General features: G+C 43.1%; 1 protein-coding gene across 3 annotated transcripts; it reads left to right on the plus strand.

Annotated features, from left to right (window-relative positions):
* The first annotated feature begins 13,690 nt into the window (after positions 1 to 13,690).
* SLC5A9 (solute carrier family 5 member 9) lies at positions 13,691 to 49,592 on the plus strand. Of its 3 annotated transcripts, none has more exons than XM_083742405.1 (15): positions 13,691 to 13,869; positions 21,743 to 21,947; positions 22,204 to 22,275; positions 27,909 to 28,013; positions 32,465 to 32,629; positions 33,722 to 33,827; positions 34,989 to 35,069; positions 35,745 to 35,950; positions 37,192 to 37,327; positions 37,750 to 37,857; positions 38,000 to 38,150; positions 38,941 to 39,109; positions 41,644 to 41,859; positions 45,915 to 46,074; positions 49,191 to 49,592. In XM_083742405.1, the coding sequence occupies exons 2-15, from the start codon at positions 21,819 to 21,821 to the stop codon at positions 49,397 to 49,399; spliced, it is 2,013 nt and encodes a 670-aa protein (XP_083598531.1). In that variant the 5' UTR covers positions 13,691 to 13,869; positions 21,743 to 21,818; the 3' UTR covers positions 49,400 to 49,592. The 3 variants fall into 3 exon arrangements, with proteins under 3 accessions (XP_083598531.1, XP_083598533.1, XP_083598532.1); XM_083742406.1 differs by lacking the exon at positions 13,691 to 13,869 and adding an exon at positions 14,741 to 14,760; XM_083742407.1 differs by lacking the exons at positions 45,915 to 46,074; positions 49,191 to 49,592 and adding an exon at positions 42,205 to 42,358 and having other exon boundaries at positions 13,769 to 13,869.
* The last annotated feature ends 13,501 nt before the right edge of the window (positions 49,593 to 63,093 follow it).

Below are 63,093 nucleotides of genomic sequence, written 5' to 3' on the forward strand. Positions count from 1 at the left end.
AACAGAGGTTTTTTGGGGGGAGAATGTATTCTAGCCTATGCCAAATATGCATCTGAAAGATCAGGGATTCCGTTGCAGCAACTCTTACAGGGATTAGAACATTATTAGCTTCAACACTAGAGTACTGATCATTAACATTAAAAAAAGAATGATTCAGCTTTTTCTTTCAGTGCATGTAAGCAGGGCCGTCTTAAGTATATCCGGCACCGCGGTGCAAAGATCCTTCCAGTGCCCCACCCCCCCCCCATTTCCCAGAGTTGCTAACCTTTTTACAGTGCTGCTGGCAGCTTTGTGGGGCTGGAGGAGGTGGGCAGCGGCTGGAGGGCGGCTCCTCTGGCAGGGAAGAGGCAGAGGCTCCAGACGCTGTGCTGCTTCAGCGAGGTGGGCGAGGGCGGTGAGCTGATGCCGGGAGGCGCCACGCCCAGCCTCCACCTCTTCCCTGGCGCCTGTGCCACGGTGGCCACGGCAGGCAGAGGCTCCAGGCGAAGCACTGCTTCGGCGCGGCATGGCAAAGGCAGCGAGCTGATGCTGGAAGGTGCTGCGGCCAGCCTCTGCCTCTTCCCTGGCACCCTCCAGAACTTGGCACCCAGGGGCCCCTCCCCACTTGCCTCTATGGGCAAGACACCCCTGCATGTAAGTCCCTGTTCCTGCATCAGGCGCACTTAACATATGCAGTTGTGGTTCTTCCAGGGGACAAATGCTCCCAGACCAATGGGATTCCACCCAGAAAAATGGTTGTTTGCAACAAATAAATTGGCCCTATCTCTTGGAGTTATTGAAATCAATGGTAGCATTCTCAAAAGATGCCTCCGGAGTAAGTTTGTTCTCTTAACTTCAAGGGGCCCCATCAAAACAGAAGCAAATTATAAGAATCCTTCTTCAAAGTTTAATGGCATTGAGCCAAACCTCAGAGATGCCTTGTCCTTCTTCTTCAGCTACAATTCACCACAGAGGGTTCTCATTCTTCATAACCAAAGCCAACCTATATTTGTATTCAGGACATTGATGAAGTACAGTACATTGTGTGTGTTTCCTGCTGATGATCACATGATCTATTTTGGTCTCATCTCACACATGTTTTCCTTGGGCCATTTCTTCTAGTGGGTCGATTTCATTTGACTTAATCTGCCCTGTTCTGCTGAGTCACTCAAATAGCCTTTCTCACTTAGCCACTATTCCACATGACAAGGATTCTGGTTCCTTCTTTCCCCCCACCTTTTTTTATTTCCAGCACCAGTTTCAATTTCCTTTGCCAGTACTAATAATATCTATGTGCATGGCACACTATATACAGCCCTGGCTTCTGGGTTCTGTCAGCAAAGCTGTTTTTTCTCAACAGTTTATTAACAGTGTTACAGCTAGGCAAATGGGGAAAAAGGATGTCACTGCCAGGAAGCAATTTTGTTTAGCCATGTTGCAACACTTGAGTTATTATTAGGTTCCATTGAAACCAACAAAGGCTTCTGAGCATGGTTATGATTATGACTGGTGCACACTTCTCCACGCTTGACAACTGCTCCCTGTTTGTTTCAAATAGCCATCAGGACCATTCTTTTGGGGGGAAGATTATTTATTTGACTGGGGGGAAATAACAATAATAATGGTGAAAAGGGAAGCACTTCAAATCAGAAATATTAAATATCCAGCTCTTCAGATGTGCCACGTGAAGAAGTTGCCTGAAACTATAAACACCACAGCAGCCAATCATATTGACAACACATAATAACACCTTACAGGGAGAAAAGGTTAATGCAGATGAAACAATTTCTCATTGCGTAATATATATTGTTGTTATTATTTTATTATTATTACTTCCCAATCACCAGGTGGGTCAGCATTGAAATACGTTTTGACTCTAGATAACTGCTCTGAAAATACAGAGTGGACTTCTTAACAATATTACATGCCACCCAAACCTCTAAGAGGTGCGAGATTCCAGATGCTTGCCCAGGGTTTGTGTTTCCTTTGGACTGAGGCACAGTAGAGACCGTGGTGTCTTTATGATATATGGTTTATTTATACATCTATACAACCTGAGGGTCTTGCTTCTTCTATAGCCAAATCTTTGGATTTCAGCAGAAATCAGGATGGTTCTCTCTCTCTCTCTCTCTCTCTCTCTCTCTCTCTCTCTCTCTCTCTCTCCCTCTCTCTCTCTCTCTCTCTCTCTCTCTCTCTGCCTTTCCAGCCTGCTGCTTTTGCACCCAGCTTCTAGCTCATTCAACTCTTCACTCTGGCCTTTTGTCTTTCTAACTAGCAGACAGTTGAGGGAGGGAGGTCCATCTATTTGTTCACTGGCTACCCATACTTAGCAGGTGGCTTACCAGGCTGGCTTGGCTAGTCCAGCAGTTGAATTCCTGCCTGGATTCAGGAATTAGAAGGGAGACTCACACTATGTTGAGTCTTTGTGCAGACTACCTCAAGTGGAAGCACTGGAAGTGGTAACATCAGAAGTGCCTATGTTTTCTCTGGGTGCTGAGCAGACACCATATTAGGCATCTTATACAAACCCCTTCAGCAGTGCTGATCAAATGATCCTCCTGTTGGTGAGAAAAAACAAGTGTTAGGCTTAACAGAGAGGTATAGTTGGGAGGAACACAAGCATAGTTCAGCTTTTCCTCTTCTTGCCTTTAGGCAAATAGATCCAGAATATATGCCAAACTGTTAATGCTACCAGCAAATAGATAGAAGCATATGGGATATGGCAAGTCAGGGAGTGAGCTCTTTGAGATGACAGTCCATCATTTGCAATAAGTAATTCCAATACGAAAGCCAAAATGTGCTTGTGAGCTTCTGATGACAGATTCTTGTCCAATAATGTATCCATCCTCTGTTACGGTGGGACATCTGTTTTATATTTCAGCATGTCTGACCTGTAGCTTTGGCTGATCTGATTATTAATTCATATTTTAGTTATCAGAATGCAAAGAAAATATATTTTTTTTAAAGGGGGGGAGAGAAAGAGTGCATTGGTATCTCACTGATATGCCTGAAATACTACAGTAGCCTCCCACAGTTTACCTTTAGACTGACGATTAAGCATGAGGAACAGCAGTGCAAAGGGAGAAGATGTAAGCAAATGGATCAGAAATTCCCCATGGAATGTCTCCTCCAGCATCTCTGATATCTTCCATGATTCAAAAAACAATTTGGAAGTATCTGCAATTCAGTGTCCCTCGGGAATTTTGAAGGGGTAATATGTCAAAAGTTCTTTAAAATCTGTTATTTTTTTAAAAAAAGAAATATTGGCTTTATGCAAAATTATGAAGTTAACAGTCCCAAATGAAGGTCTATATTTTGTATGATATACAAACTGATTTGCAAAATAGCCCAGCCAAGGTTATGCACTTTGGAACTCTGTTTTATTTCAGTGGGAGACTTTAGTATGTGCTTAATAGCACACTCTAATGCATGCCATCTCTGAAGTCCCATTAAGGCCGTGGAGCTTAAGTAAGTGGGTATGTGACTGCAGCATAGCTCTCTCTCATTAAAAAACTGTGGGACTCCCAAGTGATTCAAGATAGATCATGACATGTGTCTTGGCACTGTGGGCAGTGATAAATCTTTCTGCTGTGCCCTTTGCTTTTAGGCACTTCCCTGTGGGAATGCATTGTTCCTTGCCCTCATGATGCTCATAGCTGCTTGTCTCACATTTATAATTCATATAAACTCATAAGAAGCTAATTGAACTCTGAAGAGGTGCAACCCAGATATAGGTTTACCACCTCATCTGCTATTTGTTACAGCCAGAGTCACTCTTTTTTTTAAGACTGGGAGAAGGGAGGGAGAACTCCCTCTACTTCTGCCATGGGGGTGGCTGGTAAGTCAACACACCTGCTTCCTGTTCAGGAAGTGATGAACAGGCAGGACAATGGGGGGGAGGAAGAGGATCCTGGTGAGGGATGTAGCCAGCACTGAGACACACCAGGGCAAGCTGGGGGTAGGGAAGGAGAGGTTGGTGTAGTGAGAGGATGGGGGTCAGCGCATAGGAACCAGAGCAGCAGGATCCATCACCACAGCCAGAGGGGCCCTGTCTCCATAAACACAGTCTCTGGGGGCATAGGGAGCAGAGGGAGGGGCTCTCTAGGAGGCTGAGGCAGGGAAGGGCCCACAGCCCAGTTCCCTAGCTGGCCAGGTGGAGCTCAGTAGCTCTGGGAGGAGGTGTGTGATTCCTCAGCTGGAGTAGGTTCGGAACAGGTGAGGGTCACCTGCCTCATCAAGCCCAGGTGCTGAAATCAGCATACAATATATACAAAAGGGAAGCAGAGGTAAGGTGTTGTTTCTGCTCAACTGTCCATTTTAATGGACCTTCATCTGGATGCTCCTGGACCTCTATGAGACTGTGCTTTGGGTTCAACTCTGGACTGTATCCTGATGGCTGGACTTTGGACTTGGCTACTTGGATTGACCCTGGACCTCATTTCCTGACCATTGGACTTTGCTTGTGTGGATCAACTCTTGGACTTTGAACTTTGCATACTGACTTGCTGCCAGGTAGGCCAGGGGTTCCGGACAGGAAGGTTTGGAGCAGGAGTGTGAAACCTCCAGTCCATGAACCTATTTAGGCCCACAAGGCCTCCTACACTGGCCAAACCACACCGTATGTCTTGTGTCATATGTGATGTCAGGTGTGGGACAGGTAAGGACCTGCAAAGCACTGTGCAATGAACTGACAATCCTTTGCAAAGTGCTCTGTAAGACCACACTCTCAGCCGATTGTTTGGTCTTCCAGAGCATTTTGCAATGGGCTTCACCGAGAAATGACAATAAGCTGATTGTTGGGTCTTATAGAACTCTTTGAAAGGAGTTTTGTGGGCTGTGCTTTAGCTCATATTATTTGATTTCAAACTATGTAGGCAAAAGGTTCACCTGATGTCATTTGTAATATCAGGTGATTGACGGGCAGGTAGCCCCACCCACATGTCAAACATGGCCTGCAGGAGTGTGGGGAGCGGAGATAATGATCTGGCCCACTGGCTAGATCCAGTTTGCCACCCCTGGTTTAGAGGATGCACTAGACATGAACCTAGACAACAAGCTAACTGTCCCCTCCCAGTACGGACAGATACAATACACCTCTAAGGGATATTCTGCAAGTTTGTATTAATGAGCTGATTAGCATTTTCAGCACTACCCATATTAGAGCTGCACTGAGCAACCCTGAAGTCTTGTGCATTTCTGTTTGAGAATGGAAGGGCTTCCTACTTGTACAGAGGCCCATTATTCTTGTGTGTCCTCCTGAATTCTCACACATCCAGCAGTGCTGCTCTTGAGGCTCTCTAGAGTCACTTAGTAGGAGAGCCATAAACCACAAGTAGGCACAGACCCTTAGAAAGCAGAAAATGTCAAACTTTCTGATCTACTGATTCCCTGAGGAAATATATATTATGAACTATCATGCAATAAAATGTTGGGGCCTGCTCATTTTTTTGAGAATCAGAAGCAGTCTGATTAGAATTGCTAATTATCTGCTGAGTAGGTGAAATGCAATTTGTATTGGATCTAGTTTTTGGATAAGCAGGATAATACAATTAAGTTCTTTTAATTACTTTGTCCTGTAAGCTTTAGCTAGGCTCTGTTGTTCTACCATGAGATTTGTAACAAGATGATCATTTCTAGGTGTTGTTTATTTTTTTATAAAAAAAAGTCTACAAGCTTATTTCAGATGGTCTATGGCAAGTCCACATTAAACATGTTGATTTCTAATTGTATTTTTATTGCTTCTTTTATTTATTAGATTGTATTTTTATTACATACAATAATAATTACATGGAATTCAATAATTGTTCCCCCCTCCAATTATTCCAGTAGATTGGAATTATGGAATAATACAAGAAATAAAAGAAGCAATAACAATACAATTAAAAATCATGCAGTATATTGCACAGCAGGATGGTCTGCCCAGATGCTCATCAATTTTCAAATGGTTTATAGGAGGGGGGATAGAGTTTGGGACCCTCTGCCTTGCAATCTTCCTATTCAGAGTTGAGATATATTGGGTTTTGTAGACTTCAGGCTTGCAGGATCTACTTTGGTTTTTTACCAGAACCCCAAAATCCACTAATCAGAATCAGGTGCAGAAATCACTACACCAAGAATTTGTTTCAGTTGCCATAACTGAACACAACTCAGTCCTTCCGCACTAAAAAAAAAGCCCACTTCCAATTAATTTCAGAAATATAATTTAGGGCAGAATGGGGGGTTAGTGATTTTAATGTACAGTTGTGAACCAGAAATCCTTGCCCATCTATTGAAGATCATCACCCCCAGATCTGCCAGCAGCTCCCACTCTAGATTCTGCCTACCACAAACAATCCATGTGATAGACCCAATCTTTCCAGTTGACGCGGTTCAACCCTACAGCACATGGCAGCATGCATAAACAGATGTCAAACAAGGGCATATCTTGGTATGATGAGTTAGTAAAATATAGAGACTTCTTGTGTGAATAAAAATCCCTTCCTTGGGGTGGGGGTGGGGGGATGCAGCCGGGTCTTGAGCAAATACCCAAACATAGACTTCTGATGACAGCTGCACAAACATGACTTAGTATAGTAGATCTCACAATTAAAATCAGGCTGCCCTAATTTGAGGGGAAAATAAACACAGACCAGGGCTATGTGGCTTGCTTTCAAAAAGAATCAGCCTGAGAAGAGACAGTCCTTTCAGTTCATTGCAGCCTCAAAATGGGGAGAGGGGAGAGAGACACCAGCCTTGCTTGTGGCATCTGTGACTCACTGCTGCTCCCCCAACAGAAATAAACTGATAGAGGAATGTCCAGTTGAGTGAAACAACAGGAGTTGAGGATTTCCCATCATTCCATTTGAAATGAGCTGAACTCTTCCCCTGACAAGTGATTTGCATTGGAGTGCAGATTTTTAAAACAATTGTTGAGTGATCATGACACTTCACAAAGTCTATTTGCCATGTCCTATATCAGTGCATAGAAGGGACGCAGGTGGCGCTGTGGGTTAAAGCCTCAGCGCCTAGGACTTGCCAATTGAAAGGTCGGCGGTTCGAATCCCTGCGGCGGGGTGCGCTCCCGCTGCTCGGTCCCAGCGCCTGCCAACCTAGCAGTTCGAAAGCACCTCCAGGTGCAAGTAGATAAATAGGGACCGCTTACCAGCGGGAAGGTAAACGGCGTTTCCATGTGCGGCTCTGGCTCGCCAGAGCAGCGATGTCACGCTGGCCACGTGACCCGGAAGTGTCTCCAGACAGCGCTGGCCCCTGGCCTCTTAAGTGAGATGGGCGCACAAGCCCAGAGTCTGTCAAGACTGGCCCGTACGGGCAGGGGTACCTTTACCTTTACCTTATATCAGTGCATCCTAAACTTCTAACCCCCAGGCAGGGCCGGATTGAGGTTTGATGAGGCCCTAAGCTACTGAAGGTAATGGGGCCCTTTATATGTCCAGCTGTCCTTTGTCAACAACAAATTGCCACTGTTTTTTTGTGTTGAATATATGCTATGTGGTAATTTATGCACCTAATAGGTATCTAAAGCCATTTTATTTGGGGGGGGGGTATCTTATATTTTGGAAATGTATAGCCAATTTCTTTTTCTTTAATTTTTTTGGGGGGCCCCAAGAGAGTGGGGCCCGAAGCTATAGCTTGTTTAGCTTATACATAAATCTGCCACTGCCCCCAGGGACCACTTGATATTTGCTGAGCACATTTTGGGGGAATACTGTATAGGCCAAAGAGAGGTTGGAATGGTGGTCACAGATTAAGGTCACAACCCACACCTTTACCTGGGCTTTGGAGCAAGGGTCACTGAACACAGTCGGAGGAGACATGCATGGGCTGTTAGACATCATTAATTATGAAATACAATAGGGAGTTCAGACATCGCCCCCACCCATGTATTGGAAAAACAAGTGTAGGGAGACCGTGAGGCTGTGAGCACCCTGATGCTGAGGATTACAGTGCCACCCCTGTGCATTTGACCACTGAAGCAGCCCTTTCAAAATCCCTCCACCACCACCCCAAAAAAGGTCATGGAGGGTAAAGAAAATTTCTCAGAAATATTGCAGGGGTTGTGCACACCCCTGCAGTACACTGCCAACCTGGAGCTCTCTGACCCTTGCCACCATTGCACCTCTGCCCTGATGAATACAGCATTGGCACCAGAAGGGCTTCACTGTCTCGCTGCCCTTCACACCACTGCTGCCAATGCCAGCCCATCCATGAGGCATGGTGAGGTGACCGCCTCAGGCAGTAGGCTCCAGAGGGGCAGCAGATCCTGAAGACGTAGATCTTTGTTGTTGTTGTTTAGTTGTTTAGTCGTGTCCGACTCTTCGTGACCCCCATGGACCAGAGCATGCCAGGCACTCCTGTCTTCCACTGCCTCCCACAGTTTGGTCAAACTCATGTTCATAGCTTTGAGAACACTGTCCGACCATCTCATCCTCTGTCACCCCCTTCTCCTTGTAGATCTTTATCCACCCCTTGTTCTTGATGTAGATCTTCATTCCCTGCTTCTTCCCTGGTGGGGGGAGGGCACCATTTCGTTGTTGGGGCCAGGGTCCAAAATGTCTCAGGCCAGTCCTAACTACTCACTGACCACTAGAGGGGTGATGCAGCGCTCATCCTCAGAAAGGTTAGCCACACTTGCTTTTTTTTAAAAAAAAAAGATTGCTACAACATATATTTCACCAAGCAATGTTACAGGAAAGAGTGAATTCCTTTATTTTCTAGGCGACCATCTTTCCGAACTGCTGTGCAACCTTTTTAATAACTCTGGCTGCAACTAACGGAGTGTAACGTTTCTATTTGTCCCGGCTCCAGAGCACAGCTAACATTGCTCCCTACTGTCTGCTGGCTCAGTTCAGGGGAAAGGATATTAAAATATGTGCAAAAAGGGATGGTTTCCCCTCTTGTTTAGATTGTCTCCAAGCAAGCTGCACCTGCCTTGCCCCTTTGCTCTTTCTCCCAGATGACACAACTCCTTCCTCCCGTTCCTCTTCCCCCACATCCCCTAGTGTTTGGCAGGGGACAGGCAAACTCATAAATGATCTCTTCATTTGCTAGTGAATCATTCTCTCCGACTATTGAAAAACAGGCCTGCACATTGCATTAGAGCAAACGGCTCAGAGCGTGCTAGTGGAACATTTCTCTTCCTACAACATGACCGAGAAGCTGAGCTTTCCCACACGTTCGACTGATATAATGTGCTTAATGCAACATTAGCACCACCTTCTGGCAACAAAACGAGAACCCTGGAAGTTTCTGCTGTGTATGAAGTGACAGGGAAAAGTGGAGGGATCTAATTCAAAGCACCAGTGGAGTTGCTGGTTCTCTTCTCTATCTGATCCCCCTTGCAGTGGGGTTGTGGGAGGAGAGAACCACCCTCATCCTTTTCTGCTTTGTTCCACCTCTGGAGAGGAAAAGGCCAAAACCCACATAGACACTCTGAGAAAGGAAAAAGGAAAACTTCTTACCTCCTCAACTTTAAAAGGGAGGCTACCTTCCAAAAGTTGCCAAATACCCCACACACTTTCACAGGGGACAAAACTGATCTGTCTAAGTGTATGGGGAGGCATCTCTGACTGGCATTAAGACTGGACTGAAATATCCCTTAAACAGACAGAATATACAGAGCTGTTTATCCCCCATGAATGTGTGTGAGGTATTTGTCATTAATTTAGAATGAAGCACAGCTATTTATTTCAAAGCATAACTTTTTGGGAGCCCTACTACTACTACTACTACTACTAATAATAATAATAATAATAGCTGTGGTTCTTGTATTAAAGTAAGCAACACACACATACGAGGGTTGGCTGCCCTTGAAGGCAAATTGGAAACTGCAACCAGTCCAAAATATAGCAGCCAGGTTACTAGCTGGCCTTCCACTTAGAACTAATATAACCCCTATTTTAAAAGAGCTCACTGCTTGCCAGTTTGTTTCCAAGTCCAATTAAAGGTGCTCATGCTAGTGTTTAAAATCCCAAATGTCTTAGGCCACAAATATTTGAAAGACTGTCTCCTTCCCTACAGACTTTCTTGCATGTTGGGATCAGCAGAGGGGGACCTCTTGACAGTTCAAGTCACCTCAGACATTCAAGTTGGTGGCGGCACGGGAGAAGTAATTCTCAGTGGCAGCTCCTAAGTTGTGGAATTCCCTCTCCTTGGCCTTTGACACTGAGACAGAAGGAGATTCCACTCTATTCCTGCAACTGTAATTTGTTTTAAATCGTTTTTTAATGTTGTATTTTACATTGATATAGCCTGCCCTGAGACCTTCCAGTGAATGGTAGGTGGTGGTGGTGGTTGTTTTGCATAAATAATTTCCAATCAGTGTGTCAGCAAAAAGTTTCCTGTATTGTGAGATGGAAAATCAAAGTCTGGGAAATTGCCCTTGTCTGCTTTTTCCACACACACACACACACACACACACACACACACACAAAACAACAACAACAACAACTACCGTAGCAAAATGATTTTCAACACAGTTTCAGAAATGAAGAAAGGCGATTAGAAGCACACTTCCTCAAAATGGCCATTAGGGGGGAGAATAAGACAGAAAATGATGGATTGCTATGGCAGTGTTTTATGGCAGATGACATTGCCAGAGGGGAGCTGTCCTTCATAATCAGGTAAAATATAATGGTGAACACTTATCACTTGTAAAACCTGACGATTCGTAACATTTTCCGCAGGAGGATGAATGTGAAACCTTCTGCCCTGTCCAAAGACAAGTGCAGACTCTTCCATTCTGTCTCAAAGTCTGCGTGGAGTAAAAGAGTTTAAGTGTCTTTAGCAGTACAATTCTACACTTGGCTACAGAAGGTGTATAGATGATTGCAAGTAAGCGTGTATATATATGATTGCAGCCCAAGTAAGTCCATTTAACCACAAACATAAGAGAATGTTGGTTTTCTTTAGGGGCAGTTGGAGAGTTGTGGGTGAGGGGACACTCAGTAGAGGAGCATCTGTTTTGCCTCCAGAAGCTCCCACGTTGAATTCTCAGCATCTCTTGGTAGGGCTAGGAGAAGCTTCTGCCTGAAACCCTGGAGAGTCTCTTACAGTCGGTGTAGGCAGTACTGAGCAAGATGAGCACAGTATAAGGCAGCTTTGTATGTTCCTACATCAAAATGCCTCATGGCCACCAGCTCCATGCTTTCCCCTCTTGTCTCCTTCAGCATCTGGCTACAAAAAAAAATATAACCCAGAAAAAATCAAAATTCAACCTAGGGGTGATTATTGGGACTATATTATGTCACATGAACCCTACAATTCCTTTAGGGAATGTATAACAGACCCGTCTGGAACAGGGCAAGACATGTCTAGTTAAATGAAGATTTTGTAAACCTAGAAGTGCTGGCTTTCCTTCACAGTGAGCTCTTAATTGCCTTCCTTTCTGGGTAAACCCATAGAATTCCTGAAAATGGCAAAATTTCAGCATCAAGGATCAAGCTAAATCATTTGGCCAGCTAAACTGGGGCTCCTTCTGGTGGCTGACTTGTGCCCTTTGCTTTCCTTTCAGGAAGTGGGCGGCAACGTTTTTTGCCTTCTCAGGCTAGGACTGCCATTTGGGAGGAGAGATCCTTTTCTTATGACTCCAGGTAGTTCTGCAAAGAAAATAAGAGAAAGATTCAGTGGATCTCTAAGCATCTCCTTATAGGACTCAGGAGACAGTGCCCAAACATCTCCCTGAGATTTTAGAAATGAGATCCACTGCCTGGAACCGCTAGGAATTGCCAGTTTGGGGTCTTGTAGATCCTATCTTTGGGCACATTCCTGGCTTAGCTTCTCCATCTTCCTCCTCCCTCCACTCTGTTCTGGGACTGTTTAAGCCCTTCTCCTGATCCTGTTCCTCCTTTAGCCTGATCTCAGCTAACTTTCCCTCCTTTCACTTATTGGCCGACAAGTGAGAAAGCCATGAACTGCCTGATTTATTGTTCAGGGTGCAGGCTCTCACCAGCATGGTCTCTGAAAGGCCTGGCTGTGGTGCCTCCTGGTGGGACCAACCATGGCCATCTTAAAGGGATATACTGCAAGAAAGCCATGTGCAGTAGGCAGAACCCCAGCAGTCCCTCACACTGAAGCAGGATGGGATATTATCTACCTTGAACTAAAAGGAAAAGACCAGTTTTAATGGCCATTTTGACTTTGAGTCCTGGGAGATGTGTTCCCTACCTTGCAGGCCTTTTCTACCTGGCCTGGGAGGGCGGGGCCCTGACTGACTCCAGCTACAAAAGTTGAAGCTGCTGAACAAACTCTGGGGCAGGGTAGGGGGTGTGGCTTTTGAAGGGGTTGTTTTGGCATCTTTATTTTAGATCTTGTGATTTCTGTGTAAGTTGTTCAATTTGGATGTGTACTTTTAAATGTTTTATTTATTGTTTGTGACTACCTTTGTCAAGTTGTGGTCATGTTGTAACCTGCTCTGAACATGGTTTGAAATGTGACAAATAAAATTATGTGTGTTTGTATGAGATACCCAATGCATTTGGAGCTTTTGAAAAAATCACTGCTATAAAAGGTTTTCTCCACTGCCACCCCCACAAGTACTCATATCCAAAAATTAGTTTTTTGAAAGATGCTGATTGCTTTGTCGTGAGCCCTGAGTGCATTTGTTTAATCAAGCCAACACAACAGTCTTGGTGTGAGAGTGTCACCTGATCTTAAATTCTACTAAGTATTTGCTTTTTTACACTTGTGAGCTTTAAATAACAACTCAAGGGGGTTGATTTTCAGAGTAACTGTGGTCACCTGGAAAGAGACGCCACTTTCTAACCTTACATACTTCATAGTACTGCCATGCAATTTATTGTGTTTTACATACAGTGACCAATTTTGCATGTAATGCTAAGTCAAACCATGGGTTGTCTTTTATTTGTCAGATGAGTATGTCTGTTACCAGGAGTGGTTTAGTCTCAACACTGATCAGGTCTGCCCTTCCTTCCTTCCTTCCTTCCTTCCTTCCACCCTGACATTTACTCTAAGACCTAGAGACGCAGGGTGAAGTATGATTATTATTACTGTCTACTAATAATTCACTTGCCAAAAGGGATTGCCCAGGTATTTGGCTGGGGAACAAGCACCTTTTGTTGGAAGAGCACTAGAGCAAGTCACTCCTGTTTCTCTACTTTCTTGAATTTTAGCACCAGAAAAGAGGAAGTACCAGTAATCCTCTTCTTCTGTAATGCAGATCACTAATGTAAGCAACCAACAGGCATGGGCCACTTCCTAGAAGTACGGTACTTCTCCAGCAGTTTAGTAAGGCTCAAATGTTTCAGGGGTAGAGTTTGGCAATCTTTTGTAATATGGCTCCCTGTGCAAGGCCAAAATTTAGCACCCCTAAATGGCTCTTCTCAATTATGGATGTTCTCATTTTTGTGCCCCTTCAGCTCAGTGCCCTGCATGGGGGAAGCACCCACACTGCCCTAAATCTGCTGCTAGAGAGGGGTTGGTCCCTGGTTGCTTGAAGGAGGCAGTGGTAAAACCTCTCCTTGAGAAAAATGCCTATTCACCTTTTTAAGGTGTCATGGGGCAAACACACATTCAGGAAGTCGATGCAGGTGCTCATCTGATAGACATTGAGCTAGGTAATCTGTGATAATCTGCAACTGATCTTGGGTGGAGTCTGATCGACTGTGAGCGGTTTTTCTGGTCAGGTGGTTTTGAATGAAACTACCACCGTGTATGTAAATAATGCTAGCCAAAGCAAATGTCATTCAGCCCCAGCTTCAAGTTATCAAACACAGGGGTGAGAGGGAGGGCGGAGAAATGTAGACTGACTCAAGCACACATCAAGGAGTGCTAGCGAGGAGTGCCCAAGCGAGGAGTGTCCACTTTGAGATGAGCCAAAAGTAAGGTGAGGCAATAGAAGAAGGAAAAGGGCAAGAGAGAAGGAGACAGAAGCTCAAGGTATTGTAGAACTCGGCATCATTCAAGGGGCCAGGATTATCCTAAAGATACCACAGCAGGGTTGAATTTATCAGTTGCTGGTTGGGAAGAAATAGGCATTCTAACAATAGAACCCATCCTATGGAACATTTGTAACAATTTTTTTTAAGCCCCTAGGCGGTATTGATGTTTTCCAATTATAAAAGCTCTGGATGTATGGTTCTTCTCCCCTAATAGCTTTGCTATTAGTATCTTGCAAGATAAAAATACATCTTTCTCAGCTATTATTTTGAAAGGAGCACTTATGAATCACAAAATGACTATGTTGTTGTTTGTGAGGTGCACTTCGCTTTCAATCTGCAACAGGAGTTGCGAGTGACTCAGGAGCTGTGGAAGGGCAGGGCAAGCAGGACATAAGTAAGAGAAAGAAGAATGCTGGCTCAGGAAGCCCTGTAGCATATAAAATCATAGAATTGTAGAGTGGGAAGGAATCCCAAGGATCATCTAGTCCAACCCCCTGCAATTTCTTTGGGTTGCATCCAATGTGGTGCTAAGTTTAAAAAGATTGGCAATGAACTTGTTTCACTCACACAGGAATAAGGAACCTGCGGTCCTCCATGAGTTTTGTAGACTACAGCTCCCACCATTTTTTATCATTGCCCAAGCTAGCAGGGGCTGCTGGGAACTGGAGTCCAATGGCATCTGGTGGGCCACAGGTTCCCCATCCTTGCAGACTGTCCTGTTCAAGTGTCTCCTCTTGTGCAAGGGGTTCTGCAGCTTGACAGCTTGTATTCATATGTACAATTTGTACAGAAAAGAAAAGGAAATTCTACCGCATTTCCACCAACCCAAGCTCTTGTGTAACCATTGCATTTATTTTCCCGGAACTTGGTTGCTGCTTTATTTCAATAGGTTAGTTTATTTTACCTTATTTTAGCTCTGCTTGATTTATCAGCTGTGTTTTATTCTCTCTAATGCTTTCCGTACTGATGCAGTTTAATACTGACGCCGTTGACCGCCACCTTGAAGCTGAGGTAGTAGATGGTATATAAATATTTTAATGAATGAAGAAATAAAATGAAATAAAAATGAATGGTTTTACCCATGGTCCTGTTGTAGACTGCTAGCACAGTCTGAACTCTGTTGACAACATTGCTACAATTATTACGGAACAATAAGAATGTCACCAAAATGGCAATACATTGTTTCTTGCCATTAAATATCTGAGAGTTATTAATATCTTGTCCCACGTGCCCCAGATCTCCTTTCTGGTTGAAGTGGGGCAGAAGAAGAAGAAGAAGAAGAAGAAGAAGAAGAAGAAGAAGAAGAAGAAGAAGAAGAAGAAGAAGAAGAAACATTACTTCCTATCCCAAACCAAGCTCATCTGGCTGAGTTTCCCCAGCTACTCTGGGCAGCTTCCAATCAAGTGTTAAAAACAATACAGCATTAAATATTTAAAACTTCCCTAAACAGGGCTGCCTTCAAATGTCTTTTAAAGAGAAGATAGCTGCTTATTTCCGTCACATCTGAAGGGAGGGCATTCCACAGGGCGGGCTCCACTACGAAGAAGGCCCTCTGTCTGGTTCCCTCTAACCTCACTTCTTGCAATGAGGGAACCACTAGAAGGCCCTCGGCGCTGGATCTCAGTGTCTGGGCTGAACGATGGGGGTGGAGATGCTCCTTCAGGTATACAGGACCGAGGCCGTTTAGGGCTTTAAAGGTCAGCACCAACACTTTGAATTGTGCTTGGAAATGTACTGGGAGCCAATGCAGATCTCTCAGGACCAGTGTTATGTGGTCCTGGCAGCCACTCCCAGTCACCAGTCTAGCTGTCGCATTCTGGATTAATTGCAGTTTCCGGGTCACCTTCAAAGGTAGCCCCATGTAGAGCGCATTGCCGTAGTCCAAGCAGGAGTTAACTAGAGCATGCACCACTCTGGCAAGATAGTCCACAGGCAGGTAGGGTCTCAGCCTGTGTACCAGGTGGAGCTGGTAGACAGCCAGGTGGAGCTGGTAGAATTGCATTTTCCATGGCACCCAATTTTCCCAGATGCACCACACATGAATGGGAGTGCTTTACCAGCTCACAAATCCTGCAGCTGTCATCTTGTGGCCCACTTCCCAGTACTTACTGAGAGTGATGGCATGGCCAGGAGGGTGCGATTGCCAGCGCTACATGCTTCTGTGAGGCTTTGTAAGCAAGCAGTCCCTTGAATGTGCAATGCATGCCAGAAGACTAGAAATGCTAGGAAATTGTCGTCCATATGGTACCCAGCTTCTACTTACATGTAGTGATATTCAAGAGTTCAGTGAAACAGAAGCCTTTGTGTCTTGAATGGAGATGGGCAAGCCACCCCTTCCGTCAGCCTCTGGTGCAATTTGGAGGAAAGGGGAGCAGAAAGGTCTCATTCATTGAGCAAAGACTGAGCTGGATTCTGAGCATAGCTGTCAAGTGTCCCTTTTTTGAAGGGACAGTCCCTTATTCCAGCACCATGTCCCGCTGCTGTCCCTTATTGATGGATGTCCCTTAAATGTCCCTTAAATGATGTCCCTTAAATTTCAAAGGAAGCAGCTCCTCTCCCTCCCCCCCAGCCGGCCAGGGAGGAGGGAGGCTCCAACTGTGTTGCTTGGCTGTGTTGCTCACCCAATAAGAAGTCTAAGAACGACTCGGGGGTGGAGCTTGCATGCCTTGTGTGTGGCTAGTTAATGCAAGCTGAGGAGGTTTTTGAATGCTGGGTGCCATTTTGTTGCACGTGCTGCTGCAAACTTTGCAGTGCAAAGCCAGGCCGGGGAGCCATCTTAAGTTGAGGCTGCATAGGCCTTGTGGTGCATGTGATTCAGATTCTATTCAGTTGAACCTCTGGTTACAAAGTTGGTTGGACAGTGTTCTCGAAGCTACCAGCATGAGTTTGACCAGACTGCAGGAGGACAGGAAGACTGGAGTGCCTGGAACAGGTGAGGCTGAAGGTCCCTTATTTTCAAGGCTGCTGGTCCCTTATTTTCAAATCTGTAAGTTGACAGCTATGATTCTGAGGTTTTCAGTCTGTGATGTGTAGGGACGTCATTTATCCCCACCACCACCATATATGTATGCACATGCATATATGTAAATTTAAGGAAATAAATACAGTGGAACCTTGATTTCCGAACAGCTTAGTTGCTGAACAAATTGGCTCCCAATTGCTGCAAACCCGGAAGTAAGTGTTCTGGTTTGCGAACATTTTTTGGAAGCCGAACATCCAAAACGGCTTCTGCTTGAGTGCAGGAAGCTCCTGCAGCCAACTGGAAGCGTTGCCTTGGTTTTTGAACAGTTTCGGGAGTCGAACAGACTCCCGGAATGGATTAAGTTTGAGAACCAAGGTACCATTGTAATACTAAAAGTTAAATAAAAATACAATGTATCTCAACATCATGAGGAAGACTGTGACCTGATGTATGTGCCACACAGCTGCTAACTGAAGATGGGTTACTTTAAGGCCCCTGTTCTCATTTCTTAGGGGTCTTTATCTTTGAACCAGTGTTGATCCTCTATTAGAAGGTTCTTCGGTTCGTGTTCTGCAAAGTAGAACACATGGCTACTTTAATGTCATTTCCTCACATTAGCAATGCCTAAGGATACCAGCTGCTGATGTTGGCTTTGTGCACAGCATACATTTTGTGCACAGCATACATGCCGCCCCCCCAGAAGCTTGAGAATGGTAGTTCGAGAATGCTGATAATTGTAGCACTGCGAGGGATAAGCTACAGTTTCCAGGATTTTGGGGGGTGGTGCTTTAAATATATGATAGGTATGCAGTCATTGTTTGTTTGTTTTCAGATTAGGCACAGACTCCATTGGGGCTGGTCTGCAGCTATGTAACATTTGATTTTTCCTGATTCCCCCCACCCCCACCCATTGCTAAAGCAGTATGAATATAGGTCTGTATCCTTTTGCCATATATTCACATTGTGTGATCTTCAAGGATTGTGATCTCCTGACCTGAGTGTCCTATATCTTACCTGTAGACAGATGTTTGTAGACGTGCTTCTTGAAAGACCTGTGGGATGCTGGAGTTACTATTTAACACGATAGTATTTCAAAGCTTTCCTATGCTCAAGGTGCATCACGTAGACAAGATTTTACAGTTTGCTAATGGTTCTTGCAGAAATCATTGTAGTGGAAAAGCAAAGGTTGCCTGTAAGTTACACAGTGGTTCAAATAATATTTCTGGAACGGCATCATGAAACTATTTCCCTAAAACCTCTCTATCAGCTGCTTAAAGAAATGAGATGGCGACTCTTTCATGACATTAAGTTAATGTTTAAATAGGTTGTTCAGCAAAAAAAATTAAAATGGTTTGGGCTCCTTGTTCAAGAAAATGCTGCTTCATTATTTGATGGTGGCTTCCATTCCTGCAAGCTCACCTATGCAATCTTAATAAGTAACCTAAAAGCTGACTTGTGTGATTTAGTAACAATGTGGGAAATTTGTGTCTAAACTGCTGATCTTTGCTTCCTTTTCCTGTTCTTGGGATGGAGCCCTTTGGTTTTATTCTATCAAAATCTATTCAGAACCTTATTTCTGCTGCAATGTTTTGGGGGAAACTCTGTTGGACACAGGTGGCGCTGTGGGTTAAAGCCTCAGCGCCTAGGACTTGCTGATCGAAAGGTCGGCGGTTCGAATCCCTGCGGCGGGGTGCGCTCCCGCTGCTCGGTCCCAGCGCCTGCCAACCTAGCAGTTCGAAAGCACTTCTGGGTGCAAGTAGATAAATAGGGACCGCTTACCAGCGGGAAGGTAAACGGCGTTTCCGTGTGCGGCTCTGGCTCGCCAGATGCAGCTTTGTCACACTGGCCACGTGACCCGGAAGTGTCTCCGGACAGCGCTGGCCCCTGGCCTCTTAAGTGAGATGGGCGCACAACCCCAGAGTCTGTCAAGACTGGCCCGTACGGGCAGGGGTACCTTTACCTTTACCTTTACTGTTGGATGTTTGCTTGCCAGTGGTGGGTTGTACCAAAGCTGGCAGAGACAAAAAGATGCTGGCCTAACTAATTTCAAAAAAATGACATTCCTGATTCAGTTGTCACCATGTCTATGCCAGATCAGAATTCCTAATCCCATGCAGGTCTGCTCAGAAGTAAGCCCTGTAATAGGAACGCAGAACAGTTAGTACAGCAGACCAGTACAGCTCCTGATCTAGAAATCGAGGGAAAGTACTTCGTTTTTTATTATAGTGTGTTATACACACAAATGGCAGAAGTCTACCAATTTATTCTCAGAGCAGGAGAAAAAATTATTCCCCCCCCCAAGTCAGACAATATTGCCCCTTTCAATTGTCCTGAAAATGCATAGAAAGATGAGGGAACACTTTTTGAAAAGCAAAAAGGAAAGGAGGAGGGAACTATGAGAGAATGGAAGACTGGGCAACATTAGGAGATGCCCAGGAGGTCATGTCAAGGCTATATGAAATCCTCAGGTTGCCCACCTGCCAGCATCTCTGTTGCTGTTACCTGACTACATATTAAGACCTCCACAAGGAGAGAATCCTGTGACTGTGAGTAGACTGCCAGTGGGAATTTATTTATTATAAAGGTAGGAAGCATCCCCTTAGATGCTTTTTTTCTTTTTCTTTTTAACCGGTGCTAGGCTGCAGAAACACTCCATTAACAGGACGAGCTTTCTCCTATTCTACCTTGCTCAGCTGGTACACTTTCTGCTCTTCCACAATTGTCTTTGTTCATTTTTTTGTACCGCTACCAGTGTTTGTTTAATGAAGAAATGTGTTGCTATTGTGAAAGGTTAACTGGAAGTCCTTTACAAGTGTGGCGTGCAAACAATCCTCGCCAACCTACTTCAAGGTGCAGAGTGCGTATACTCTGTTCACAGAGAACATGAAAGCAGAGGGAAAACATAGATGGCCCCAATGAAGAAAAATAATCCAGACTGAATGTTAGAGCAGATTTTATTTTTTACCACTTTACCCACAAGATGGTGCTGTGCTACCCATGAATGCATAGATACCATTGTCTTTACGGTTCCTAAATTGCCATTTGAGAAACTATTTTATTAGGATTGGTGAAACAGTGTTATAGCTAGCGCCTGTGACCATTTACTGAAAATTAAATCCCACTGAGTTCAGTAAGCATAACATCTCTAAGTTCTGTTTCTGTGCGTGACGGAAGGCTGGCTAGCTAGCTGGGAGGGTTGTCATCGCCTCCACCCCACTTGAAGGAGAAACGACTCACCCTGTGTCTGTAAGAACCAAGGAAGCCATCTAAATTGCGGCATAAAATGGCTCCCCGTCTGAAAATGGGAGAATCTATGCCAAAGAGGAAGCTCTGACCACCAGACTTTGGGGACAGGGTTAGCATTATATGTGGCAAGCCTCGTTTCGGTTTCACTGTCTTCCGTAGTTCTGTGTACCAGTCAAGCCCGCATAACAGCTGTTTCCATAACAATTATCAATAAAGTAATTATGGCGCAATTCAGCCTTCTGACACACAGAGCTAAACTACATTCCCCTTCCTGCCCTGACTCACGAGCTGTGGTACAGCCACGTCAGCAAATGTGCCTTGCGACGAGATGCTGCAGCTGTCAGTATTTAAATGCCAAGGAAGGGGGCTGGAGAAAGCTTGCTGTTTCTAAGAAGATGCATCCAATGTCAGAGTGTCATGGAAGAGAGATAGCTTGTCTAATGGAGACCACTGCTTTGGGCAATATTAGAGATAACCAAATCTGAAGTCAGTTCCCCCACCACCACCTTCAAATAACTTGGGTTATTTCATTGCCCAATATTGATCCTGCTTTATCCCCTTCTACTTACCTATTTAAAAGATGTTAGTACTGAGCTGGTATCTAGCTCTAGAGCAGCAGCCCTGAGCCCAAGAGCTACAGCCAGAAGTGGCTCACTCTGTGAGGCAGAGCTGCAAAGCTAGCTTCCCAGCCTCTGCCACCTACCAGGAGAGAGGAAAGATGGCTGAGAGGCCAGCGTGTGTGGGCATACCAGAAGAGACAATCTGGTGCTCCCACCAAAGCGCCTTCACTGCTCTGATCTCCTTGCCTCCTTCGTTGGAGGTTTTTAAGCAGAGGTTGGTCATCTGTCATGGATGCTTTAGTGGAGATTCCTGCATAGCAAGAAATTGGACTAGATGACTCTCAGGGTCCTTTCCCACCCAACTTCCAGGAAGCAGCAGCAACAAACTTGCCAGGAAGCCCCAACAAATGATCCACTTCTGGGTATAGCAAATCTCTACTACAAGACTTTTCTTCTCCTAATCTCTGTTTGTGCCTTAACTGGAGGGATCAGCCAGGAGGAGAGTGTAGAAATTCTGCCTTTATTTCTAATATGTCCTTCTCTTCAAAACGTTAAGCTAGAAATTGATACCAGGTGACCTGTTTATACTGTAAATCACTTCAAGATGGCTTATGGGACACCATTCAGAAGCCCATGGGGCCAAGCAAAAGTCACACAATGTTCTGCCACTGAGAGGTCAAGAAGAATCAACAGGGTTGCATGCATGTTGATCAACAAAGGGGGGTCCTCTCTATCAACAAAGGTTATTCATTTATCAGGAGCCTGAACTGAAATGGGGTTAGAAACTTGGTCTCATCCACACAACTAATGACATATCAAGCCAGGTTATGCAGGCTTGGTTTATGGACTCATGTTATGCACCTGCTACAGCTGAAATATTTGAATTGGCCACAACTCTCTTTAAAAATTCCAGCACACAATGCATATATGTGAGAAACAGCTGTGACGAAAAAGTTGTTTAGCTGGTTCAAACATTACAGCTGAACAGCACAGATCCATACAGTGTACCAAAGCTGCAACGTGTGAATTGTCTGTTTTGATGGACCTGCCTGCTTCTTCATCAACATTCTCACTTTGTCAACCCGGTTAATTATTATTAAAAGGGAGTAATGAAGAGAAACGTGTGCCGAAGTCCATTGTGAGATAAAGAGGCAACAGGCGACACCTTTTTGGGCAGTCATGAGCCAAACACCAGCCACTACTGAGCCACCCACTGCCAGGCCTGAAGAGAAGAAACTTGCCTTTGAAGTACCAGACATCATTGTTGTTGTCCTTTATTTCGCCTTTGTCCTTGCTGTTGGAATATGGGTAAGTCAGTCGTTTTGCAATAACTAGTAGTGCTAGATATCTCTTGTTTTTGAGAAAGGCCTCTTCACCGAACAACATAGCACTGTAGTATATAAGTGATGCTCCTATTTAACAACATATTGTTTCCTTTTGGCCGCATAGAACAGAGCCACGTTTCCTTCCTTTTATCCACATAAGGTCCTAGGTGGGCATAAATCTGTGTTCAGCTGTGCATTTCAGAGCTGCAAAGCCATTATTTTCCCCCTCTTCATTTCAGTCTTCTCTTCGAGCCAGTCGGGGAACAGTCGGAGGCTATTTCTTGGCTGGAAGATCCATGACATGGTGGCCGGTAAGTATGTAATAACCCACACCTTGTTGAGAACAGCCTTTGCCAGATGTTGCAGATGACTGTAGCTTCCATTAGTCCCAGGCAGTGTAATGGTGGGAACTGATGGGCATTGAGTCCAAGAACATCTGGGGGTGCCAAGTTGGTTGCATGACTCTTGATCAGAGGTGGCCAGCCTTCCAGATGTTGCTGGAGTAAAACTCCCATCACCAAATCACCATTGGGCATGTTGTCTGAGCTGATGGGAGCTGGAATCCAGTGCTTTTTTTTCAGGGGGTATTCAAGGGCACAAAGTACTAGCACCTTTTTCCCCTAGAAGAAAAGTACTGCTGGAATCCATCAGCATATTGAGGGCAACATGTAGGCTATCTCTGTTTAAAAAGCAGCTCTCCTTAGTGTGGTTTAAGAAATTGACATATATATAGATGTCAAGGGATAGTTGAAGGCTGAGAAAGAGGGGAGATGAAACTGGGATGATCCTTGCTGTGGTGAAAAACGAAGGAAAGAATGCTAGACTAGTTGTAGGAGGGAAATGGTGAGGGTGGGGGTGATAAGAAAGGAAGAATGTGGCGTATCTTTCCTGCTGTAACAAATATGTAGCTAGGAAGGTTGTGCCAACTTCTGCACTCTCAGCATCACAAATCATAGCCTTGTTGCATGGTTGCAAAGCAATTAGTACAGTAAGCACTGAAGGAAATACATACTGAAGATTTAAAACTTTAGGGCAGTTTTTAAAATACATAGTTTTGCAGGAGTGTGTGAATATGGATGTGAATATGGCAATTGAAGCCAAAACACTGTTTCAAGGGAAGTCCTAGTGGACACCCTGAAACTCAATTCATGCACAGGACTGCACTGTTAAATGCTCATGCACCCAAATGAACCACCAGTGGTGTAAAGCAGGGATAAGGAACCTATGGCCCTCCAAGTGCTGTTCAGTTCCCATCAGTCCCAGCCAGCATGGGCAATGGTCAGGAAAGATGGGAGCTGGAGTCTACTAACATGTGAAGGCCTTGGGTTCCCCATCCCTGGTGCAAAGTCTTTAGGAACAGCAATAAATAAGGGAGGAGCTCTTCTCTATTTCAAGCAGCCATATTGCTGGAAGCATATGAAGCGTATCAACTCTGGAATTTAATATATATCAGGTAACATCAGGCTTTTGCAAAGTGGCATTGTTGTTGCAAATAAGAGAGCCGATTTCTTTTTTTAAAAAAATCTAGCACATCGAACAACCCTAAAGATAAAAACAAAAACAAGGCCTTTTTCAAATAAAAATGAAAATTAACTCAAGTTCAAGAGCAGTTCCCATTCCTCTCATGAAACAACGGCAGGAGTCACTTTTGCACTGTCTAGTAACTTCTTCATTTATTGAGCAACTGTGTTAGGACTGCAACTCTCCACACTAAACCACCCAGATATAAATCTCCAAAATGATTCACTGGAAAGGCATAAACCTTTTGAAGGACACATTTTCTTTGGAGCAGAAAGGTAATATAACAATAATTTAAAGACCCAGAGAAATAAGTGTCAGAGGAGTAAATATCCTTTTTGCCCTGTCACAAAAGAACACAAGGCTGTAGATCTTGCAAGTGTTTAACTGCAAGCTGAATGCAGTTTTGAACTCCAACATTAATTGTAAATTCCATAGGCTACATTTTCTCCCCTGGAGACACACACTCGCACCTGGTTATTGTTCTAATGCGCTTTGTGATTCACTTTCTCCCAGGTGACATGTAAGCATTGGCTTACCTGTAGCCTCTACAGTTTCATTGCAGGAAATTTAAGGGGCTGCCAAGAAGTCAAGTGTCCCCATCATCATTCCTGCTGGACTTAGTTTTTTCAGGGAGAACAAAACTTCCTGGGAACTGAATCCAAGCAGAGGCTTGGATTCCCATTACCACCCTGAGTAAGATGGCTGTTTAGCATTCTTCATTTTATTTATTTCTTGTTTTGGTATCCCATGGAAGCCCAGGGCAGCTAACAGCAACAAAATATAATAAAACAATGATTAAAATATCTAGCAACATGGAGCCTTTAATTTGGGATGCCTCTTAAGTGTCCTTTCTAAATGAAGACCTGATCTAATAATCCTGCTCATGTTGCAGGAAATCTCACATTATACACTACCTTCAACTTTTTGCAGATCACCTATACTGTGGGTTAGCAGAGTTTGGGTTCAATAATGTGGAAAGGCAGCATACAGAGTTCCCAGAGAAGAGGGATTGGTTGTTAAACTACCTCGGGAATTGTAGCTCTCTGGCGGTGGAGTAATAGGAATCACCCAGCAACTCTCAGCACCCGTAACAAACTACAGATAGCAGGGTTATTTTGAGAAAGCCATGACTGTCTAAAGTGACATGTATTGTGCCCATGAGGCCTCAGTTATGAAGCAATTCCCTTTCCAGGGTTTCACTTTGGGGCTGAGAGGACCATTACCTAAATCGTAACAGGCCTTGGCTTGGGATAGGAAGTAATGTTTCCCTAAACTCTTAACTCCGCCTCAGGCTGATTAGTGTGACTTTTTCTCTCCCAAACCTGGAGGAAATGTTGGTAGAGGATGAATTGCCACACAACATCCTTTTACTGCCTCTGTGTTCCAGGATATAGGGAGCGCATTATGGGTTTAGACCCAACTGCATCTAGGAAAATGATAAAATGGTTACTTAAGGCCACTGTGGCATTGTATTACATGGCTTTACATCGCCTCTTTTATACTGTCTACTACAATAAGGACATGTGTCTTAAGGAAAGTGTTTACATTTCTTGGGAGCCTTTCTGTTTACCCAAGATATGAATGCGTATTGTAGCCGTTAGTCTTTCAATCAGATGCTTCCCAGATGAGATGTTTGCAAGTGTTTGCTTCAGGAAAGGTTTTCAGTCTTATCTTGTATTAATATTTTAACTATCCCAAAGGTGAGGAGCAGGTCAGATTCCATTAATCTTTGCTTAGGGCTCAGCAGCGCAAGAGGCAGAAAGATCGGCTACTTGGAAAAGGAAAATCACAGAGCAAGTGAGGCAATACCTTTTATGGGGGGTGGGAACCCAGTAATGTTGAAAATGCTGGATTACAAAAAATGAAAGTGTAAGTGTTGAAAGCAAACAGCAACAAGGGAGTAATGTCACATTGGTCCAGTAACAGGTAGAAATTAGAAAAATGGAGCAGCTTAGTCTGGAATCCTTTCCCCTAGTATTTTGTTAGGCTGTTGGGTCTTCTTATTTTCACATATACATAAGGAGTAAGCATTCAGGAATATTGTCCAGAGACATCTGGAACGGATGAAGCACCTACATTTCTGTGATAGAAACCTATGGGGTCAAAAGCCATAAGTTATCTCTAGTCAACAAGGGCTTTCCTTTTTTAAAAAAAAAATAACAAAAAAAAATCTTGCAATCACATCAGGAAATAACAGTACACAGCCAGTATGTACTGGATACAACCTGAGGTGTGCCTCATAACTTACGTCTACATTTTCATATCTTCTCCTCAGTAACAGCACTGTTAAAATAAACCCAAGGTATTTCACCTTTCACAGTTTACACTCTGTATATTTTTAACCAAACAGAGGCACCTACTTTGAACACACACTGCTGGGCTGGGTGCCCCATTGCTTGTCAAGGCAATATTTTCCTTCATGGCAGGCCAAGCTGAAGCTTCCAGCATGCAGTATAAATATTTGCACACATATATATCCTGCATTCTTTCATGTAAGACATGATCCTGTTCCACCCTGCCCCTGCTCCAGAGTCCCTGATTTGAGATGCTCCGGATTGGCTGTGACGCTTGGCTTGAATCAAGTTGTCTTTACATTGCAGAAAACATCAATTCATGTAACTCTGGTGAATCCTTGAAGGTCTCCTTCATTACAATGAATATATTACAATGAAAAATTGATTATTGCATGATAAATATTTAAATGTGTTTATTTTATATATTTACTTTGAAAAGCATTTGTCCTTTGCAGATGTTAAGTGGCTAAAATACATGATCGCCATTGGTGGCATGGCAGATCACGCTGCCATCTGAAAAGCGTAGATTGACACCTTCAGTCTCAAAATTTGCACCACCATTTTCATTTTTAACACAGTTACAACATTCTTAAAACATCATTGCATGCTGTGCAACCTTGTTCCTCTTGGCAGTGCCACTATTTATGCACATTATCCAAATCTGTGTATTTATATTTGTACATGTAGCAAACTTAAAAGTTTGGCTGGTTGGGAGCTTCATAATCAGCTGGTTTGGCCATTTAGCAATGTTTAACCTGAAGTGTAGGAATTAGCACAGTTGAATGAGGCTTTGTGTGACATCCTCAATGATTGGTCACCCAGAAGATACTGGAATGGCCTGATCAGTTTTCAAGTGACCAGGCCAGCTGATTGATCTGACATTATCACTCCCACGTTGAGACTAGTTGTTTGGGGTGTGCCTGGCCTGTAGTAGCTATGTGTGCCTTTTAAAAGTGCACACAACCACTAGTGGGATCTGGAGCCATCCTAAGACATTTTGCTTCTTGGAACAAGGAGGAATAAGGAAGTGGAGACAAACCAAGATAGAAATTCACCTTGGGGAGAAATGAGGCATATATAGATACAAGCTAGCAGCCTAATACCTGACATTGCTCAGGAATTCTGAAAAATTAGGAAGCCAAAATATCAGCATGGTTTTGATTTTTTTATTTTTTATTAAAGGTTTTCTTAATACAATAGAAAAAGCAAACAAAATAACATATAATTTTTTCAATATCCACATTTTCTTCACTTCTTTGGACTTCCTCACATCTCTCGTTCCTGCGTTCTAAGTTTTTCGAACTTAACCCAGCAATTTATCACCTTGTTTCAATTCTTATATTATAATTTCCAATATTGTGTCCCTAATTTTAGATAATTTTACCCAAACCTTAAAAGCTTAATTTTAGCATAATATTTATCCAAAATTTGTCTTTTCTTATATTTTCATTTATCTTCATATTCCTTTTAACTATCTTAATGGTGCCATATTATTAATAATCTTACATCTTTCTTAACACTCATACAATTTACAATATTTTTGTAAATAGTCCTTAAATTTCTTCCAGTCCTCCTCCACAGCCTCTTCTCCCAGGTCTCGGATTCTGCCAGTCATTTCTGCTAACTCCATATAGTCTATCAGTTGCATCTGCCATTCTTCCATAAATATCAGCATGGTTTTGAAAGGGTCAGTCCACCATCTTGATTTAAAATGGTGTCCAACTGTACCCAAACATAAACAAAAATCCACTCCTTGTTCTCAGGAATCATCGTGTAAAATTTGGTTACAATATCATAGGAGGTGCCCAGATGTGTAGCAAACAGACAACTTTCCAAAATATATAGCAGAGAAATAAACAGAGAAAAACATGCAGTCAGCTCTTCCAATTTATGCTTAATTATGCAGATTAAAAGATTATGGCATTTGAGTAGTCCAAGTATTGGCAGCCAAACACTCAGAGCAGTAAAGTAGGAATCTCCATCACTGATGATCTTAGGATGAATCATGCAGTCTTTGTTTTTAAACAGGGAAATTAGATTTTGAGGTGTGAACTCTATGCTTTCTCGCCACAGATAGAACATACACCTGACCTTTTCCTATCAACTAACGGCAGCATTTTGTGTTTTAGATTGGAGCATCTCTGATGTCAAGCAATGTGGGGAGTGGCTTATTTATCGGCCTGGCGGGCACAGGAGCTGCAGGAGGCTTGGCTGTTGGGGGCTTTGAGTGGAACGTAAGATGTCCTTGAAGGATTCAACTTGCTCTTGACAAGGGATGTGGGTGTGGGCATCAGCTTAGTCAAGTGAAGAGGTTATCTGGTACTCCCCAATGCCTGAGTTTTATTGTATCTCCAACAAGACAATTGGAAATGCATAACTGATTTCAGCAGAAACATTAGTAGGCTCGTGTGGCACATTCCAATGTAAATAAGCAGGATAAAATTAATGCTAGAGCACATTTTCCTAGAACAAACAACAGTCTGAAACTTGGATACCTCTGTAGCTTCAGATTTATTTTTTATTTTTATTTTTTTGAAACATTGGGCTGGATTCATTTGTGCTAGCCAAAGCCAGGGCAACAAAACCCACATGACCCAGTTACCTCCCCAAATCTGCTCAAGAGGATCAGGAGAACCCCCAGAACAGCACATGGGGGCATGGAGAAAGGGGAGATGATTCTATCTGGCAAGAATGAATGAATTAGATGTAGGATTGCCTGTTCTAGTTCTTGAAACTGTGCCTATAGCTTTAAGAGCACTGAGTCATAAAGATTGTATATAGCATCATGGTATTGAAAGAGGCTATTTGACCACTGCCCCATCTTCTTTAGCCTGCAGTGCCATCTAGGTGTGTGGTGCCACTGTTTCATTGGCTGGTGTCACTTGCAATCTTGGAACTCTTAAAAGAAGTTTCTTGGTCTGAATCTGGCAACCTTATGCTGGATATGGGAGCTGGATATGGGAGAATGAGCCCCTAGTTAGCCAGATGGGAGAATGAGCCCCTAGTTTTTACCATGTACCGTTGGTCATTTCTTGTTGGTAGGAATTGTTCTAGCTATTTGTATTCTCTCCCAGAGTTGCCAAATGAGGAATGTCAAGTAAAGGGTTGGTGCCAAGGATTAAAAACAAATGTTTAGTGGATAAGTTATTCTCTAGTTCACCGCTATGGATTTTAGAGAACATTGGGGCAAATTTCTTTCAAAATTGAAAACGATGCTAACATGAACACTACTAATGGCAGTATTCTACTCCTAAATGTGAAACTGTCTTCAAGCAAATGTTGATTCATAATAGTCACTTGCAGCAAACGTCAGTTGTATTAATACATTCCTGCAATAAACTCCTATAGAGTTTCTAAAATAAGAGGATTATCTTGTGGAAAAAAAATGTTTTAAATGACAAGTGCCTTTTAACTTTCATCAAATTCACGTTATTATCATGATGATAATATAGTATTTATGGTAGTTGAGAGGTAATGTGGTTCCCACTTCTATATATTTCAAGAGGGTGTGCAGAAAGGCAGAAGAAGGCAGGAGAAGTGAACCGAAAGAGGCTAGCTCTGTGCTAGCATTATTTGAAGATCATGGCTATGCTGCTACTGGAGGTGCTGGTGCTGCATGCAGTGACAATGCTTCACTCACAGCGCAGGCCTGCAGCTGTCCTGAGGGATGTGTGAGCTTCTCTGCTGCCAACAAAACCGGCAGGTTGGCTGTCTCTAAGATGAATGACTCCCCTTGGTGCAAAAGGTCACCCAGTAATATACCTCCTGTTGCAACAAAGTTCACTCTGGCTAGAACAACAATGATGTGGGATGAAAGAGAGGGCTCCAAAATAAGGTAGCATTCTTCTGAGCTATCAGCAGTGTTCACCTTCAAGCAACCTGATCCCATTGCTTGGCTTTAACCATAGCAGTGTGAGCCCTGATGTGCAACGTTTCAGCAGAGGTGGCAGACCCATGGAGTTCCAGATGTCAGAGTCTAAAACAGGCATCAGCCCTCCAGATGTTTTTGGCCTACAACTCCCATGATCCCTAGCTAACAGGACCAGGGGTCAGGGATGAGGGGTCTAAAACAGTCTAAAACATCTGGAGGGCTGCGTTTGCCTATGCCTGGTCTAACAACATCTGGAGGACCATAGTTTCCCCACCCCCGTGTTAAGTCTGAATCCAGCCTTCACTTTAAAATGTTTTAAAACACCCCACCAGATGTTTTAGACTACAGCGTGGTCCAAACCATCTGGAGGGCACCAAGATGGCAAAGGCTGACCTTATCCTATGCCTGGTAAGTAGCATGGAGTTCATTTATTTTGCCCATCTGCCCGAAACTTCTTTCCCTTGCCCTACTCCTGGCTTTCTTTTCTCTTACATTTATATCCCAACTTTTACCCCAACTCCTCATTTCATCCTCACAAACAATCTTGTGAGGTAGTTCAGGCTGGCAGACAGTGACTGGCCCAAGGTCACCCAGTGAGCTTTATGGCTGGGTGAGGATTTGAACCCTGGTCTTCTGGATCCTAGTGGAATCTAACCACAACACCATACTGGTTCTGTTTTCAGTGTTATATATTTGTGCTGGCCTTCATGACATATGCCGGTCAAAAACATTCACAGAAGGTGAGAAAGGTCAATACCCCATTCATATGCCCTGACAAAGAAGGATGTAATTCTCCTTTTCTGGCACAACTGTACCTTTTCAAGGGCAGGAGATAGAGGAGATACAATGGCTGTTGCATGGTTTGTGTCTGCTCCCAGTGCTGCCAAAAACACAATTTGTTCTGCCTCTTCTCTTGTATTTTTATCTTGTGATTTGCCCTGAGATCTTGGGATGAATGGCAGTATATGATTAATAATAATAATAATAATAATAATAATAATAATAATAATACCAGATAGAGTGGGGCCATAGTGCTCTATCCTATAGCTGGCTCTCCTGCCGCAGTATAGCAGTTCACAGAATCACATCGTACTTTGTGAACTTGAACAGCAGTCATAACCTTTTTAACAGTACCGCAGTGTTGGCACCCATTTCATTTGGGAGTGATCACATTCAGAACCCTGAAATCTCCTTTTGCCCAGGATCTATTTCTGGCAGCCCACACCCATGGCTTTTGTGATTCACCCTTGTCTTTTGAAAAGTACTGATCAAAGATTGTATCTGTCAGAGCCACCCGTGGTCCCAGCTCACAAGAGACCAAAGTCCAGTCCAAGTTATATACAAAAGGTTTTATTGAAGAACATTGTTGGCATTACATCCAAGCTCCGTGGCTCCGGATCTGTTACTCTTAGATCGTAGAAGTCCCCTCTGAATCCGTCCCGCCTCTGCACCAGTTTAAGAGGCTTGTACTGCTCCACCTTTTCCTCTCCTTCCTTTTCCGCAGGGTCTTCCTGCCACCCTGTGTTCCCTCCCTCCGGGACCCCCCAGAGGCTGAGTCCTCTGACGCCTGCTCCCCCCTCCTTCGCGCTTTGGGACCAGGCTCCTCCCCAGGACTCTCCTCACTTCCGCGCGCCTCCACATTTGAACTTGGCGCGCGTACGTTGCCTCTGACCTTCCTTTCGACAGTTACGCTGCTCTCGGTGCTACTCTCCAGCCCTTCCGGCAGGACGTCTTGCTCCGAACTCTTTCCCCCCTTTGTTTCCTGTTCTGCTCTTTCTGACACACTGGTAACTCCACCCCTTTCACTCCGTTCCGACAGAGGAGCCGGTCCCGATCTCCAACTCCCACTGGGGGTTCCCCCTCCGCTCTCCTGCTTCTGACTGCTTCCCCCTCTATCGCCCCTCGGCCTGGCCAGGGGGGCTCCCTTTTGGGAATCCTCTGAATCGCTTGACGGACTCTGAGACAACCTCGGGTCGTTGTCGTCCTCCTCCTCATCACCCTGGGACCCTTCCCCCTCGCTCTCTGTCTCTGAAACCCTGACAGTATCCATTCTCATCTTTACTCCAATCTGTCTAGGGATGGGTGGACTCACAGAAGCCCAGTCCATCCCAGTTCTCAGAAGTGACAAAACTAAGTATATTCTGTTCCATTTCCAGGTGTATTTTTAAATTCCACCTGCAAGCACACATCAGGAATATGTGTTTAGAAGCATCTTATGAAGTAGTCTGAGCATTGCATTCTCTTTCCTCATTTTCTGAAAGTGTGTTGCTAGCCTTCCATAGCCTGAGCAGCTAGCATATGGGTCTTTTTGCTGTCACGTGCCTTGAGTGAAAACAGAGCAAGTCTCCCTTGCAGTGACAATGCTTAATGATGTTCCATTGCTCCTGGGGGGAATTGTACAGGAAAAAAACCCACAACTGCCTCCAACGCTTAAAGGGGGAGAGGGGACTGGACCACTAATAGAATCTGCCAACTTGCTGATTCTGAAGTGGATCATTCTTCTAATCTGGGTCAAAATCTGGCCAGATTGATCAGGTGAGTTCACACTGGAATCTCAGTAGGGCAGATTCCTTCTCCATTCTTAAATTTATCCCATGGCCTTCGAGCAACTATTCATCCCTACCTTCACGTAGTTGGGAACCAAGCAAGGCATTCTAGTTGTGTAGCACATGTTGAATCTGCCATTCTTGTTCGTTAGAAATACTGGCAATTTGCCTTTCCAATTTTTAGATAAACTATTGGTTGCATGGAATTGACTGTGTAACACTGCACAAAGTCTGGGCACCCATGGCATGTGTTCTTCTTCCTTGTTAGGCCACCTGGGCATTGCTGGTCCTCGGCTGGATCTTTGTGCCAGTTTACATCTCTTCGGGAGTGGTCACCATGCCTGAATACCTGAGGAAAAGATTTGGAGGGCAGAGGATTCAAATCTACCTGTCTGTACTGTCCCTCATCCTGTATATATTCACCAAGATATCAGTATGTATCTTGGGGAAATAGAGTTGTAGCTTGTAGAGCACAGCACTTTCACAGGGAGGTAATGGGACATTAATGTGGACAAGTCATTCCACTATCCTCACTGAACTAGCCCTAAATACTGGATCAGTCCCTTCACTATACATTATATACAAGCTTTCAGGGCTACCACTCCATGTTGGAGGAGACCTGTTGTAGGGATATCGCGGAGTGGACAGTGAGGTCCGGAGGCAGCACACTCTCCACCAGCAGGCAGCCACAGTCTGCCTGCACGCGTGACCCTGGGGTGCAGGAACCCCCCCCCCAGACAAGCCACAGCTGTCTGTACATCGTTCCACCTCGGTCTGACCTTTTGTGGTCTCAGCAGTCAGCGGTGTCCTGTCTGTAACCTTTGTCCCTGAGACCTTTTGTCTCCTTCATCATACACTGTGCAAGGGGAAAATGATGCTGTGGAAACAGGTGCCAAAATAGCTTTGTACCACCCCACGATCGGAAGATGTGTAAAGGTCACAGCCCCAAAATGTATTTGCCTAGCTTGCATATTTGTCTCAATAAAAGGAGGCTCCACAGGAATGGCAGCAGCTCGCTTCAGCCCACCTGTGCGCAGCTCACATGATGATCAACACCTGTCTTGGGCCTTCACTCCAACCTGTGGTGGTCTCCCTCTTCCATCCATGGGCCCTGGTGGGCTTATGTGATAGTAAGCAATGGTTGGATCTACCTGCCATTGCAATGTTCTCCCCAAAACCCTCATTACTCCAGGGTCTTATGAGAAATTTAAATGCAATGAGACCTAGCTGCCTGATGCAGCTTGGACAACCAGCCCAGGATTTTGTTTAATAGGTGGGGCAGAGCAAGTGTCAGCCATAGGCCCTGTTGGGGTGATGGAGTTTTGACAGGTGTCCAAAGATACCAGGTATGGATTCTGCTAGCTTTTGTCAACACATGCATTAGTTGAGATTCTGGCATTTCTGATGCCTGGTTTGATTATTTTCAAGAGTAATTTTATTGTGATTTTCCAGGTAGAACATTTATTAGAGATGTCATAATCCAATGCTACTGGTATCAAGGTCCTTTTTCTTGTATTTGTTCCAGACAGATATTTTCTCTGGTGCACTTTTCATCCAAGTCTCCCTTGGTTGGAATCTTTACCTTTCTACAGTGATCTTGTTGGTCGTGACAGCCGTCTACACTATAGCTGGTAACTATGCTGTATAATAATTCCAGTACGAAAAGCACAGAATTCTTTTATATAGCCAGATAGTGTGGACAGTTTCAGGTCATGGTTCATGGATACCAGTGAGGGGCATCCAGTAGGTGGGGATTTCATCTGATACCAACCAAGCTACCTACAATGGACTTAAAAGTATAGCACCAGTAGTCAAGTTGGTGGGTGGGGAATGTTGTAAACTTCAGATATCTCCAATGTGCTGCATTCAGATTTGTGCTTTCAAAGCAACTTCGCTGGGTTTGAGGATCAAGCTACTTGAGGTGCTCAGCTGTGTGACTGTCTTCCCTGAAGTGTGTGCTTAAGTTAAAGCAGCTGTGAGGAGCTAGTATTTGCAGCAGTAATTTATGAGGGCAGGAGGTGTTTCTCTCCTGCCCTGCAGACCATTCTTTTCTTCTTCTTTTTTAAAAAACACAATTTTCAAGCCCAGGTTGTCATATGTCATCTTTTTCCAGGACACGTCTTCTTTTTCATGGGTAGAGTCGTCACAGTGATCCATAGTTAAAAGTGGAAGTCGGCAAATGTGTCCTCTTTTTCGCTCTTCAAAATATGGCCGCCCAAGGCCAGGCAGGCATATTCTCTTCCCAAGAGGCAAAACGTCAGCTTAGAGTAGGCAATTTGGAAATGAAAAATAGCCTAAGGGGAAAGACTGAGAAATGGCCCCTTTCCCTTTCTGATCCTGACTGCAGTTTCCTGCAACTGATTTGTCACAAGTTTGGTCCAAAATGTGCAAAGTTTGAAGAAACAGTGATTTCATTATTCCATTCCTGCATTGCAGGGGTTTGGTTAGATGGCCTTTGGGTTCCCTTCCAACTCCACAATTCTATGATTCCATGATTCATTTTATGCACTTAAAACCTTAGTTTTTGTAGAATCATAGAATTGTAAGGTTGAAAGAGACCCTGATCTGATCCAACCCCCTACAATGCAGGAATATGCAGCTGCCCCAGAGACGTTATCAGCACCACGGTCTAACCAACTGAGCTATCCAGGCTCTTGCTCATGTGTTAAAATCCCATTCTTTTCATCAATTCATTTATTAGAATCACATTCCATTTTGTAACAGAGTAAGGGAAATCACCAAAATGTAGAAATATTGGTCTTTGAATCAGTTCTTTCTAATCTTTTTCACAGGTGGTTTAACTGCAGTGATATACACAGATGCTTTGCAGACTGTGATCATGGTGCTTGGAGCGTTGGTTCTTATGTTTATCGGTGAGATGAAGATAGGATTGTGTGGCTTTATTTCTTTGGCTAATAGAATGACACATCTTGGGGGGGAAACGCCAAAGCCATCTGGGTTGATGTCATCTCAACTTCTACATCAAACTTTTTTTTATGAGAAGAGAAAACTGGACTTAAGTTTAGTTATCTGTTTATTGTGTTTCATCTAATATCTGCAAAAGCTCGGCACAATTAATATGGCTTGTTTAGCCAATGTGTGGCTTGTTTGAGCATCTGAACCTAGCCCAGCAGATTTAACTATTTCATATTCTGGCAACAAACTACAATTCAAAGATATGGTTTGTTGTTGGCTTACAAAATGTGGCTTGTTTTGACTATGGTTTGTTGTCGTGCCTGAACCCAACAACCTTTGGTTTGTCTGGCCACTTAAAGTGCCTTCCATGGGGGAGGGGGTAATTATTGGTAATCCATGGAGTCAAAAGCTTAAAGCCCTTCCTTCCAAATGCCATGGTCCCAATCCAGCTTGCCCCTCCCCGCAATACTATCCCCCAACACAAAGGAAACCATCAGCAATTCACATTACAAACTTCACATCTGGTTTGATCCTGCAAAATGTGGCTGGAGGGGACGATGCATGGCTGGGGGAGGGGAATATGGATGGATGACATGAGCTTGCTGACTGGACTGTTGCATCTTTCATTTTAGGCTTTGATAAAGTTGGGTGGTACGAAGGACTGCAAGAGAAGTATAGTCGAGCCATCCCCAGTGTCATTGTGCCAAACACTACTTGCCACTTGCCACGGGAAGATGCCTTCCATATGATGAGGGACCCTATCAATGGAGATATTCCATGGCCTGGACTTATATTTGGCCTCTCAGTGCTCGCTCTTTGGTGCTGGTGCACAGATCAGGTAAAGTAAATCAGGTAAAGTAAATACCGTATTTATTGCTCCATAAGACACACCAGACCACAAGACGCACCTAGTTTTTGGAGGAGGAAAACAAGAAAAAAAAAATTCTGAATCTCAGAAGCCAGAACAGCAAGAGGGATCGCTGCGCAGTGAAAGGAGCAATCCCTCTTGCTGTTCTGGCTTCTGGGATAGCTGCGCAGCCTGCATTCGCTCCATAAGACGCACACACATTTCCCCTTACTTTTTAGGAGAGAAAAAGTGAGTCTTATAGAGCAAAAAATTTGGTATGTCTTTCTTGCTGCATGTTTGATAGATTTATCACTGCCCTCTACAGGAGAGTTTTAGGACAAATTTATTGTGCTGGGATCAAAAACCCATTGAATTATTTCAGTCAAAATCAGCATATGAGATCTCTGTTTCCTTGTACTTACAGCACGTAGGAATCATTTGCATTACTCAGATTCTGAGCACGCACTAAAAAATTCAGAGACAGAGTTAAAGCCTACTGTTACGAGAAAAAACAATGGGTGCCTTCAGTGCTAGTTGCACTTAGAGTAGGCCCATTAAAGTTAATAGACACAGCTAACTTAGGCTCACTAATTTCAGCAAACTGAAGAAACAGCCCTAACTCAGCCCTGTTACTTGAGGTAATGGGATGGAATACAGTGATACCTCAGGTTACATAGGCTTCAGGTTACAGACACTTCAGGTTACAGACTCTGCTAACCCAGAAATAGTACCTCAGGTTAAGAACTTTGCTTCAGGATGAGAACAGAAATCGCGCAGCGGCGGCAGTGGGAGGCCCCATTGGCTAAAGTGGTGCTTCAGGTTAAAAACAGTTTCAGGTTAAGAACGGACCTCCAGAACGAATTAAGTTCTTAACCCGAGGTACCACCATAGAAACTTTCCTTATAGCCAGTCCAATTAACCATGCATTAATTGTATAGTACTTTTAAAGCTCACAAATGGTTTTTTAAAAATCATTGATTAAAAGTATACATTTTAACAGGATACGTATGTTTCACGTGTATTTAGGCAGATATTGTCTCTTAATTTGAGAAAGGTTATCTCTTGAAGATTCTTTACAAACCCTCTAGCCTAGCCTTCAGTTTTTAGCGACTGCCATTTCTTAACAATTTGGCCAAAAGATTGCTTTGACTATCTTGGTTCTCTTCTGTTTCCAAGAAAATGTGAAACAACCTGTGCAAAGTTTCCTTAAAGCTAACTGCTTCTCCTTTCAGGTAATTGTGCAAAGGTCACTCTCTGCGAAGAGTCTCTCTCATGCTAAAGGCGGGTCTGTGCTAGGCGGATATTTGAAAATCTTCCCAATGTTTTTCATTGTCATGCCGGGCATGATTAGCAGAGCTCTCTATCCAGGTAAGCTTCTGCTGGCTGTACTAAGGCTACAAGTGCCCACAGGTGGCCATTTACAAGGAGGGTGGACAGCTGTAAACATGCAACCACCTACAGTAGGAACTCATCCAGCTATATGGGGAGACAAACCTTCCCAACTGGTCATTGGATAGGCAATAATATTGTGTTTGCAAGCAATTTGCAGTAAATTTATAAGCAGCGCTCACAAGGTAAACACAGTCATCTGCTGTCACCCTATATATGTATGGGTGGCACTGTCAGAAGTAATAACATTTGGGACAGGAAACACATGGCATGGATCTCAAACACAACCTGAAAAGCATATGTCTGCTGCACACTTAATCACCCATAAATGTAAACAGCAACTGCTTCCTCTATATCTCCTATAACTAAAACCTGCATTTCTATTTACTTGCTTGCTCCAGATGAAGTGGGATGTGTAGACCCAGAAATTTGTGAAAAGGTCTGTGGAGCGAAAGTGGGTTGTTCAAACATTGCCTACCCTAAGCTAGTAATGGAGCTCATGCCTGTAGGTAAGGTAATTCTATTCTCGTCGAGAGTGAGGTGGACCACATGGGCAAGTGTTGGCCTGCTGGTGAAGTGGGCTAGTGCCTGGGTGGGCTGGTGAGAGTTCGCTGGTGAAAGTTAACTAGGCTTTCCTTATTGACTTCTTAGGACTCCGTGGCTTGATGATTGCCGTGATCATGGCTGCCTTGATGAGCTCTCTCACCTCTATCTTCAATAGTAGCAGCACCCTTTTTGCCATAGATATCTGGCAGCGACTCCGCAAGACGGCCACTGAACAGGAACTCATGATCGTCGGAAGGTCCTTTTTCTTACCCACACCTTCATTTGCTTATCAAAAATGCTCCCTGAGCAGACACTGCCCACAAACTGCCTAGTGCCCTCAGTTGCCCCATATCTGCAGGTGCACCTAGTGCAGTTTCCGAAGAGGTTTCATGCCCTCGATTATCAAACTTCCTTGTGTGCCCTCCTGTTAAGGTTCAGTTGGAGCCCAAGCAATGCGTGAGCTGAGGCAAGAACTTGTGAGATGCTGCAAAAGTCATAGGAAACGTTCCACAGTGTATATTCCGTTTCCAGGGCTGCATATTCTGCTTCAGTTAAGAACTGAAAGCAACTCAAACTGAGCCATGAAAGTCTCTGATCCAAATCACTGAACCTGATCCCAAAGCAGATTTGGTTGGACCAAACGCTCATGTCATTGCCCTCCACAGCTGGTGTCCTCCTGTCTCCGTACCCAACTCTGCAGCTTGTGCTGTTGGCTGTGTGCTCTCCCCATTTCTGGGATTGCTTTGCAGCTGTTCAAGTGACTTCTGCCTGTAAAAAATCATGGCGGCCAGAGATGCCTCATATCTGTCGGATGGGAGCTGTCCACGATCATTGCAGCAGCAGCACGTTTGCAGCTTTCCCTTAATGTCCTTTTGGTCAATGAAATGTACTCTCTGTTTGAAGTCTTGACAAAGCAGCACTTGCTGAGTTTTCCCCAAACCCTGTTGTGCCGTGAGGGGGGAAATCCCCCCCCTTTCCACAGAGAACATCAAAAGTTAGATTTGTCAAGTTGTGCAGAAGTAACATGCTTTGTCCTGCTCTTGCAGGGTGTTTGTCCTCATTCTCGTTGCCATTAGCATCCTCTGGATCCCCATCATCCAGCTAGCCAACAGCGGTCAACTCTTTGACTACATTCAGTCAATAACCAGTTACCTAGCGCCACCCATCACTGCCCTCTTCATCCTAGCAATCTTCTGCAAGAGGATCAATGAGCCAGTAAGTACAGAATCAATGAGGAGGTGCGTATGAATAATAGCATCTCCCAAATGTCATCGTTTCATAGTTTTTCAGGGCAGACAAGACCATTCATTACGATTATATTGACTGACTTTCCCTTGAATGCAACAACTGTGGAATTTAGCCCCATTAGAGGACAGCATCTCTTTAAAAAAAGATTCTCAGGGCTTTGATTACTGGTTTAACTGAAAGAAGTGATAAGGCACAGGAAGTGAGAGGGGGGAGCAGGGAGAAAAGAAGGGACTTCATAAAGATTCACCAAAACTTATTCTTCTCCCCCCCCCCCACTGCTTAGAAAGTAATTCTTATTCAGAAACTGAATTTCCCTAGCTTTAATCTTCCAGTCATCAAATCTCCTTTGGTTTGAGACTTCAAGAGAGCTGAGCCGTATATAATTATGTGGGAGATCTAGCCACATTGTGAAATCAAGCCAAGTTTCACTTGCTTCTTTTTGACAAACTTGCTAAATAGACCCATTTCTGCAGAACTGTATGTCCTGGTATAACACCAGCACCTCAAGTTGAGGGGAGCGCCACTTTTCTCTAAACCCATACAAGTGAGCATTAGTAACCACCTTCTGGGGCTCAGGACTCAAACCCCAGGTGCCCCAGTAGGCAAGGAATACCAGTTAGCACTTGACTTCCTGAGGACCTTGGGGACTGTGCCTGTCCCAAACCCATAGCATTTAAGAGGATAATTTGAATAGGTATACTCCCTTCAAAGGGAATGGGGCAACCCAAACATTGACCAACTCACTTCAGGTCTTTGCCCCTTCAAACCCAGTTAAGGGAATAGGGGTGGGGTGGGGGTGGAAGGAAAGGGCTTTGTTTTTGTTTAAAGGGAATTTCAAGGGGAAAGAAGAAGAGGCATGATGTAAGGTAAAACCAAACAAAAACACAGTTCCATTATTCTAGGCTACTTGTAGATGTGCAATATAATTTCCTGGCCTTTTAACCCATAGGAACCCATAGTTCTTTCATCAGTTTCCAACACCAGCTTTGTTCTAGATTAGGTAAAAGCCATACATTTCATGCAAACTTAGGTTTTTCTATCCATTCAGTCCCCCTTGCTTGCTTTCCCTCCCCTCCCCTTCCCTTCCCATGGGCACTCTTTCTCTAGCTCAGTAGAGTTCCACTGCTCTTTACATCATTGTAACTCCAACCACTCCATAAATGAACCCACGCAAACATACGCAGCTACATAAATGTCATTTACATAGGTCTGTTGTTTACCCAGTGTGGTTTGGGCAATGGCTGCATTAACTCTGTTCGTATTCCAGCTAATTTTATAGCTTGACTGATGAAATTTACAGGAACTTGGAGGGGACCATTCTCCCTTAATGCTGAAGAGCTAGTTTGAGACCTATCAATGTTCCTAGGGAGACTGATGGTCAAAGCCAGAGGGGTCCTGGAGAAACTCCACCTGATAATACGGATGCTTTTTAATCTGGGTTCCAACCAGGCATGCTGTTTTATCATTTCTGTGCTTCCTTTAACACATCCTTGCAATTTCAGTCCTATGTCCTGGGCACTAACTTGATATCTGATCCTGAGTTCATGCCCCAATGCTGTCAGCCTAATCCTAACTTCTCTTCCTGATCTGAAAGCCATCCTCTCCAACGCTGTAGCAGTGCAACACTATAATCAGTTCACTCATTAGTCTTTGCTGTCTTTTCAATGTAATTAGTCCCACGGGAGCCTCTCTAGAAGTTTCCACTGTGCTTCTGCAGTAATTAAAGACTTGTAACGATGTGGGTTCTTATCTTGAAAAACTCTGCCATGATGGAATTAGGGACCCCAGTTTTGTGTTAAGGACTCATGCGGTTGGTCCCACTCTTTGTATGCCTTTAAACATTAAACTAGTGCTGTAGGATAAACTGTCCAAAAAGCTGTTCTGAAGGCATTACTTTAAAAAAGGTAAATACATAGGCTCAGAGGCAGAGAGTTACAGTGGCCAAAAGCTTATTGGTCTAGGGATGTGGGGTTTTTTGTTACCGGAACCAAGATAACTAAGTTAAGATTTGAAATAAGGCTTTCTAAGTCTAGGTATGGCAATCTTATATATTAAGTGACAATGACTCTCATAAATAAATACCTGTTAAAATTTAAATGTAGTACATATGTTTAAATTATAACTATATATGTTTTTAGCCCTTCTCTCAATAAAGAATGAAATTGGATCGTGTTAATTTCCAAACCGGGATGCTTTAACAAAATCAATAAGCAAGGACTGGGTTTAACTAACTCATTCCATCAGAGGAAGCCAGCCTAAGGAATTCCACTAGCATAACAGGGCTTTCCCCAACTCCCCCCCCCCCGCACACTCTAACCTCCACTCTGAAGGGACAGGAGAACCTGCAGAACACCATGTGTTGGTAGTGGAGACACCTCCCTTGGGCAAGCAGAAATACTTGCACTGATGGAGCAATCTCCCAAACAATGATTGGAATCCCACCCCATATTTCCAACTCCTCCGCTCAAATTTCATCACATTTCCCTATGTTTTCTTTCCAGGGAGCTTTCTGGGGACTGATGTTTGGGTTAGCAGTCGGACTCGTTCGGATGGTTATGGAGTTTATCTACATGGCACCCTCCTGTGGTGAGGAGGACCAGAGGCCAGCTCTGTTGAAAGATGTGCACTATCTGTACTTTGCTATCCTCCTGTGTGTGCTAACGGCAGCTGTCATCGTCACTGTTAGCCTCTGCACACCACCAGTCCCAGAGGAAAATGTAAGTGGCTTTCAAGGATGAATATTATTTTTAAAACAAAACAAAATACCCAAACACTTGCTTAGTTTTCCTTGTTGTAACTTGGACCCCTCAGTACTACTGTAAACTGGAAAGCCCTACAAAGAAGTCTTCCTTCTGCATGGTCTTGCTTCCCAGGTATTATAGGGTTAAAAATCATTTAGACTCAGTGAGCACTGGAAATGGAGAGCAGGCTTCCATGCTGTGAGGACACTACTGGCACATCCTATCAAGTAGAGAGGCAGACAGTGGGGAAGAAATCATATTAGAATGGGCTGCTGAGGAGGGGATGTAATGGCTCTAATTGAACCCTCTCTCGTATTTCAGAAGAGACGGCATCAATCTTGTAAGCTAACAAGATTAATATTGTTGGAGCCTTGGCATTTAGAAAGAACATTCCATCCCAAAGTGATCTCAATTACATTGAACGACTGAGGTTTGGTAGCAAAGAACTTTATTTCATTTGCTGCATAAAACTGGTTTTTTTAAAAAAAGTTTTCTTTCAGTGAGTTCTTGAAGAGATGCTTTGGATACTTTCTCACAAGTCTGGTTTTCCCAAAAGCAGCCCAATCCTGGTTTTACTGGGCCAGCTTAGTGAATAATGGAAAGAGTTTTCCTCAATGAACAAAAGTATGGATCATATTCTCTACTGATGTGAATAGACAATGGGTTCAGAGTGCCTGCAGCCCTCAGGTAGCCTTCCTTCCAGGTGGCAGGCAGCTTCAACTCCACTTCACTTCCCATATCAGAGTGGGGCTCTCAGAATTGTATGGCCTAGGAATGGTGAAGAGATTTGTCCAGGCTGCATTTTTCAATGAGCTGGACTAATATATAATCTGAAGCATAATTATCCTTCAGATTCTGCACTGGTCTGAATTTTAGAATGCAGGTTTAAAATACATATTTTGTGATAAAACATGTACTTAAATATGAATTTTCAAACAGATTAAAAAAACCAAAATGTAAATATGTAATGGAACACATGCAAAACTGACAAGGACTGAAAAGCATGGCCTAGCATGGCCACAAAGGAGTGTCAGTTACAGATAGGTAGCCGTGTTGGTCTGCCATAGTCAAAACAAAAAAATTCCTTCCAGTAGCACCTTAAAGACCAACTAAGTTAGTTCTTGATATGAGCTTTTGTGTGCATGCACACTTCTTCAGATACACGTATCTGAAGTGTATCGTATCTGAAGTGTACACGTATTTATGTGTATCTGAAGAAGTGTGCATGCACACGAAAGCTCATACCAAGAACTAACTTAGTTGGTCTTTAAGGTGCTACTGGAAGGAATTTTTTTGTTTTCACAAAGGAGTGATTAGTGAACCTCAGGCTGAAATGATCTCTTGAATGATCTCTTGAACCTATGCTCTTGAATGGATAAGGACCCTGGCTCCCCAGTGCAGAGTTGAGGGTTTTATCTGGGAAAGTGTGACTACACATGGCCTCTCAAAACTTTCTCTGATGACCTTCTCCTCTGACAGTAGCAAATGGACAGAAGAGGAAGGAGAGATTTGTATCTGGTGTTTGAGTAGTACCGTTAATGCACCAAGCTTTAAATGAATTACAGCCTAAAAACAGCAAGCAGAAGCATTTTTCCCTGCTGTTTTGGACACTCTCCCATCCCTGTGGTGATGGATGCTGTACTGCAAAACAAATATGCAAAGAATTTGTTTGGTATGCCTCAGAGTTCATATGTCTTCATTGTACATAGCCCATATTGTGTCATGTCGTCCTTGAAAACTCTGCAAAGGAGCTTACAATTAAATTTGAGACTGTGAAGCTGAAACGCAACTGCCAGATGCCAGATGGCATTTTGGAAGAGAAGGATTTATTCTAGTTCGACAGAGGAAAAGGGGGGAGGGAAAACTTTTTTAAACAATCTTGACAAAGTTTCTTTTAAGGTTTGTCAGGCGAGAACACGAGGAAGTGGGGAGTGGCAGAGGAGGAAGTGAGTTCACAAAAGGATAGTGGTACTGTATTAATTCAATTAAAAACTATGTTCCACTTTTATTTATAAAATAAACTCAGAATAGATTGCAAAAATATTAAAATGTCTAAAAAGACAGAATTCTTTCTCCTCACAGCAGCTTCCCCCCCCCCCCCCCCCGAATACTGAAACTATTCTACTGAGGGATTGTGAACCCTACTGAATTTATTTCTTTAGATGATTTATATGCCCAGGGTGGTTTACAGCAAAGCACCCAGATCAAAATCCATAAAAACAGAACAATCCTTTAACAGCACATAACAACTAATTAGTGAATAACAAGTAACTAATAGCAGCAACAGCAGCAGCAATCACATCTCCCCTCCTCCAAATGTGCACTGAAAAAGATGAGTCATAGCTAGCCTCCTAAAACTATAGATGGAACCAAATGCACCTTAGCAGTGTATCAGGAGCCACCACTGAAAAGGCCCTTTTCAAGGTTATCACACCATGTACCTCATTCCACAGAGAGACTACCAGGTGGGTTTCATCTGCTGATCTTAGAGCATGGACAGGTTGAGCCAAGACATTGGGGGCTTTAAATGGGGTAGGCTGGAGCATGGGGAGTGAGGGAGAAGAAAGATCCCCCCAAATCAGGCGGAAACATTTGCCATGTTGCTTCCACTCAATTTTGGGGGATTCTCCCTCAACCCTTATGGTTATTTGAATGAATGAATGGTTATCATTCATTCATCAGATAAGAAGGTCCTGCAGCCACTGTACCTCCCAGCTTGTAGGTTTACCTGCTCAGTGTAGTTTGTAGAACTCTAGTATGTGCTTAAAAAAAACAAGAGAAGACAAACTAAGCAACTGGTGGAGTAATGGGGTCTCAGGTTGGCATGATGGGCCTTTCAAAGACACATGGTCTCTCTCCAGGTGAATGCATAGGAACTCTAGCATGACAGAAATAAGTGTCCTACACAAGCCAAAGTCATGATGAGCCTTGCCCATGAATCTGTTTCCTATCCAATAAGTGCATTTTAGAGTTACAAGCATTAATCACGCCTGCACTTAAATTAGTTTAAGTGTTTTTGTCGTTACTGCTAAAACTATTTTATTTCATCCTAATGTATCTCTTCCCCTTCACTCACCAACAAGCCATTTGTGTTCAGAGGAAGAGGGAAATGTCTCCTGGATCCTTTTGTGTCCTCCAATTTCATTACATTCTAGTTAGATTTAATGAGTAACCAAAAGGGGGAAAAAGGAAAGGAACGTAAAAAAGAAAGAAAGAAGCCCCTAAAAGGATTCTTCAGGAAAGATGAGGATCATCAAATCAAAGCAATTTAGCACAATGTGACAAGAAAGATTAGCCTTGCCTGATGCTCATCTTGGTTGAAAATAATTTAAATAAAGCTATAAATCTTCCGGAGATTATACAACTTTTTGTGTCAGCTGGAAACTGCCTTCCAGATTTTGTGCCTGAAATTCAAAGTATTAAAACTACTGTTCATTTATAAGTGACCTTTTGAGAGTTACTTTCCAAGTAGAGTAGTATGCTAATAGCATGTTATGTGCAAATGTGTCTGTATTAGAACTCCCTACAACATTTTTGTTTTTTAGAAAAGCAACTTTAGGAGGGGTCAGTTTGGAGCAGAGAAGTGGGGTGTGTGTGCTTAATGCTTCAACACAAGAGAGATGGGTGGCTTCCACATGAACTGGTGCTGCTTCCACATGCAAGTTTTTCAGTGTTCACATGTCGCCATCCTCTTCAAAATACCCAGGAGGTTCCGGTTCTCTCTTCTGTTTTGTATATATAAAGGTTCTGTGTGCCACTCTACAATTCTATGATTTTATATTATTATTGTGGGAGACAGCAAATCACAAGGTACTTACTTTTGAGTAGACATACATCAGATTGTGATGTGCCTTTTTAGTATGAGTTGCAGGACAACCTATCCCCACACAATTCGTGTGGCTAAAGCCATGCTCCTTTAAACTCTTCTGTGTCAATCTGACTACATCTAAAGCAAGCAGACGCATAAGCTAAATGACACACAAATATTCTGCAGCTTTCACACCTTTGTTTTTGATTTGCAAATTACCCAGCTTGCCCGACTGACATGGTGGACTAGACACAGCAAAACAGATGAAAAAGACTTGGAGAGCCACACCTGCCCAAGCACAGAGATGATTTCCTCCAAGAGAGAGAATGATGTAGATACTGTTCAGTCAGAGAATGGAGATTTAGTATGTAAAGAGCATGGAGGTATGTTACCTGTTTTCTCCTGCCAGTTGTATATTTTTGTGTGCGCACAATATACATAGAACATCCAGGGTCCATCAAAGCCAATAGATGGCTAGAAAGCTTGCTCCATAACCTTGTGTCCTATCAGTGGCGCAGCGTGGGTTGTCAGCACCCGGGGCAAGGCAAGTAATTTGTGCCCCCTAACCCGTGGATTTGCGCCCCCTAACCCGTGGATTTGCGCCCCCTAACCCCCAGATGTTGCGCCCGGTGCAGCCGGCCCCCCTGCACCCCCCACGCTACGCCACTGTGTCCTCTGCTTAGTATAAGTGGTTAGCCAAACTAGACACACCATGGTAGATAGGTGTAACTTTCTGCTCATGTTATAATGTATTGTACTTTTTCCTGATTTTATGGTTGTATCTTTTTGTAAACTGCTTTGAGGGTTTTAAAATCAAGCAGTGTATAAATTTTATGAAATAAATAGAGAGCTAATGTTCCTAGAAATTAGCCGAATCTATGAGCATCATAGGTTTTGGTTTTTGCAGCAACATGTGCCAAATTCTACAAAAACTTATCAGTGTAGCATTCAATAAGTTTTCAATAAGTTACATTTTATAATGCCCCCCCATGACTGTTGTTCTTTAAGAGGCCTATTTTGAAACATTTTCCTTTGATGTGTAACATTTCTCCACTAAAATGAGGGAAACCAAAGATTGGAAAGCTTAATTGGACTTTTGGTCAGAGGAGTTACTCTTTTACAAGTTCACAGCACTGCAATGTTATCTTCTGGCAGTAATTTGAGAGCAGAAAAAGGAAACCCAGTGGTTGCAACTTGAAAGTTGGATGGATGTAAAGTGTTGTGTTTAGCTGGAATAATCATCATTCATTATCACAAAAAGATCTTGCATAAAATGTTTTAGTCATTTTCATACAGAATGTGAGAGTCAGCTCAGTGAGGAGATGCCACAAATATTTGTTTAGGATTAAAGCCATTCTCCTTGCCTCTCAGTCTAATCCGCAGGTATAATGGGAAACAACAAAGCAGCTTAAAAACCAATAAATGTATTATGACATGAACTTCTGACAAAATAGACTGCAATCCACTGAAGTATAAATCAAAGCATAATAAATTAGTTTGGGCACATCCACACCATACATTTAAAGCACATTTAACATGCATTTAAGACACACTGATTCCCACAAGGAACCCTGAGAAGTGTGATCTCTTAAGGGTGCTGGAAATCCAAGCTCCGTGAGGAGTAAACTGCAGTTCCCAGGTTCATTGTGGGGGCGCCGTGTGCTTTAAATGTATGGGGTTGTATCCAGCACAGCTAAAAGTCACTTAGCAGTATACTTGCTCCACTGGTGAAATGCTTTGTACCAGTGGAACATTGTCGCAAGAGAGAATGCATAGCAGATTGCACAAAAATTTGCTTATGCAATCTGTTGCATTGGATTCTTCTTCTGCACAACATTTAAACTCACACTTGCACTAGCAGACAGAACATTGGATAAAGCCTGTGGCCTTTAAGGTGCCACAACATTTTGTTGTGTTTGCTGCATTTGTTGAAAATTGTTGCATAGCAAGTAAAATGGGATAACGTTTACAAAGCCCCCACCCCAAATCCTTGGATTTTCTAACTTGGCTGAATTCCCACCCTTTGCTCAGAGCTGTTGAATTTACCTTCATCAAAGTGTTCCTTTTAGAGCTCATTGTCCTATATCTTTGTACAAAGATGGGGAAACTGTGGTCATGCATATGCTGTCGAGCTCCAACTACCATCTGCCCCAGACATCATGGCCAATAGTCAGAGATGATGGGAGCAACATCTGGAGGAGCACAGGTTCCCTAGCCCTGCATGGTGCCTATGGAATAACAGCTATGCTAGCCCACATGTTAAGTCCAGAACTGAGAAAAAAAGGCAGGGAATCAGGGAATCAGGAGACGGGGGCACTATTATCCTCTGAAACTCCTTATTGTGGAGAGGTCCAAAGGAAACAGGTCTGGAAACCACTGTAAAATGAGGAGACCAGACTTTTATCTGTGAGTCTGACAGGTAGTTTGATTCACATTCGAAGCAGCTGTTCAGCCTAATGTTGTTAATTATTTGTCACCTTTGTTTTCACATGAACTAAACTCATCTGTCCTTGCATCTGTTTGTAAACAGCTATCCTGAAGATGAGGTTATTAGCACTGACGGCAAAGGAAATGTAACATCCTTCATGCAAAAGCATAATGAGGCTCTGTGTGTGTGTGTGTTTATGCCATTTTAGTACCTCAAAGCGCTGCGTTTGGAAAAATAAGTGGGAAAGATATAAGATATAAGGGTTTCCTTCTGTTTTATATCTGGTCTGTTCTACCATGAGAGATGAAGAGGTTCAACAGGTGAGGTGAAGCTTTCCCTAGCAGGCAGATGTTATTAAAGGCACAGGAACTGAGAAAGACAGGGCAACAATGCTATGCACACACACGTCATATTAACCAACAGATCTCATTTGCTGGAGGGACTTCACAGAAGGAAAGCAGGACAACAAAGCAAGAGCCTCTGTACTTCACGGCTTAGCATCCAGGAGCAAGGGCTTTACTTGTGTTCACTAGTAAGGTCCTTTCAACAGTGCACGCAGTAGTATTGGTTCCCATGCATTATGAAGTGTCCATGGGATCTAAATGCTGCTTCCTGGTAGCCTCAATAGTTAGGCTATAGCAGTGAGAGCCAAACTTGGCCCTCCAGCTGTTTTGGACTACAACTCCCATCATCCCTAACAGGACCAATGGCCAGGGATGATGGGAATTGTAGTCCCAAAACAGCCAAGGGCCAAGTTTGGTCATCAGTGGGCTATAGTCTAGAAGTGGGAGCCAATGCTGGAGTTCAGGGGATTCAAGCCACCTGGGGATTGGGGTAGTACGTTGACCAGCAGTATAATGTCCTCTTGGCTCCAGTAACCAGGGCAGTAGCCATGCTGTACTTCGGAGTTGGGGAACCTGTGTGAGTTCATGACTCTCCCATACTTCATCTGTCTCTGTCATAAAGTTACCTCATCCTGCTAAAACTGTAAAATACCAGTAAGTGGTTCATATAAAGTCACACAAAACATTTAAAAACCCACACCGTTTTCCTCATTTTTTCCCCATTCAGGAGTGAAGCATCCTTGCTGGAAGAAAGTGTTTTTCTGGTTCTGTGGGATTTCCACTGACCCCAAGCCCACTTTAACCAGAGAAGAGGAAGCGGCGCTTGAAAAGAAACTCACCAGCATCAAGGAAGAGCCAGTGTGGAAGGCTGTTTGCAATGCCAATGCTGTAGCTCTCTTGGCTATTAACATCTTCTTATGGGGATACTTTGGATGAGCCCAGGATTGCCTTGCTCCAGTTAGAACAAGCACAGGCATCAACTGGAAGCTACAAGTTGCAATTCATCCAGCCGTGGACCTACACTGTGGCTTTAGCTGGTCCCCTTCTCTCAGTCTCCACCCCTATCAGTGATACCTTGACCTACCTCATTGGGTTGTTGTGAAGACACACAATAAAGTGATTTACACACAAGTCTAAAAAATATTTATTATTAATAGCTGTTACTTTCTTCCAAAGCTCCATGCTTCTGAAAATGGAAAGACATCTTTATTTATACAGTCATACCTCAGGTTGAATACGCTTCATGTTGAGCACATTCGAGTTGCACTCTGCAGCAACCCGGAAGTAACAGTCCGTGTTACTTCTGGGTTTCGCCGCTTGCGCATGCACAGACGCTCAAAATGACGTCACGTGCATGCACAGAAGCAGCGAAAAGCAACGCGTGCGTGTGCAGACATGCCATCGCTAGTTACGTTTGCATCTGGATGAGAACGGGGATCCAGAACGGATCCCGTTTGCATCCCGAGGTACCACTGCATATAAAGTGGGGAAGAAGAACAACAGGGTAATTTTTAAAGCAAGAGATGCAATTAACATACCTTCCGGTCAGTCTTATTTCTTGAATGGCATGTACTCAGGCTGCCAGTCAGTGTAGACAAAACGAAGCTAGATGGGGCAATTATGTGACTGGGTATAAGGAAGCTTCCTATGTTCCAATCCGCAGGTAAGCCTCAGAACAGGAGGCAGCTAATACCAAGAGTGCATTCATTATGCTCCATTGGCAGCTGCCTATGCAGTGTTTAATTCAAAGGTCCGGCCAGGATGTGCTGCATGAATTGTGCTGAGAAACATAATGGGTTTCTGAATGCATTCAGGTGGGGTCGTTGGAAACAACGGAATATAAAATCCAGATTTCAATTCTGTTCCCAACCACTGATGAGCACCATCAGAACTAGCAGCACCAGAACTAGGCATCAGTTCAACCGAGTAGAACTGTTTAGAAGACCTATATGCAGTCTCATACTGTACAGACATACATGGGTCAGAGGCTCTGACTTACTAAAGAAACAAAAAAAATCCTTCCAGTAGCACCTTAGAGACCAACTAAGTTTGCTATTGGTATGAGCTTTAGTGTGCATGCACACTTCTTCAGATAAATCACTAAAGAATGATTTTTTTTCATGCTGGGACATTTCAAGAAATGAGTTGTTAGCACTATAGAATTCATACGTGTGCATGTGTTGTAAACAGATTGTGATAGAACAGCACTATCCTAGGTGCAGTGCGTTGCCTCAATTGTAATTGACGTGTAAGTCCCTTGGCAGCAGACATTTTTAATGATGTCAATGCATACTTTCTTATTAATCTTCCTTGCTAGGGCTGTGTCGATCAGCAAATGATTATCATTCATTTTCCTGACAAATCTATCAAGGTCATTCATTATGGTTCCACACACAAAAAAAGAATCTTCTTTTAAACTAAGATTAATGACTTGCTGTTTTGTTGTCAGGCTGGCTGAGCAAGAGGAAATGAAATTAACAATGAACCCCTACAAACATGTCACTACACTAATTTATTGGGGAAATATTTTAAAATGTTATCTGAAATATAGTGGGTTTAAAAAGAAAACCTGCTTCTATGGCACATTTTTAGTACTGTAAGCAAAAAAAACCTCTACAAATTTGAGGAAGATGGGCATCAGATTTGCAAATCACTTTTCATCTTTTATGCACTACTCCCTATAAATTCTAAATATATAGAGGAGTTAATAAGATGACTTTCTCACCAATTAAGGCATTCATCTTTATTACACTGCAATCCATTTTGTCCAACACCAAGAAAATCCTTCCATGCTCGTTCATTCAAATTTAAAAAGACTTTCAGCTGCTAGAGACCATTCAGATCAGATAATTACCTTCCATTTCCAGCCTGAAATCCTAAACTTTGTTCAGATTGTTATACTGGCAAACTACAATGGCACATTAAAAACAACACAGTATTCTGGGATGTTTTCTTACAATGTTAGCAAGCAGTAAATAGTATACGACAGTAGCTTTCTTAAAATAGTTGAAAAACTCTTTTGTAAGAACAATTCCTTTGCTATGCAAGCACAACTGGGGTATGTGTGTGGCAGCGCTACACCACCACCTCATGTCAGGTGATGTCGCACAACCATGTACCTAGGAACCTTGGCCCAGTCAGGTTTGTGAAACCTGCATGGGTGTTCAAAAATGTACATATTTTCATCTTACACACTGTATGGGTTTGTGGAGGTAACACCAGTGTACATGCAGCTGAAAGGGGATGTGGGTGGTGCTGTGGTCCAAACCACTGAGACTCTTTGGCTTGCCGATTAGAAGGCTGGCAGTTCGAATCCGCCCAACGGGGTGAGCTCCCATTGCTCTGTCCCAGCCCCTGCCAACCTAGCAGTTCGAAAGCACACCAGTGCAATTAGATAAATAGGTATCTCTGTGGCGGGAAGGTAAACAGCGTTTCCATGTGCTCTGGCTTCCGTCATGCTGTTCCGTTGTGCCAGAAGCGGTTTAGTCATGCTGGCCACATCACCCAGAAAGCTGTCTGTGGCCAAAGCTCGCTCCCTCAGCCTGAAGTAAGATGAGAGCTGCACCCCGTGGTCGCCTTTGACTGGACTTAACTGTCCAGGGGTCCTTTACCTTTATGTTTTACACACAACCGCCATCCTTGTTTTGGAAAGTGTGGCACTCTGCTAAGGCAAGAATTCTCAAGTGCAGAAGTGTCGTCTTCTCAGTTTGGCACAGCTAAGGAGCTGGAAGTGAGTGGCAGAATCTCTCACTGTTGTTTAAAGGGCAGTTCCCACAAGTGGTCTGCTAACATGAGCGATATTACTGAGTGAACTGAGAGGTGACAAAATGCTACGTAGCTATGTGGAAGCACTAGTGGGAAAGAGGCAGTCACATTTCAGTAACTCAGTGCTGTTGAAACAGTTTAGCACAATGCGGTGGGGCAGGCAGCACTGTCCTTAAGTATCAGCCACACTGAAACTGTTACGCTAGAGTTCTCGTTGTCCAGAAGAAGAGAAAATCGACCTCTGTACAAGCAAAAAGATGGTCCCTGGTGAGATGGTGATTCCCATCTACCATAGTCTGCATTTAAGCAAGGAGATGGTGAAGAATGTGTATGATAGCTGCCAATGGAATTGATTCCAAGAGGTGGTTCCTCATCAACAGAGGCAAAAGCATTTTTCACTCTTTCTCTGTTGCCTGTGGGTTCTGTTCAAGCCATTTTGTATTGTGTCTGGGCAAGACTTCATTGTCCACTGGGTCATTCATCTTATCACAATGATAAGACTGGGTTTAAAACTCAGTCGGAAAAAAGCTACCCTACACATGTGTTACCACTGAAGTAGCAAGCAGACTTCAGAGATGTTGGGGCTTTTTACACAGAGGGCATAAGAGAAAGCACCAAACAACCCACACCAATTAAAAAATATTAAACTGTTTATATTGCTGTAACTGCCCTGGGATCTTCTAGTGAAGGGCAGGTAATAAATCTGATGATGATAATAATATTCTGCATGTAAAAGTACAAACAATTGCAGTACTCATAAGAGGCTTCTGAAGATATTCTACTCTTCATACAAATAAACCACATAATTTTCTGCAGTGCTGAGACCTGCAGCAAATCAACTTGCTAAGCAAATATATTGCCCAAAGCTGCACTTTTTTTTTCAAAGAGAGACTCACTAGCTAAAGCCATGTAATTGCATAGAGACTTAACAGTGGTGTGGGAAAGGGAAGTTATGTCTCCAACACTTTTTAGGAGAGTATGTTTAATAGATGTTTATTAATTTTTCAAAAGTACAGAAAGGAGGAAGGCTTATCCTTTGCTATCTAGAGGCATAGGAAATGGGAAGAAACAAAGACAACTTTCTTTTAAAAATTACAGCTTGAATGTGGAGAAAAATACCGCTAGAAATATCTCAAGATATTTTATTCCAGTTTTTGCTATGAATTGGTGGAGCTCCCTTGTTAGCAAATTAATGGAAACTCAAGCCACTTCTTTGGAATAACGTAAGTACTGTTACGCCTTTTTAATTGTTGCTTAAAATGGGAGTCGTAAGGGAACCTTCAGCAATGAGTCCTGATCACTTACACGTGGGACTTGTAATCGCTTCTGTTGGTGCAACCATTTACAACTGATGGGGACAGAAGCACTGTGTTGGAAGCTCCAGCAAACCACCATTTTAGTTTTTTTGTTATCCTACAGCCATCATCTCTGAAGATTTACAGACAGGCATAAAACAGATTACTGTTATAATTTCTTAGCGTCTGCAGGGCTAAAAGGTTTGGAGAACTTTAAAGGTTATTTGAGAGAGTGAACTGAAGCTTTGAACCTCACTGTGTGTCAGAAACACACAGCTCAGAGCCAGTGTGGTGTAGTGGTTAAGAGCGGTAGTCTCCTAATCTGGGGAACCGGGTTCACGTCTCCGCTCCTCCACGTGCAGCTGCTGGGTGACCTTGGGCCAGTCACACTTCTCTGAAGTCTCTCAGCCCCACTCACCTCACAGAGTGTTTGTTGTGGGGGAGGAAGGGAAAGGAGATTGTTAGCCGCTTTGAGACTCCTGAAGGGGAGTGAAAGGCGGGATATCAAATCCAAACTCTTCTTCTTCTTCTTCTTCTTTTAACTTTAAAAACTGTTTTTCTAGTTGTCTTCTGACATTCATTTGCAGTGAGCCACACGTTTAAGTGCCTTGCTATTTGATCCACCAAATTCAGTGGAATGGGAATGTGTTTAGGCAGTATTAGCTCTGCACCGTGCATTTGTGCAGTGTATGCACATCTTGAGATCTCAGAGTCTGCACTGGAAGAGGCCAAATGGGCCACCATTACCAGCTTCTCTGGGAGGAGACCAAAGGTAGCCAAAGCAGAATGCAACATGAGTATACCATATTCCAGGCCTTCTAAGGTAAAGGTAAAGGTACCCCTGCCCGTACGGGCCAGTCTTGCCAGACTCTGGGGTTGTGCGCCCATCTCACTTAAGAGGCCAGGGGCCAGCGCTGTCCGGAGACACTTCCGGGTCACGTGGCCAGCGTGACATCGCTGCTCTGGCGAGCCAGAGCCGCACACGGAAACGCCGTTTACCTTCCTGCTGGTAAGCGGTCCCTATTTATCTACTTGCACCCGGAGGTGCTTTCGAACTGCTAGGTTGGCAGGCACTGGGACCGAGCAGCGGGAGCGCACCCTGCCGCAGGGATTTGAACCGCCGACCTTTCGATTGGCAAGTCCTAGGCGCTGAGGCTTTAACCCACATGGTTACTGTAGTGCTCAATATGTAGCAAAGGAAGAACCCTGGAAAGGCAGATCTTGGGTTTTTTAGTGTATGGCTTCCAAAGGCCTTGAAGCTTTTCTCAGCTATGTGGACTAACAAGGATGAGCATTATTGGGAACACCGGAGGTAAATCAGCTGTGAATTAGAAGCATTCAGTCTCCAAAATTAGTGGTGCTGAGTGGTGGTTTCATTCCTGCACCAATGGCTATGCTGCCCTTTCAACGGCTTTGTTTAGGAATGGATTTTTAATCAGCAGATGGAACATGATCAAAGCCATGATGATAAATAAACTGCCTCCAATGGTGAAAATTTCAGCAAGGGAAACTTTTAACTTTCACGAAGACAAAAGACATCTGCTATCTTCTCTGTTTAAATCTCATCAAGGTATATAGAGCAGCACAGCAATTTAGAATCCATGCAACTTTCCAAATAGTATCTTAATCTCCAGCCCTTATTTCTGGTGTTAACAATAGAACATTCATTCACTTTTATACACTAAGCACAAGGCATAATTAAGAAAGCAACTCTCGTGTGTATGCTAAGCCCCTGCCTTGATTGGCCAAATTATCTTAGATTATTTAGAATGCAAGACCCTGGAGCATCCTCCAGCAGTTTTTGTGTTTCTTTGCTATTTTATCTTCTGACAAGTTTCCCAAAATAGAAGAATGGGGTACAGTACAGTCGAGTTGCATTGCAGCCAAGATACTGCCTACACAAATGCCAGGGAGAGAAGCTAAATGAACCCCGAGCATATGGTGCTCTGCTGACAGAGCTAAGAAACCAGTTCTGCATGAGCAGCGAGGAACATCTTGAAGCACACAAGACATATGTGTTTTAGGGAAAAGATTGAAGTGTTTCATAATAGAAAAGGACAAAGTGAAATACAAGTGCTGCATAAAATTTTAATTAAAAACTGGTTTCACCCTTCAACGTGACTAGGCAATATGCTTCACAGATGGATTTCGTATTTTAAGTATTATCCGCACCAAAAAAGTAAATGAGACAAATAAAGTCTTCAAAAATGCCACAGAGGCTAAGATGTATGTAAACACTAGATGATTGTGCAGAAAACAAGGCAGGCAAGGAAAGCAACCTTCTGTCAAATGTTTACTGCTGGAGAGTGGAGAAAGCCAGTTCACACAATTGCAGCCTTTGAATACTTTCATCCTGCTGAAGTCTTTCCCCACCCCAGGAGAGGACCAACTGACAACTGCCCTGTATTAATTATATGCCACATAGATTAAAATGGCAGCTGACGAATTAAAATATATCTGCCTATGAAGACTGCGTTCAGAACTGTAAAAATACAGAATCTTCAATATTAACATTGAACCAATTCAGTTTAATTTCTTGTTTGATACTATCTAGAAACTTACTTCTCAACCTCGCTGAAAGGGGTATATTTACCTGTTTCCTTAAGAGTGATGTATATGGAAAGAACGCTACTGTTGCAACCTAAAATTAATGATTCCTGAGGTACAAACACCAAATACGTTTCTTTCTGGATAGCAATCTGCACAAAAAGTAAAGTGTGAAAAAAACTTAACAAGCAAGGATGGAGCTTTAAGAGAGCTCAGGAGTAATAGTCCAAGAGGTAGGGTAAAAAAACGCACGTCACAAAAGGTATGGGTATGTAGACATCTTACAAAAGTCATGACATTCCCAAAACTTCCAATCTAATGAGCAACCACTGGGGTGTCTAGCTGGTAACAGCCACTCCAACTCCCTTTGTGGAACAAGTACGGTAATTATTACATCAAGAAGGTACATGGATGAAACAACCTGTATCTGTTGGGGAATCACACACACAATTTCAAACTAGCAATCTGACTGATTTTGTTGGGTTTCTTTAAAAAATAAACTATTTTTAGATCAATGGGTATAGATCTTTTAAAAAAGAAAAAGAAAAAAACAAGGGTGAAATGCCTCCAAAAAGAGGCAATAGGGACTGTTAACTACACAACTGCTACATGGCTGAAACAAGTACCACTTGATAGAAACCAAATTCCTGCGTCATAAACCCCCACTCTATTATTTTATATCAGGCCAATCCCAGATCAGAAAATGTAATTTAACAATTTCCACTGTACTAAATTGGAACTATGTAAGTCAATTCTCAGACTGTGAACTGCCTTAGCATTTATTTACTTAGTAATTACTTTAACTTGAAGATATTTTGGCTTCAGGAAAAGAATCATTTATCTGATATTTTATCACAGGGGTGGGGAAACGTTTTTAGTTGGCAGGCCAGATTCTTATTTCCCCAGTCCTGCCAAGCCACGTTCGATTGTTGGGCAGTCACCTGCCAGCACAATGACATCAGATGATGCTATGCTTTGAAGCCACAATCGTTGGGGTTTCAAAGCACAGCATGGTTTGTTTGAAAGTCCTTTTGCAAACAGCCCCATACTGCTCTTTCAACCTCTGACAATGAGAGGGTCAAAGAAAAGTGCATGGCTGCTGGAAAAGGGGATTTCAAACCAAGAGTCTTGGTGAACCACAGAAAAAAACCAAGGTTGACTAAGGGGAGAAATGGAAACAAGACAATATGCCAGTGTTTAGAATCAGGAGTGAGGAAAAGAAAATCAGCCTGCGGTTCATGGGCAACATTCCTTCATGGGCAACCTTTTCAGGGTTGCATACCAATGGCAAAAGTTGGTGGAGAAATTGATCTAACACTTACCTTTGTATATTAGGCTACATTCCTGCCACATGAATATCTGAGGTTTCACACACAACACACACCCATCCTCCATTAGGACAAGCAAGGGGTACTGTCACAATTTAAGGACACATTCCAGCCTAGCAAAAGTGTTCAAGGACAGCACAGTATAAAGTTGGTCAGTAGCCTGGGTCCCGAGAGCCTGATAGAGAGGCTTCAAGAGCTGCATTTGACCCAGGGCCTGAGGTTCGCATCCCATGCTCAAAGTTCCAGCTTCTTAACAGTGTTCCAGTAAAAATCTTCCTAGCACTTAACAAGAGTGCTGCTTTCCAGAATATAATAGAATGTGCATGTCAATTTTTTTCTTCCAGTAGGAGCTGTGCAAAGTTAAACTCAAACCATCAGTACAAGCAGACTATGTAAGTTTCAAACTGAAAGAACTAATAAAAGGAAACTTGGGAATCTTTGGCTCATTTATTTATTGTGATGAATAGCCTAAACCTCTCCCCACTGCTGTTACTAGGTAAGATTTCAGCGTCTTTGTGCTTTAGGAGAGGACTTCACACTTTTGTCTCCATTAACTGAAAGTCAATGCTCAAGTAATGAATGTCTAAGGCATTTTAAGAGTTCTGCATAACTTTTCCTTCCTAACTTTACTAAAAACCTTTTCCCTTCCTAACATTATTTAAAAAAACCCTTTTGTTGCTTGCAATACAAAAACATTCTAACAACTTCACAGCTGTCTAATGCATTTACAATTGCTAGAGGAGCACCACATTGCTTTAACATACGTCAGGTAAGTCACTCAGAAATGCAGGGACTCTCCAAAATTGTGATAGTCTTTAACTATCCATACTTTAAATGTTTGCTAGCATATCATCAGATGTTCTAGCAATTATCATGGCCACTATGATACATTATTCTTGAGCCAGAAAAAGCAAGTAAGCAACTGAACCTGGTCATCAGATTTAAAGAGCACCAATCAATATTTTAAAAGTCTAGCTCACTCAAGACCAAGGCCATTACGTATCCCCCCAGTTACGTAAACTTCAGGATACGTAAGCGGCAAACCCAGAAGTATATTTCCAGCTTTTTGCCCAGCGCATAGTGCAGAAGTGGTAGACCACTTCTGTGCATGCATAGAAGCGCTCTACCGCCATGTGCGCAGAAGCAGTCTCTCCGGTTGTGAAAACCTTGGGATCCGTCCGGACCTCCAGAACGGATCCCGTCTGCAACCGGAGGTACCACTGTATATATTGTTAGTACAGTATACATAGGAAATTATATTTTTACACAGGCCAAATATATATTACATGAATACAGTAATTCTCAAAAGACACTTCACACTGGGATATTTTTTCACACAATCACAAGTTATCAAGGTATAAATTTATCAGATTTCAGACTCTGGTATGTATTTGTTTCTGCCTCCAAGGAATGAAAAACCACTCAATATCAATTAGAATGAGCAAAGCTGAATTTCTTCCCATCTGGAACTCAACCAGGTTTTATGTGCAGAAGAGAAATGAATATATGGCAAAGGATTCTGGAGAAGAGCAAGAGACAATCCAGAGAAATTCCCCCTCAGAAGACCCAAACAAAGTAGTTTTATTATTAACTGTGACATATTTAGCTCTGTAAGCAGCTTTATTTCAGCACAGTTCACTATCTTAAAATACCACCAATTATTCCAATACCCAAGGAAAAAAATCTTGAACATGGTGGAACAGGTATACCTTTGAAAGATTAGAAACACACAGCGAATGAGTGGAAGTCATTACAGTGTCATTTTGCACATCAAAAAGTCATTTTAAAAGCCCTCACTGACTTCAGGTGTGCAGAAACAAGACCCAGTTTACACCAGCTGAGCCCTAAATCAGTGAAAGTTGAGAACAGCATGAATGGCAGGCCCTATAGACATAAATATTACACTTGCACTCTCTCAGTGGACTCTGACAGCTTTAACATTAGGCTCCATCACACAAAGAACAGTGGTTGTTTATTTCTGACAGCTACATGATTAAAAACCAGTAAACCAGGAAGGCTACAGCAAAGTCTTTTTTTTCTTTTTTTTTAGATGTTGGGCTTCTTAAAAAGAGGTGCATGTTTTTAACACAATGATAAATCACGTTTATGACAAAATCTGTCAAAGGTTCACAAACATTCATTTCTGTATCACTGTGTGGTAAGAAGGCACAAGGTTTGATCCACAGGGTTCTAACAACACAAATAGAAGGAATACTTTACAGGTTAAGAGCTCGCACTGCAGCATAACGTCATACCTACAAAATTCACTTCTATATACAAAGAACAAAACAAAACCATGTAAGAACTGAAGCATCTAGAACCCTTGATTCATCAGGAATATTCCAAATGGGTAACGTTGTGTGAATAGTGAAACCCGTATTGCACTAATCCAGCCAGTTTGTTCCAGATGAGGGAATGTGATTTAACTCAGTGCCCCCTTTCTGCTACAACTTCATCTTGCATTTCCATGTGTCTGGACCAGAGTCCTCCACTGAAATGAATAGGAAGCACCCTCATCTGACAGATTTGCAGCTGTCCAACCACACATGGATTTTTGGATCAGCATATAGAACTTCCAGACTATACCAAATCTCCATGCATTTTTGGAAATCCCATAGCATTCTTAAAATTATTTTCAAAATGAACCCAATACAAACCCAATTTCCAAACGGGCTGAGCTAAATCCGGATTGACTGGATAAAACAACCAGAGGTGCCAAATTGAATAAAAGATTGCAGGGGTCCAGCTAAGCCCCGCCCTGCATAATCAACCACATGACACAGTGCATATACACTATTTGAATGGGAATGCCCATAAATATTTTTTGTGGGGGCCAAAGCCCCCACGGCCCCTAAGGGTTGGTTCCTATGAAAACAACATATCCTTGAAATACAATTAATATGCCAATATTGGGGCATATCTCACTGCTGATCACTAGAAGCTTCTGCCCAAGGAATTAACCACTCAGGGTGACTTCAGCCAACATATCTTAAACTAGCCATTGAGAATTTCACCATTATTTTGTTGCTGTGATTTAGTGTTCATCTGTGATAAAGATCTTGTGATTTGAAGGGATATTACGATTCCATACTTTAATGCTAAATTTCCATTTGGTAAATTGTTCTCTACATCCACCCTCTATTGCACTTATATGAAAACTGCATCGAAAGTGGCTAACATGTTCATCACTGCACACCACACGCGTTTAGAAATTTTAAGATACTTAAATCCACAAAGCATTTGGGATTCCTTTTACATTCCTTACAATTTCTGAGCTCACGGAGCACACTGTCAACACTTTTTCAATATAAGGAATTGCTGCTTTATGCTGATTACATTTTTATATTGTTTGCAGAAAATACCATGCCTGGCAGGAATTTTCGCATGCTGCAACACTACTTATTTATTTTGGAAAGAAAAGATTTCTTCTCTAAATTCCAGCTCGCTCTTCATTGAACCAGTTTTTTTTCTGCACTTGAGTAGACAGCTCTTTTTAAGATGCAAAATGAAGCTGGTGGAATTGTGCCATCTCATGCCACCAACACACCACTTTGTGGATGACAAAAGATAAGGAACAAGCACAGAAAAATGTTATTTAAAGCACTGCTGGGGAACTTAGACATTTGCATTTGATAGAAGGGATTTAAATTGTATTAGAAGGCAAGGTGCACTAAACAATTACTGTTTATTACTATGTTGGTTCATTGCCTGAAATGTTACTTATCACACCCTGCAAGTCAAAGAGGAGACAGAGTCTGTCCTATGCACACTGCTGTTTGCCAGCTAACAGAAGGTTAGCCAACCACAGAAAGTGATTTGGGGATTATATGTGGGTAAGGATGAGGAATTTCTACCTGCTTTCATATCTCAAATAATCACTAACATTCAACAGACTGTATTATTCTACAACTTTTAGAATTATATAATTAACATGCCCAGGGCTTGTAGGCAGAGACAGGTGAAGCAGAAAAGTGAGGCATTTAGGATAAAAAGGGATATTTGTGGGGCCAAATATTATGGGCAGAAACAGGTGCAACTTCACCCCAAAATTGTGAAACAGTCCAGGTGTTCCATCAGCTCCTGCGGTGATAAAAATACAAGGGGAAAGATCTATTCTTGGATGTTTGGTGACGCTCCTCTTTTGTCTTGACATCTATCACTAGGAACTCAACCTATTGCGCAAAGTGATTCTTATGGAACTACTGGAAAAAGAGTGACCAGAGAGCGAGTACCATTGAATTAAGTGGGACTTAGCTCTGAAATAGACCACACATGGGTTTGCGCTATTGATGTAAATGACCACTCAAAGGCTGCAATTCTAAATACACTTACTAGAGAGTAAGCCCCATTCAACACATTAGGGCTTACTTCTGAGTAAATATCTCTAGGAATAGGATTGTGCTGTAGCAATATTCTATAACAGGCATAGGCAAACTCGGCTCTCCAGATGTTTTGGGACTACAATTCCCATCATCCCTGATCACCGGGCCTGTTAGCTAGGGATCATGGGCGTTGTAGTCCCAAAACATCTGGAGGGCCGAGTTTGCCTATGCCTGTGCTATAATAATGTCCTACACCTCTGTGTGTAAGTCATTCTGCTTAAATTCTGAATTGCTTTGCTGGTGTGGAGGAGGAGTTGTGTAAAAGCCAAGGAGGAAGGAAAAGGTATTAACAGCGCTAGCTCTCCAGTGCTTCAATTGCATAGGCGAAAAGCCACAGCTTTGCCTTGCTACAGGGAAATCAACACCCTGTGATACTAATAACTCACTCTCATCTCAGCTCTAGCTATACCTCATACTAAGGGAAGACCACCATGCTCAACAGGCCTGAAAGCAAAAGGCAAAGAATTAAAGGGTCATACAGAGAGGACAAGCCACCAAACAAGGTACAATGGTACCTCGGGTTAAGTACTTAATTCGTTCCGGAGGTCCGTTCTTAACCTGAAACTGTTCTTAACCTGAAGCACCACTTTAGCTAAAGGGGCCTCCTGCTGCCGCCGCGCTGCTGGAGCCCGATTTCTGTTCTTATCCTGAAGCACTATTTCTGGGTTAGCGGTGTGTGTAACCTGAAGTGTATGTAACCTGAAGTGTATGTAACCTGAGGTACCACTGTACTCACGATTCCTTCTCACCTCTTGGCATTAATTTGTCTAATTTGACACTCAGGGCTTTTCTGTTTACATAATAATTTTAATAATAATTTTATCATTTATTCCCCACCCCAACATATGCATCCCAACCAGATATTCCAAAAGTACACTACATGACCTGTACGGATCATAAATAATTGTTGGCTATAATGTTTTGCTGGCTTTCATCCCTTTCTGTAAATTCATCCATGTGCTGGAATTACAACTTTTCTGTGTCCACAACACAGTTGGTCCATCTGCAGGAACAATTCAAAGTGATGGTACTTACGTAAATGACTTCAGACCTGGATAACTGAAGGACCACCTTCTAACACAGGATCCTGCTTCAATACTGCATTTGTTATTTTAGGTACCTCTCTGGATCCCACCACCATCCAGCATGAGATGAGTGATGACCAGAAAGGGCCCTTCTGAGTTGTGGCATTCGGCTTATGGAATGCCATCTCCAGGAAGGCTTGCCTGGCACCACGTATTCTTATGTTGAGCTCTATAAAAGATTTGGAAAATAAATAATAATAGTGCCCTGTGATTTCCACTACATGCATC

Source organism: Podarcis gaigeae (assembly GCF_964106915.1).
Source record: "Podarcis gaigeae genome assembly, chromosome: 6".
In the NCBI taxonomy this organism is placed as follows: Eukaryota; Metazoa; Chordata; class Lepidosauria; order Squamata; family Lacertidae; genus Podarcis; species Podarcis gaigeae.

What these genes read in the sequence shown, in the direction of transcription:
- SLC5A9 (XM_083742405.1), top strand. Translation starts at nt 21,819, where the DNA reads ATGAGCCAAACACCAGCCACTACTGAGCCACCCACTGCCAGGCCTGAA. An exon ending in GGTGCTGGTGCACAGATCAG is followed by an intron (nt 35,951 to 37,191) that starts GTAAAGTAAATC and finishes TTCTCCTTTCAG; the next exon opens with GTAATTGTGCAAAGGTCACT. An exon ending in CACCAGTCCCAGAGGAAAAT is followed by an intron (nt 41,860 to 45,914) that starts GTAAGTGGCTTT and finishes CAAATTACCCAG; the next exon opens with CTTGCCCGACTGACATGGTG.